Raw genomic sequence first — 72089 nt, 5'->3', positions numbered from 1 at the left:
ATCCTAGAGAAATAAGAGCCTTTACATGAACAGATATATGCACATCCATGTTCATAGCACCACTGTTTACAATAGCAAAAAGATGGAAGCAACCAAGGTGCCCATCAACGGATGAACAGATAAAAAATTATGGTATATTTACACAAGGGAATGCTACACATCGATAAAGGACAATGATGAATCCATGAAACATTTCATAACATGGAGGAATCTGGAAGGCTGAGTGAAATTAGTCAGTTGCAAAAAGACAAATATTGTATGAGACCACTATTATAAGATCTTGAAAAATAGTTTAAACAGAGAAGAAAATATTCTTTGATGGTTATAAGAGCAAGGACGGAGAGAGAGAGAGGGGTTTTCACAAATTAAATTGTAGATAAGAACTATTTTAGGTGAAGAGAAAGAAAACACAATACAGTAGAGATCAGCACAACCGGACTAAACCAAAAACAAAGAATTTTCCTGAATAAACTGAATGCTTCGAAGGCCAGCGTAGCAGGGGTGGGGGTTTGAGGACCATGGTTTCAGGCAACTTCTAAGTCAATTGGCATAATAAAATCTATTAAGAAAACATTCTGCATCCCACTTTGGATAGTGGCTTCTGGGATTTTAAATGCTAGCAAGTGGCCATCTAAGATGCATCACTGGGTCTCAATCCACCTGGAGCAAAGGAGAATGAAGAACACCAAAGACACAAAGTAATTATGAGCCCAGAGACAGGAAGGACCACATAAACCAGAGACTGCATCGGCCTGAGACCAGAAAAGCTGGATGGTGCCTCGCTACAACTGACATCTGCCCTGACAGGGAGTGCAGCAGAAAGTCCCTGAGGGAGCAGGAGAAGAGTAGGATGCAGACCCCAAATGAGACCAGGCTTAATGGTCTGACTGAGACTAGAAAGACCCCAGAGGTCATGGTCCCCAGACTTTCTGTTAGCCCAAGACAGAAGCCATTCCCAAAGCCAACTCTTCAAACAGGGATTGGACTGGACTATGGGATAGAAGGAAACCCTGGTGGCGTAGCGGTTAAGTGCTATGGCTGCTAACCAAAGGGTCGGCAATTAAAATCTGCCAGGCGCTGCTTGGAAACTCTATGAGGCAGTTCTACTCTGTCCTATAGGGTCGCTATAAGTCGGAATCGACTTGACAGCACTGGGTTTGGATTTTTTTTTTTGGTTAATGGGATAGAAAATGATGCTGGTGAAGAATGAGGTTCTTGGATCAAGTAGGCACATGAGACTATGTTGGCATCTCCTGTTTGGAGGGGAGATGAGAGGGCAGAGGGGACCAGAAGCTGGCTGAATGGACATGAAAATAGAGAGTGGAGGGAAGGAGTGTGCTGTCTCATTAGGGGAAGAGCAATCAGGAGTATATAGCAAGGTGTATATGAATTTTTGCATGAGAGACCGACTTGATTTGTAAACTTTCATTTAAAGCGCAATAAAAATTAAAAAAAAAAAAAAGAGATGCCATTGCAGCAGCAAAATCATGACGTGGCAGAACAATTGGCTGATGTGGAGCCACCGCAATCCAGTGAGCAGAAAAAATTACCTACGGATTTCAGCCTCTTGCAGTGGGTCTTTATGACAAATAATATCGAGAGAGAAAATGGCTCAGCATGGTGTGCCATGTAGAAATAGGGGAATATGGAGATGAGGTTCTATCTGAGCAGATGGACTCAGTTTACTGAAAAGCAGAGTGGGCGAATCACTTCCAGGAAAGGGACCACAAGCCCAAAACAACGGGGTTGCCAAATAGACTATCCATTTGGAATGACATAAATTAATATCCCTGCTCCATGCCATAAAAAAAAATGAATTTACAAAATGGACTAAAGTTGTAAATGCTAAAATTAGAACTACAACAGAATGTTAAGCTGGGTTTAAAACTTTGTATCTTACATAGATTCTTGTATGGCTGGGTTTCTTTCTAATAATGAGCATTTAACAGATTAAATTAAAAAGTCAAGCAATTTAAAATTAAAATGATGTAAAATAACTACTGGAATCTACATAAACAGCAGCATCTCACTTCCCACTTGGGGACACTATACTATCTGTGACAAGTAGATAGTGTCTGCATTATGCATTTGTTGGTCTTAATTATAAATGAAGACTTTAAACTCTACTAAGAATCATAATTTCAAGTAATCTACACTTAAATCACCATTTTATAAAGGCACTTCAAACAAGCTTAATCTATAATAAAAATGTCAAGGATATAACCATTCAGAACAGAACATTCCCAAGAGACTAGTTAGAGTCAGTTTCAAATATTGCAAAAGGAAAAGCTCGTTTAATAGGATGTTGTAATTACAAGAAGAATTGTAATGCAAAAGAATAGTAGACTAATCCTTTTAGAAGGGCGAACTCATGACTCAGCATATGAATGAAAATTCCATTTGCCTTAGAAAACCTCTTACATATAAATATTGACCATTGCTGCTAATATAATTTTTTTTTTTATCCTGTAAATGTCATTTGTTGTAGTCTTGATTATAAGTTTGGAATACGAAGGTGTTGTTGTTGTTAGGTGCTGTCAAGTAGATTTTCAACTCATAGCTACCCGATGTGACAGAATAGAACTGCCTCATAGGGTTTTCTAGGCTGTAATCTTTTTTTTTTCCTTTAAATTTTGTCGTTGTTGAAATATACACAGCAAAACATACACCCGTTCAACAGCTTCTACATGTACCATTTAGTGACACTGATTACATTCTTCGAGTTGTGCAACCATTCTTACCCTCCTTTCCTGAGTTATTCCTCCTCCGTTAACATAAATTCACTGCCCCCTAAAGTTCCTATCCAATCTTCTGAGTTGCTATTGTCAATCTGATCCCATAGAATTAGTGTGAAATTTGAAATTCTATTCTACATTTTCCTCCTTTTGATCAGGATTCTTCGACGGAATCTTTGATCAAGATATTCAGTAATGGTAGCTGGGCACCATTCACTTTTTCAGGTTTCGTGGCAAAGGAGGCAGTTGTTCATGGAGGCAATTAGCCACACATTCCTTATCCTCATCCTATTCCTGACTCTCCTTCTTCCTCTGTTGTTCCAGGTAAATAAAAAAAAAAGAAACAATTATTGTGCTTTGTTGACCACTTGCAAGCTTTTATGACCCCAGTCACTCTGCAACCAACTAGGAGGTAGAACAGAAGCACTAAACACATTATTGGGCCAATTAACTGGGATGTCCCATGAAACCATAACACTAAACCTCCAAGCCAAGGAACCAAATTCCATGAGGCATTTTATTGTATATAAGCAGCCTCAACAGCTACTTTTTTTTTTTGTCATCAGTGTAAGTATATCTACTACACAACTTTTGCCAATTCAACTTTTTACCACTGTACAGCTTATTGACAGCAATTACAGTAATCGGCTATGCAACTCTATCCTTAAGGCAATTTTTTCATCACTCTTACTCTCCCTTTTCCCCCTCCTTCCTGCCCCTGTTAACCACTAATAATACTTTTGCCTTTTCTTGACTTTTTGTATAAGTGGAGTCATACAATATTTGTCCTTTTGTGATTGGCTTCTTTTGCTCAGCATAATGTCTTCAAACTCCATCCATACGGTAGCATGTATCAAGATTTCATTTCTCCTACTGGCTGAGAGCCAAAGTACGCCCCTGAGTATATGCTACCTGAATTTAGAAACCATCTCAAGAATAGATATGATGCATTGAATGCTAATGACCAAAGACCAGACAAGTTGTGGAATGACATCAAGGACATCATACATGAAAAAAGCAACCGATCATTAAAAAGAAAGAAAAGACCAAAATGGATGTCAGAAGAGACTCTGAAACTTGCTCTTGAACATTGAGCAGCTAAAGCAAAAGGAAGAAATGGTGAAGTAAAAAAACTGAACAGAAGATTTCAAAGAGGGGCTTGAGAAGCCAAACTAAAGAATATAATGGCATGTGCAAAGAGCTGGAGACAGAAAACCAAAAGGAAAGGACGCACTCGGCATTTGTGAAGCCGAAAGAACTGAAGAAAAATTTTAAGCCTCGAGTTGCAATAGTGAAGGATTCTATGGGGAAAATATTAAATGACGCAGGAAGCGTGAAAAGAAGATGGAAGGAATAGAGAGTCATTATATCAAAAAGAACTGGTCGACATTCAACCATTTCAAGAGGTAGCATATGATCAGGAACCGATGATACTGGAGGAAGAAGTCCAAGCTGCACTGAAGACACTGGCAGAAAAACAAGCCTCCAGGAATTGACGGAATATCAATTAAGATGTTTCAACAAATGGACACAGTGCTGGAAGTGCTCAGTTGTCTATGACAAGAATTTTGGAAGACAGCTACCTGGCCATTTGACTGGAAGAGATCCATATTTATGCCTATTCCCAAGAAAGGTCATCCAACTGAATGTGGAAATCATCGAACAATATCGTTAATACCACATGCAGGCAAAATTTTGCTGAAATCATTCACAAGTGGCTGCAGCAGTATATTGACAAGGAACTGCCAGAAACTCAGGCCAGATTCAGAAGAGGATGTGGAACCAGGGGTTGATGTCAGATGGATCCTGGCTGAAAGCAGAGAATACTGGAAGGATGTTTACCTGTGTTTTATTGACTGTGCAAAGGCATTCAACTGTGTGGATCATAACAAATTATGGATAACATTGCAAAAAATGGGAATTCCAGAATACTTAATCGTGCTCATGAGGAACTTGTACACAGATCAAGAGGCAGTTGTTCAGACAGAACAAGGGGATACTGCATGATTTAAAGTCAGGACAGGTGTATGTCAGGGTTGTATCCTTTGACCATACCTATTCAATCTGTATGCTGAGCAAATAATCCGAGAAGCTGGACTATATGAAGAAGAATGGGGCATCAAGGTTGGAGGAAGGCTCACTAACAACCTGTGTTATGCAGGTGGTTTTTCGGTAAAGATTTATGATGAACAAAAGTTTTTTTAATTTTTATGAAATCCCATTTATTTTTGTCTTTTGCTATTTATGCTTTTGTTATTATATTAGATAATCCATTTTTGAAAGCTAGGCCTGACCTCATTGCTCCTGCTTGTTCTCCTACAAATTTTATGGTTTTAGTTTGCACATTTAGGTCCTTAATCCATTTTGAATATGATTTTGCATATAGTGTGAGGCAAAGACCTTGTTTCATTTTTCTGCTTGTAGAAATCCAAATTTCCCAGTTTTTATTTGTTGAGGAGACTTATCTTTCCCCATTGAATGAACTTAGCACCCGTATAAAAAATCAGTTGACCACAGATGTATGGGTTTATTTCTGGACCCTCAAATCTATTCCATTGGTCTATGTGCCTATTGTTGTATCAGTGCCAGGCTGTTTTGATTACTATAGCTGCATAGTATGTTTTAAAATCAGGAAGTGTGAGTCTTCCTACTTTGTCTCGTTCAGCATTATCTTAGCTTTTTGGGACCTCTTGCCTTTCCATATAAAGTTGAGGATTGGTTTTTCTATTTCTGTAAAGAAAGCCACCAGGATTTTTATCAGGTTTGCGTTGACTCTATAGATAGCTTTGGGTAGTATTGACATCTTAACAATATTAAGCCTTCCAATCCATGAACATGAAATATGTTTCCATTTATTTTTCTTCTTTAATCTCTTTCAGCAGTGTTTTATAGTTTTCATTGTATAAGTCTTTCACATTCCTGGTTAGATTTACCCCTAGGTATTTTATTCTCTTATATGATAAGAGAATAAAATGGAATTGTTTCCCTAATTTCCTTTTGAGATTTCTCATTGCTGGTGTACAGAAACCCAACCAATTTTTGTTTGTTGACATTGTACCCTGCAAATCTGCTCAATTCCTTTATTAGATCTAGAAGTTTTCTTATGGACTCTTTGGATTTATATAGGATCATGTCATCCATGAATAGAGATAATTTTACTTCTTTTCCAATCTGGATATGTTTTATTTCATTTTCTGTCTTATTGATCTAGCTAGGACTTCTAATGCAATATTGAGTAGAAGTGGAGAAAGCAAATACCCTTGTCTTATTCCTGATTTCAAGGGGAAAGTTCTCAGTCTTTCCCTATAATGATGTTGGCTCTTGGCTTTTCATATATGCCTTGAATCATATTGAGGAATTTTCCTTCTATTCTAATCTTCTTTAGGGTTTTCATCAAGAAAGGTGTTGGATTTTATCAAATGCCTTTTCTGCATCCATAGAGGTGATCCTGTGGTTCATTTCCTTTGTTCTATTGATCTTTGATTGATTTTCTAATGTTGAACCATCCCTGCACTCCTGGAATAAATCTCAATTGGTCATGGTGTATGACTCTTAATATGCTGTTGGATTCTGCTTGCTAATATTTTGTTGCAGGTTTTTGAATCTGTATTCATAAGAAATGTTGGCCTGTAGTTTTTTTTTTTTGGCATATTTGGTTTGGGTATCAGGGTTATTTTTGCTTCATAGAATGAATTAGGGAGTATTCCTTTCTTTTCTATATTTTGGAAGAGTTTAAACAGTATTAGTGTCAATTCTTCTCTAAATGTTTGGTAGAATTCACCGGTGAAGCCATCTGGTCTTGGACTTTCTTGGTTGGGAGATTTTTGACTACTGATTCAATCTCTTCATTTACTATGGGTCTGTCGAGACATTCTATTTCCTCTTGAGTCAGTTTGGGTAGGTTGTGTGCTTCTAAGAATTTGTTCATCTCATTTAGGTTATCCAATTTTTTGCCACACAGTTGTTCATAATTTTGTGTCATAATTTTCTTTATTTCTGCTGGGTCAGTTTTAATGACAGACCTCTTTCATTTTTTATTTTGGTTATTTGCATCTTTTCTTTGTCAGTCTATTTAAAGGTTTGTCAATTTTACTGATCTTTTCAAAGAAGCAACTTCTGGTTTTATTCATTCTAATTTTTTTTTCTGTTTTTGATTTTATTTATTCTGCTCTGATCTTTGTTATTAATTTTCTTCTGGTAGGCTTTGGATTGATTTACTCTTCTCTTTCTAGCTCCTGGAGTTGTCAAGATAGACAGTTAATTTGAAATCTTCCTTCTTTTTAATGTAGGCATTTATTGCTATAATTTTCCCTCTGAGTATTATCTTCTCTGCATCCCATAAGTTTTGGTACATTGTACTTTCATTTGATTCTAAGAAATTTGAGATTTCTCTTTTGATTTCTTACTTGACTCATTGGTGGTTTAATAGCGTGTTGTTTAATTTCCATATATCTATGTAATTTTCCAGGTTTTTTTTTTTTCCTTCTTTTTCTGTTATTGATGTCTATCTTCACTCTATTGTAGTCAGAGAAAATACTTTGTATGATTTCATTTTTTAAAAAAATTTATCAAGACTTGCCTTGTGACCTAAAATGTAGTCTATCCTGGAGAATAATTCATGTGCTTTGGAATAGAATGTGCATAGTGCTGTTTTGGGGTGGAGTGTTCTATATATGTCTGTTAAGTCTGGTTGGTTTATAGTATCATTCATGTCCTTTGTTTCCTTGTTGATATTCTTTCTAAGTGTTCTGTCCAATATTGAAAATGGTGGATTAGAATCTCCAGCTACTATTTTAGTACTATCTATTTCTCTCTTCATTTCTATCAGTGGTTGCTTTGAGTATTTAGGTGCTCCAATGTTGAGTGCATATATATTTATGATTGTTAAATCTTCTTGATCAATTGATCCTTTTATCACTGTAAAATGTCCATCTTTATCTCTTCTTACAGATTTTGTGTTAAAGTCTACTTTGTCTGATATTAAGATTGTTACCCCAGTTCTCTTTTAGTTATTATTTGCATGGAATATTTTTTTACATCTTTCTTAGTAATCAAGTGCTGCCGTAACAGAAATACCAGAAGTGGATGGCTTCAACAAACAGAAATTTATTCTTTCACAGCCTAGTAGATTAGAAGTCCAAATTTGGGGTGCCAGCTCCAGGGGAATTTTTTTCTCTCTTTGTTGGTTCTGGAGTAAGCTCATTGTCACTGATCTTCTCCTGGACTGGTAGCTTCTCAGAGCAGGAACCCTGGTTACAAAGGACACACTCTTCTCCTGGCACTACTTTTGTGGTGGTAGGAGGTCCCCTTGTCTCTGCTCACTTTTCTCTTTTATATCTCAAAAGAGGTTGGCTTAAGATGCAACCTAATCTTGTACATTGGTTCCTGCCTCATTAACATAACTGCCTGTAATTCTGCCTCATTAACATCATAGAGGTAGGATTTACAAAACCTAGGATAATCACATCAGATGACAAAATGGTGGACAATCACATAACACTGGGAATCATGGCACAGCCAAGTTGACATGTATTTTTGTTGTTGGGTATCATCGAGTTGGTTCCGACTCATAGCGACCCTATGTACAACAGACAGAAACACTGCCTGGTCCTGCACCATCCTCACAATCCTTGTCATGCTTGAGCCCATTGTTGTAGCCACTGTGTTACTCCATCTCTTTGAAGGCCTTCCTCTTTTTCATTGACCCTCTGCTTTACCAAACATGATGCCCTTCTCCAGAGACTGATTCCTCCTGATAACATGTCCAAAATATGTGAAATTTAGTCACTCCATCCTTGCTTCTAAGGAGCATTCTGGTTGTACTTCTTCCAAGAGAGATTTGTTTGTTCTTTTGGCAGTCCATGCTATATTCAATATTCTTTGCCAGCACCACAATTCAAAGGCATCAATTCTTCTTCCATCTTCCTTATTCATCATCCAGCTTCGCATGCATATAAGGCGATTGAAAACACCATGGCTTGGGTCAGGCGCACCTTAGTCTTCAAGGTGACATCTTTGCTTGTTAACACTTTAAAGAGGTCTTTAAAAAAGTTGACACATATTTTTGGGGGGGCACAATTCAATCCATGACATCATTCTTTCACTTTCAAACCTACTTCTGTTCTTGGATTTAAGGTATGTCTTTTGTCAACAGTGTATAGATGGATCTTTTTTTTTTTTTAATCCATTCTGCCATTCTCTGCCTTTTGATTGGAGCATTTAGTCCATTTACATTCACCGTAATTACTGATAAGATGTGACTTCTGTCATTTTGTTATTTCTTTTTTGTGTCTTAAGCCTTCTTTGTTTTTGTCCTTTAGTACTGCCTGCTTTTATGTTTTGTTGGTTTATTGTACTGAGCCTTTTTGGTTCCATTCTCCTATCCTTTTGTGTATGTTTTTTATATATTTTCTTAGTGGTGACCATGGATATTGCATTTAACAGCTTGTATTTATAACATTCTAGGGTAAGTTGCTACCATTTTAACTTCAGTAACATACAAGAAATTCTATATCTATACCATTCCTCTCCCTCCTCCTTTAGTTGCTGTTATCACTATTATGTGTTTATGTTTCATTTGCCCTATAATATAATTTAGTCTTTCCTTTTATATATTTGTTATTAAAAAACGTGAAGGACAAAACATTTAGTTATCAAGCATGATTACCTTATTAATAACCGTTATACTTGTCCATGCATTCTCTTTATTAGGGATCTTTCTTTTCATGTATAGCTTTGAATTACTTTCTAGTGTCTTTTCCCTTCCATATACACAACTCCCATTAGTATTTTTTGTATGGCATATCTGGTGAATAGTTCTGTTTGGGAATGTTTTAATCTTGCTTTCATCCTTGAAGGATAGTTTTACTGGGTATAGTATTCTTGGTTGACAGTTTTTTGTTTGTTTGTTTTTTCTTTCAGTACTTTAAGTATATCATTCCATTGCCTTTTTGGCCTCCAATGTTTCTGAGGAAAAATCAGTACTTAATCTTATTGGGTATCCTTTGTATGTGATTTCTTCTCTGTCACTGCTTTCAGGATTCTCTCTTTATCTTTAATTTTTGAGAGCCTAAAAAAAAAAAAAAATTTTTTTTTTTTTTTTTTAACTATGGTGTGTTTTGGAGTGGATGTCTTTGGATTTATCCTGCTGGGGTTCTTTGAGCTCCTTGGATTTGTAGTTTTATGTCTTTTGTTAGATTGGGGAAATTTTCTGTCACTATTTCTTCAAATATTCTTTCTGTCCCTTTCTCTCTCTCGTCTTCTGGAATTTCCATGGTGCATATATTAGGTCTCTTTTTGTTGTCCCATAATTCCATTAAACTGTGTTCAGCCTTCTTGAGCCTCCATTCTTGTTGCTCTTCAGTGTCTGTAATTTTAACTCTCTTATCTTCTAATTTGCCGATTCTTTCACCTGATTATACCTGTTGGTAAGTCCTTCTATTGTATTTCTGGTTTCAGTTATTGTCCCTTTCAGTTGCAAGATTTCTTTTTTAGATCCTCATTTTGTTCTTGCATTGTTCTCCTAATTTCTTTTAGCTCTTCTATGTTTTCTGTTAGTTCTTTAGTTACTTTTAGTGTTGTGGTACTATATTCTTCCATTTTTTACATTACTTGGTCATCCCTTTCTCACATTCATTTAGGTGGCCATTGTTTCTCTGTTCTTTGTGGGTTTTGTGATTTTCTTGTTGGGGCATTGGAATTTTCTAGAGTGTTAGCTTTCTCATTTTTCCACAGTATTTGGTGTTTTTGCCTGTTCTCTTTCTGCAAAAAACTCTTAAGTGGACAGAACCTTTGGCCTTTGCTTACAGTTTCCTCTCTCTCTGTGTGATAGCTACTTCTTCCTTCCCGGTTTAAATGAGATTCAAAAGTTCCTGATCTCTTTTTCACCTTTCAATCCCTCCCAAACACACCAGAGAACATGCTGTGATCAGTTTGTCCACCAGCGGACACCACCACCCAGGTTAGATATCATGTACTAATTGATCTGCCCACCAAGGGGCACAGTCCCCTTTCTCTGGTTATGACTCCTTTTTCTTCTCTGTTTCTGCAATCATGTGTTTAGCCTGAAAACCCACACCCAGTGAGCCCCCTTCAGGACTGGGTGTTGCCCTCTGGTTTTGCGTGAGACTTCCATCCCTGCTCTGTGAGGGATGTTCCTGAGTTGGCATTTAGGGGAAGTACAGCCATACTTTCCTCTGTTTTAGGAGAAGGAGGGGTTGGCACTCCGCAGAAGGACCTCTGGAAGATGTCTTGTTGGTTTCAGAGCACCAGTGGCCATGTGGTTTTTGGGAAAGTAGTCTCCACTTAGGTGGCCCACCTTCTGGCTCCTCAGTAGGGAATCTCCTGTGGGAGCTCGCATCATTCCAGCAGCTAACAGTTACTGGTTGGGGGAAGGATAGTCACACTTCAAATGGGCTACCAGGACTGTCCGCTTCATTGCTATCAGAACCAGTCACATAGTATGTTGGCCATGTGTGTAGTCTCCATTCAAGATGTCTGCTTCTTAGCACACAGCATAGGCTATAATCTTTGTGGGAGCAGATAGCCATGACTTTCTCCTGCAGAGCCACTGGGTGGGTTTGAATTGCCAACTTTTTGGTTAGCAACTGAGCACTTAACTGTTATGTCGCCAGGGAATATGGAGATGTATATAAAATTAAATTTTGAAACACTGGCACACTAGAAGAAAATTTTAATAATCATGGAGATTTATCCTTTCAGGGTACAGAAAAAAGAATATATTCATTACTTCCAATTCATTGTTAATGCAAAGAATCTACCAGAGGTAAAAATTATAAAGGCTATTAGAAGAGAAGCTTCAAGAGATATGACTTTTTGTACAGTATTCATGTTTATATAGAATCAGCTTTCAAAAACGTTATGTCCTATCTACAATTTAAAAGATAACTTTATGTATTTAATGCAGAATATAGGTCTAAGGATAATTTGAAACAATATCTTTGGGGAATTTATACATTAAAATTAATCTGTAAATCACCACATCATTGTAATATTTGTAGAATTAATGTATAGAATGAAAGATATATGAGTGATGTTTGTTTTTTAATGGTGCTTCCTCTTTTAAAATGTCTTGAGATCAGAAAAATAGCCTTATCTACATTTCTGTTCCTCATTGTCAACTTAGAGCAGGGTACATAGCAAGAATTTAATAAAAAGTTATTGACTTGAAGACAGCATATTGGTAAAAACAGAATAGAGTAGTATTCCCATGTGCTTTCAATAACTTACCAAAAATGTGATTGTTCTTGTATACATTTTTAGATTTTGATTTTTTTTATAAAATAGTTTTCAAAACTGAAAAATGCAACAAAGTATGAAAAATAACTTAACCCATTAGGAGCACTTTGGTTTATATTATCACAGTCCTTTTGTTGTGATGTTGTTGTAGTTCATACATGAATTTTTCTTCTGCCTCTTTTCACTTAATATAAGAACATTTTAAATGTCTCCTTTGTGGAGACTAGATTAAATGGAGTCAAGGAAGAATCAAGGGAAATATTGCAGAGATTTTTGCTATAGTCATAGTGAAAGATGATTGTTTGGACTAGATAATATTGGTGGAGGGCGTGGGAAGTATCAGATCTGGATAAATTTTGAAAGTAGAGCTGATAATACCTGCAAAAGGTGAAATAACGTCTGTAGGTTAAAGAGAGGGTTCAAGGATGACTCCTGTGTTTTCAACTTAAGCAACGGATGAAGGCCTTTCATTGAGATGGAGAGATTTAGGGAGGAATAAAGGGTGTGAAGAAATTAAGAATTCCATTTCAGCCATATTAAGATTGAGATGTCTTGTAGAATCTAAGCAGAGATGTCAGGTTGGAAGTTGGATATACATACATGGAGCTCAGGGAAGCAGTCATCACTGGAGATAAAAAATTGGGACTCATACCAGAATTAGGAGATAGCTCCTGCAGAAGTTAGGAGATGAGGATAAAGTGGTTATCCCTATTATATAAATATTTACTGAATATAATCATCCATTAATTCTGTAGTAAAAGTAGATACTCATCTACTATGCAGCCTATTGGAAATTCACTATTGGACAATTTAAATAAAAGCTGACATTTCTAAATGCCAGAAACATTTCCAAGTATTTTATATGTGTTAAAATGACATTTGATCTTCACAAATACTCCTGTGACTCAATTAACACTTATTATCACCACAGAGCAAGCGTGGCCAAACCAGATGACCCATACAAGTCTAAGAAATTAGGTTTATGAGTAACCTGAGAACAGCACAAATGTTCCTGCCAAATTTTAGCAAGATCTCTGACTCCCTCGTAGAAGTTGTAAACTCCCGAGTTTGATGACCCCTTTTATTAACAAGGTGAAGGGTCTGAAGGCATCTTTCCCAATCTGGCACTAGTCTGGCTGGAAACCTCAGGGATGTGTAATATATACATCTGAGCTGATGATAATATTGCCTAGCTTTTCTTTGGATACTGTTATATCACAAAAATTTCCTGTTCAATTCCCTTGTGTCTGAAAAGGATTTAAATATGTATATATATATATATATATATTTTTTTATTTAAAAGGACACTGAAAGTTCATGTCAAGTGAATTTTTATCTTTTTATCCTGTCCTTTAAAAAGACAACTCTTGTCGTTCTTTGGGCTGTCCTGATTATCAAAGGGAGAATCTTGGGCTACATACATGACAGTTCTAACCCAGTTTACGAATTCTTAGGAAGCTGCTTAGTAACAGAACAGTTGAATCATGTTTCGCTGGTATCAAAATGACCTGCATATAAATTAATTTAATACTCATTGGTTCAATAATATCTTGGTTACAGGAGTTCTATGGAAATGAAATTGACATATTAAAATGCCCTCAATTTAGTTTTATTTTTAAAAAGTAAGCAAAAATTTGCCATTAGAGATATATTTCAGGTTTTGAATTTGATATTCCACTTTATGAATTAAAAAAAAAATCTTATGCCATGATCTGGTTGATATTCTTTCTTATTGACAGTGTTGATAATTTCCATGCACAAATAATGGAATATGAGATCCATGAACCATGCTTACTGAAGTTAATAATGATTCTGACAAGTTTAAATCTGACTTGCTGTTAAAGCCAGATTTTCTGGAATGATGAGTAATTTTTAAAGCTTACACTTTAGGGGAAATATCATATTAGAGACCATTATACTTATAAAAAAATGAAACACAATTACATAAAATGAGAAAAGATTGTGTTTTAGTTTCTTCCTACTCATAGATTTTTTTTCTCCTAGCTCATTTCTATTGTAGGTACCTAGAAACCCATACTGTGCTCTGCAATTTCAAATGTTGTATGATGCATGCCTGGAGTTGCTGCTATTTCCTCTTACACTGTGCTGAGAAAACAAGCAATTTGCAAGGGATTGCTTTGTAAAGCTGCAAGGGAAAAGGCTATGGTCACAGAGCCTGATTAACTGAAAATGGATTCTCTGATGAGGATATGATTACTAGCTTCAAGCTTTATGATTCTTTGCTGGAAATACCACTGATTTTCTAAAAACCACTTAAGGAATGAATTTTGGAATGGAAGAGCAAGCACTGGTCCAGAAGTCAGCTATATTTCTTCTACTTCTGGTACTTTAATTTATTAAATTGCATAATCTCTTTCAGCTTCAATTTCCCTATCTATGAATAGGGTTATGACGGCTGTCTTTCCTGATGCATTGTGGATGCGAGAACCAAATGAAATAATACATGGATAAGAACATTTGTATAACAATAACTATGCCTTAATTATAAAGTGTAACTAATTTATCTTTAGTTAATCACCTGGACACAACCCAAATAAAATATTTCATTTTTTAAATTTAATAAAATACTTAAATGAATATTTTAAAAAGCAGTAGATTTCACGTAGGCAGCTTAAAAATTTTTTTTTTGTTGTTGAATTATTTACAGAAATACAGATGAGTATTGGTTCCTCTTCAAGCTAAGTTTGCAAAGAGCTAAGGCAGCGAAAGCAATTCTCAGGATAGATATATATGTTTTAAACCAGGTGATCCTTACAGGGACCATCATATAGGGAAACACTTGTGAAAGATTTTTGTTATTTCTGAGGTTTGTACATTTTTAAAGCTCCCTGATTACTTATGTAAATTTGCTCACCATTTCCCAGCTATCCTTGAGCATCACTATTCTCAGTGGTTTGGGCAGTTTGGTCATCTTCAAGCAAAACAAAACAAAAGAAACACCATAGTTTTTTTCAGAGCATAACATATAGAACAAATTTGAATTATGGACCATGTTTGGATGAGCTCACCATGTTGGGCTGTGTAACTGCACGAAACAAGAAGGTAACAGAGAGCTGGATGAAGTAAAGAATGATCCATACTGATGTAGGAAGGGCATGCTTAGCAGAAGGAACAGCCACTGTGATCACCCTAGGCCACATATTGGAAGAACAAAAAGGAGGTCAGTGTGACTGGAGCAGAGTGAGAAAGAGAAAGGGTGACATGAATGAAGTTAGATAAGTGGGTAAGGCCAGATAATGTGGAACATTTTTGACCAAGGTAAGAATATTGACCTTTACAGACATGATTTACATAATATTGTTCTCCTAACTAATGGGTTTTGTCACTCATTTAACATAATGACTTTTTTCACAAAATGCTACATTTAGTAGAAGCAACATAAAACATGAAACTTTGACATTACACTTTCGGGAAAACACACTAATGTACTTGACACAGGGTGTTTTTGGGAGCATACTATATGGAACATATTTGAATTATGCATATGTTTAGATGGACCCACCATGTTTAGCTCTGTGTAACTATACCGAGTAAGAAGGGTACAGGGAGAATATCTACAGAGTAAGAAGGGTACACGGAGATTATCTGTTGATTGCACATGCTATTTCCATGTGTTTCAAAACACTCTTATTTTGTCTCCAAATTGATCTTTTTGCTATATCTTTATTTTTAAGTGAATTTTGAGGGCAAAGTGCTAATGATTCCTAAAATCATTAAAAATTGGGAAAGGTAGGGTACAGAAATAATTCACCTACAAAAGACGACTCCTTTGCACCCTTTCCCACTACCCACCATCCATTACCAAGACTCTCTTCCTCCTTTGGCAAGGACCTTCTCTTAAAATGTTTTATCGAAGTATATAATTCTATTTATTTACCTTCAATTATTTATTGTTTATATTAACCTGTACTCATTATTCAAATAATATATCTTCTAGCTATAAGAAATTATTTGGGTATCTTGGGTTAAGATAGAATGAATCATGATTGTGTATTTTTAAATTAATTTTTTTTTTTTAATTTTGGCACTTCCCAATTATGGTAGAGAATATAGAAATAAATAAAACTCATTAACTAAGGTGGAGCCATGTCCTGAAGTGGGAAACCTGTGAAAGGCCCAAATACTTAAACAAAAGTGTCTGCTTCAAGGTGACTTGCTGTCTACAAATCTAGACACACTGGAACACTTTAAAAGACAATTTCTTTTATTAATAATAACCAATGAAGACAACATCAATAAAGTTTCTGCCTTTAAGGGTGTGCTATCATGCTTACTTGGCTGGGCACAATTGCAATAAATTTTCATTAAAAAAAATTCATATTCATCAGAGCTCAAGGTAGAGGTAGAATCCCACTCAAGGATTTATTTTTGATATTTTATGTATATATATATACACACATATATATATACCTGTTGCCATTGAGTTGATTCCAGCTCATATCAACCCTATAGGACAGAGAAGACCTGCCCTATAGAGTTTTCAGGAGCGGGTGGTGGATTTGAACTGCTGACCTTTTCATTAGCAGCCATATCTCTTAACCACTGTACCACCAGGGCTCTCTCTCTCTCTCTATACACACACATGCATATATGTATGTATACACATATACACACCATACACACACACACATATATAAAATTTGGTTATATGTATACATATATAATTTTGTTATATATACATACATATTTGGTTATATATATTACATACATATTTGGTTTTATATATACATCATATAGCTTGCATGTTGCTGTGATAATGGAAGCTATACCACTGGTATTGCCAATACCAACAAGGTCACCCATGGCAGACAGGTTTCAACGGAGCTTCCAGATTAAGACAGACTAGGAAGAAGGTTCTGGTGATCTACTTTTTTAAAAAAAATTGGCCAGTGGAAACCATATGAGTAGTAGAGGAACACTGTCTGATATAGCACTGGAAGATGAGCCGCTTAGGTTGGAAAGCAATGAAAATATGACTGGGGAAGGACTGCCTCCTCAAAGTAGAGTCAACCCTTAATAACATGGAGGGAGTCAAGCTTTCAGGACCTTCATTTGCTGATGTGGCACAATTGAAAATGAGAAGAAACAGCTGCAAACATTCATTAATAATCAGAAAGTGGAATGTATAAAATATGAAGCCAGAAAAATTGAAGGTCATCAAAAATGAAATGGAATGCATGAAGAGTGATATCCTAGCCATTAGTGAGCTGAAATGGACTGATATTGGCCATTTTGAATCAGACAATCAAATAGTCTACGATTCCAGGAATGACGAATTGAAGAGGATAGGTGTTGCATTCATTGTCAAAAAGAACATTTCAAGCTCTGTGCTGAAGTACAATGCTGTCAGTGAAAGGATAATGTTCATATGCCTACAAGGAACACCAGTTAATATGGGTATTATTCAAATTTACACACAAACCACTACTGCAAAAGATGAAGAAATAGAAGATTTTTACCAACTTCTGCTGTCTGAAATTGATCAAACATGCAATCAAAATGCACTGATAAAAAAAAATTTTTAATTACTGGTAATTGGAATGCAGAAATTGGAAACAAAGAAGGATTAATAGTTGGAAAACATGGCCGTAGTGATAGAAACAATGTCAAAAATCGCATGGTAGGATTTTGCCAGACCAAGGATTTATTCATTACAAATACCTTTTTTCAACAACATAAATGGAGACTATACACATGGACCTCACCAAATGGAATAGATAGGAGTCAAATTAAGTACATAAAGAAGCATAAGAACAGAAGCTCAAGTCAGCACAAGGCCAGGAGTGAACAACAGAGCAGATCATTAATTGCTCATATGCAAGTTCAAGTTGAAGCTAAAGAAATTTTTAAAAAGACCATGAGAGCCCAAGTATGGCCTTGAATGTGTCCCACCTGAATTTATAGTCCATCTCAAGAGCAGATTTGCCACAGTGAACACTAATGACCAAACACCGAAGGAGTTGTGGGAGGACATCATACATGAAGAAAGAAAAGGTCAGTAAAAAGACAGGAAAGAAAGAAAAGACCAAAATGGATGCCAGAAAAGACTCTGCAAGTTGCCCTTGAACATAGAGCAGTTAAAGTGAATGGAAGAAAGTATGCAGTAAAAGAGCTGAACAGAGATTTCAGAGGTTGGCTGGAGAAGACAAAGTAAAGTATTTAATGATATGTTCAAAATCTAGAGTTAGAAAACCAAAAAGGAAGAATATGCTCAGCATTTCTCAAGCTGAAAGAACTGAAGAAAAAATTCAAGCCTCAACTTGCAACGCTGAAGGATTCTATGGGCAAAATCCTGAGTGACCCAAGAAGCATCAAAAGAAGATGGAAGGAGTACACAGTCACTGCACCAAAAAGGGTTGGTTGATGTTCAACCATTTCAGGAGGTAGCATACGATCAAGAACCAAAGGTATTGAAAGAAGTCCAAGATGCACTGAAGGCATTAGTTAAAAAAAAAAAAAAAAAGGCTCCAGGAATTAAGGAATACCAATTGAGATGTTTCAACAAAAGGATGCAACCCTGGAGACACTCACTTCTCTATATCAAGAAATTTGGAAGACAGCTACCTGGCCAACCAATTAGAAGAGATCCATATCTGTGCCCCTTCCAAAGAAAGATGATGCAACAGAATGCAGAAATTATTGCACAGTATTATTAATGTCACTTGCAAGTAAAATTTTGCTGAAGATAATTCAAAAATGGTTGCAGCAGTACATTGACAGGGAACTGCCAGAAATTCAAGCTGGATTCAGAAGAGGCCGAGGGATGAGCAATATCATTGCTGATGTCAGATGGATCTTGGTTGAAAACAGAGAATACCAGAAAGATGTTTACCTGTGTTTTATTGACTATGCAAAGGCATTCGAGTGTATGGATCATAACAAATTATGGATAATATTGTGAAGAATGGGAATTTGCAAAACAATTAGTTTTGTTCATGAGGAACCTATACAGAGACCAAAAAGCAGTCATTTGAACAGAGCTACGGGACACTGTGTGGTTCAAAATCAGGAAGGTATGCATCAGGGTTGTGTTCTTTCATCATACTTATTCAGTATGTATGGTGAACAAATAGTACAAGAAGGTGGACTATATGAAGAAGAGCACAGCATCAGAACTTGAGGAAGACTCATAAACAACCTGGAATATGCAGATGACACAACCTTGTTTGCTGAAAGCAGAGGACTTGAAGCACTTACTGATGAATATCAAAGAGTACAGCCTTCAGTATGGATTACACCTCAAAATAAAGAACACAAAAATCCTCACAACTGGACTAATAAGCAACATCGTGATAAATAGAGAAAATATTGATGTTGTTAAGGATTTGATTTTGCTTGGATCCACAATTGGTGCCCACAGAAGCAGCAGTCAAGAAATCAAGTTACACAATACATTGGGCGAATCTGCTGCAAAAGGCCTCTGTTAAGTGTTAAAAAGCAAAAAAGTCACCTTGAGTACTAAGATGCACCTGACCCAAGCCGTGGTATTTTCAGTTGCTTAATATGCACGCTAAACTGGACAATGAACAAGGAAGACCAAAAAAGAGTCTATGGCTTTTAATTATGGTGTTGGGGAAGAATACTGAATGTACCATGGACTGCCTGAAGAACGCACAATTCTGTCTTGGAAGAAGTACAGCCAGAATACTCTATAGAAGTGAGGATGACTATACGTCATCTCATGTATTTTGGACATGTTATCAGGAGGGACCAGTCCCTGGAGAAGGACATCATGCTTGGTAAAGTAGAAGGTCAGGGAAAAAGAGAAAACCCTCAATGCGATAGGTTGACACAGTGGCTGCAAAGGGGCTCAAACATAGCAACTATTGGGAGGATGGTGCAGGACCAGGCAATGTTTCTTTTTGTTGTGCATGGGGTTGCTATGACTCAAAGGCACCTAACAACAACAACATATATATAAATACATATATATTTAGAAATAGCCTTTTTCTTAGATTCTTCAAATAAATATACACTTTCCTTTGCACTGCAATATATTTTCTTAGATTTTTTTTTCTTCTTTCTGTTTGTTTATCTTTGAATGTAGCTCAAGTATCAAAGATAAATATTTCTTAATATTCAGGGTACAGGGAAAGTTCTTATCCTCTCTTGATATCTTCCTGTCAGATCTAAACTTGGAAAGTTCCAACATGGTGACTAGCAGGTATTTTCCTAAAGCACAGCTACTGAATGGAGCTGTGGTTTTTTTTGGCTTCAGTTATTCTGTCAATAGAAGCTGCAATTGTTCTTTAGAGAATATAGCTCAGCCAGATGTCCAGTCTTCAAGGAGAGTTAGAAAGTATTTTAGTGTACAAACAACTATAATAACCTTGACACTTTATCAGCAGGCATCTCTTTTTTCCTTACTCTATCACACTCTACCAGTAAAATATTCCTTATCACTCATTCACCTTTTCATGTCACTACCAAATAAAGCTATCTCTCTCTGTCTTTATAGTTCTCTCTCAACCTCTCTGTATCTCTTTCCCCCATCCTTCTATCCTTCACCTCTATCTTTATCTTTATATTCATGTCTCTTTCTTTTTATCTCTACTGCTATCTCTTTTGTTTGAACTCCCTAAGAGACAATCTTTCTGAGTTAGCCTTACACTGATTTTTTTATACCAATCTTTGTCTTAGGTCTCTGGTGATCCTAAAGATTACTGATTTAACTCATGCACCATGCCTTTGACTAATATTATGCCAAGCGAGTAGGATAAAATGATACAAACCATTCCAACCCAAATGTAAAATCATCACTCCAGTCTTTTATTCAAAAGATGGCTGTTGGCATAGCAAGAACTCAAGAGTTTTATATCCAGAATAGTCATATAATCACACACACACAAACACACACACACACACACGTTAACAGAATGCACTGCTCACAGATTTTCTGTTTGTGTCAAATTCTTGAAAAATCACAAGATTTTTGAGGAAAACTTATGGCACTGCTTATTCTCACTTATTTCTTACTCTGTTGTATTGGTGGCAGATTCTCTAACTGTAGGTAGAAATAATTACACTACTAGGATTGGGTAAAGTGAGGACCATGATCCTGTGTGACTCAGAGGATGATTCCCATGTAGTTGGGGTGTGGACATGCATTTAGGATCAAAGTTGCTCTTGAATCCAAAACAAAAAAATATTTTACGGACTATTCATAATTTTTTTTTTCATTCTTTGCAACACAATGCTATCCTGGCTATGAAGGTGGGTTACAGCTAATCAAATAATCCATTTCCAATAATTATAAAGTTAAACTCCCTAAATGTTATTACATGAAACTTCCTTATTATTTGTTTATGCTGCTATTACCAGATTTTTTTTTAATTTTGGAAAATTTTATATATAGTGTGATCAAAATGTTGCTCAAGTTCCAAAAACACCTCTTAGCCTGCTAACAGATCTACCTAGAAATCTAGGTCCAGGTTTACAACTCAAATGATTTAGGGACCAAATGGGTAAGGTAAATATATGAAGCAGGCAGTGCATAATACAACAGGGAATGGTAGGAACAATGCCTTTATCCAAATTAAATTAAAATTTATTTTTCTCAAAACACAATTGTGGCAAAATAAATACATTCATGACCTACACTGGATTTATAGACCATTAGATTGTAACATCTGCTTTTTGTTTTTGTTTTGTTTTGTTTTCACATAACTTACTTGGAAGGAGTAGAAATAATAACTAGATCTGCTCCAGAGTGAAAGAAGATTTCCTCATGTTTATTTAAGTTGGCCCCCACGTGTCTGTCAGTCTGTTGTACCATGGGGGCTTGCATGTTTCTGTGATGCTGGAAGCTATGCCACCAGTATTCAGATACTAGCAGGGTCACCTATGGAGGACAGGTTTCAGCTGAGCTTCCAGACTAAGACAGACTAGGAAGAAGGACCCGGCAGTCTACTTCTGAAAAGCATCAGCCAGTGAAAACCTTATGAATAGCAGCAGAACATTGTCTGATATAGCGCTGGGAGATGAGTCGCCCAGGTTGGAAGGCACTCAAAAGATGACTGAGGAAGAGCTGCCTCCTCAAAGTAGAGTCAACCTTAATGAAGTGGATGGAGTAAAGCTTTTGGGACCTTCATTTGCTGATGTGGCATGACTCAAAATAACAAGAAACAGCTGTGAACATCCATTAATAATCGGAACCTGGAATGTATGAAGTTTGAATCTAGGAAAATTGTAAATCATCAAAAATGAAATAGAACGCATAAACATCAATATGCTAGGCATTGAATTGGACTATCATATAGTCTACTGTGCTCAGAATGACTTTTTGAAGAGGAATGGTGTTGCATTCATCGTCAAAAAGAACATTTCAAGATCTATGACGAAGTACAGCGCTGTCAGTGACAGGATAATATCCATACATCTACAAAGAAGACCAGTTAATTCAACTATTATTCAAATTCATGCACCAACCACTAAGGCCAAAGATGAAGACAACAGAAGATTTTTATCAGCTGCTGCAGTCTGAAATTGACTGAACATGCAATCAAGATGCATTGATAATTACTGGTGATTGGAATGCGAAAGTTGGAAACAAAGAAGAAGGATCGGTAGTTGGAAAATATGGCCTTGGTGATAGAAACAATGCCGGAGATTGAATGATAGAATTTTGCAATACCAATGACTTCTTCATTGCAAATACCCTCTTTCACCAACATAAATGGTGACTATACACATGAACCTCACCAGAGGGAACACACAGAAATCAAACTGACTACATCTGTGCAAAGAGACAATTGAAAAGCTCAATATCATCAGTCAGGACAAGGCCAGGGGCTGACCGTGGAACAGACCATCAATTGCTCATATACAAGTTCAAACCAAAACTGAAGAAAACTAGAGCAAGTCCACGAGAGCCAAAATATGACCTTGAGCATATCCCACCTGAATTTAGAGAACATCTGAAGAATAGATTTGATGCAATGAACAGTAGTGACTGAAGGCCAGACGAGTTGTGGAATGACATCAAGGACATCATCCATAAAAGAGCAAGAAGTCGTTGAAAAGACAGAAAAGAAAGAAAAGACCAAGATAGATATCAGAGGAGACTCTGAATCTTGCTCTTGAAAGTCGAGCAGCTAAAGCAAAAAGAAGAATTGATGAAGTAAAAGAACTGAACAGAAGATTTCAAAGGGCAGCTCGAGAAGACAAAGAATTATAATGACATGTGCAAAGAGCTGGAGATGGAAAACCAAAAGGGAAGAACATGCTCAGTGTTTCTCAAGCTGAAAGAACTGAAGCAAAAAGTCAAGCCTCGAATTGCAATAGTGAAGGATTCTATGGGGAAAATACTAAACGACGCAGGAAGCATCAAAAGAAGATGGAAGGAATACAGAGTCATTATACCAAAAAGAATTAGTTGATGTTCAACCATTTCAAGAGGTGACATATAATCAGGAACCTATGGTAGTGAAGGAAGAAGTCCAAGCTGCTCTGAAGGCATTGGTGAAAAACAAGGCTCCAGGATTTGATGGAATATCAATTGAGATGTTTCAACAAACAGATGCAGCACTGGAGGTGCTCACTCATCTATGACAAGAAATATGGAAGACAGCTTCCTGGCCAACTGACTGGAAGAGAGACATATTTATGCCTATTTCCAACAAGGGTGATCCAACCGAATGTGGAAATTATAGAACAATATCGTTAATATCACACACAAGCAAAATTTTGCTGAAGATCATTCAAAAACAGCTGCAGCAGTATATCGACAGGGAACTGCCAGAAATTCAGGCCCTTTTCAGCAGAGGACGTGGAACCAGGGATATCATTGCTGATGTCAGATGGATCCTGGCTGAAAGCAGAGAATACCAGAACGATGTTTACCTGTGTTTTATTGACTATGCAAAGGCATTCAATTGTGTGGACCATAACAAATTATGGATAACATTGTGAAGAATGGGAATTCTAGAACATTTAATTGTGCTCATGAGGAACCTTTACATAGATCAAGAGGCAGTTGTTTGGACAGAACAAGGGGATACTGATTGGTTTAAAGTCAGGAAAGGTGTGCATCAGGGTTGCATTTTTCACCATACCTATTCAATCTGTATGCTGAGCAAATAATCCAAGAAGCTGGACTATATGAAGAAGAACAGAGCATCAGGATTGGAGGAAGACTCACTAACAACCTGTGTTATGCAGATGACACAACTTTGCTGGCTGAAAGTGAAGAGGACTTGAAGCAGTTACTAATGAAGATCAAAGGCTACAGTCTTCAGTGTGGATTGCACCTCAACAGAAAGAAAACAAAAATCCTCAAACTGGACCAATGAGCAACATCATGATAAATGGAGAAAAGGTTAAAGTTGTCAAGGATTTCATTTTACTTGGATCCACAAACAACAGCCATGGAAGCAGCAGTCAAGAAATCAAAAGACACATTGCATTGGGTAAATCTGCTGCAAAGGACCTCTTTAAAGTGTTGAAGAGCAAAGATGTCACTTTGAAGACTAAGGTGCACCTGACCCAAGCCATGGTATTTTCAATCGCATCATATGCATGTGAAAGCTGGACAATGAATAAGGAAGACCGAAGAATTGACGCCTTTGAGTTGTGGTCTTGGCAAAGAATACTGAGTATACCATGGACTGCCAAAACAACGAACAAATCTGTCTTAGAAGAAGTACAACCAGAATGCTCCTAAGAAGGAAGGATGGCGAGACTGCATCTTACATACTTTGGACATGTTATCAGGAGGGATCAGTCTCTGGAGAAGGACATCATGCTTGGCAGAGTACAGGGTCAGTGGAAAAGAGGAAGACCCTCAACGAGGTGGAGTGACGTAGTGGCTGCAACAGTGAGCTCAAGCATAACAATTATAAGGGTGGCTCAGGACAGGGCAGTGTTTTGTTCTGTTGTGTATAGGTGCTGACTCGATGGCACCTAGCAACAACAACAATTTAAGTTGGAAAAATCATGTTTAGGGGGAGAAAGACATTACACACTACGGTGAGAAGAGGAACAATAAGCTGAATAGGGTGCTGAAATTGGAGGAGAGCAGTGGAAAAGGGTCAGGCCCAAAAGGAGAATTCATCCTATGTGATATAGGTGGTTCCTTTTATCCTGAGCGTGGAGCCTAAGTCTGAGACTGGGTGAACTTCTCATTTCTCAAATATTTGGTCACCACTCACTTTCTCAATGAGGCCCCCAAATCATTCTATTTAATATTGTAAGCACTCCGACGCTCCTGATCCCCTTAACCTTGCTTTACTTTTGGTTTTTTCTGTAACATTCATCCATAATACTAATAGCATATATAGTATATATTTTTTCATAGCACTGATCCTTAAAAATAAAATTATATAGTAATAAGCAATGACTATGATAAGTGCTTTTTGGTGCAGTCAAATCAATTCCAACTCATAGCAACCACGTGTGATAGAGTGCAACAGCTCCATAGGGTTTTCCTGGCTGTAGTCTTTAGAGAAATAGAGCATCGGGCTTTTTTCCCACAGAGCCTCTGGGTGGGTTCAAACTGCCAGTGTCTCCGGTAGCGGCCAAGTGCTTAACTGATGCATGACCATGGATCCTTACTATGATAACTACATGAATACATGCATATGTTTTTGTCTTTGCTTACTGTCCATTTTTCTTATTAGAATGTAAGCTACATGAAGGCAGACATCTTTGTTAGTTTTATCTTCTCATGTATCCCAAGTACCTAGAAGAAATATTAAAGCATGGTAGGTTCTCAGTTGGGCTCAGACATAGCAAGGATTGTGAGGATGGTGCAGAATTAAGCAGTGTTTTGTTCTGTTGTACATAGGGTCGCCATAAGTTGGAGCCTACTCAATGGCATCTAACAACAACAGGCTCTCGATAAATATTTGTTGAATGAATGAAGAAAATCTAAGTGGACTGAGGTATGACTAAGTGCAGACAGCAAAGAAATTAATTTTTTTAGTAACTTTGTATTCTTGCAAAACGGGGAAAAGAGTCATCTGTTCAGAGTTAAAGATATGAAGGAGTAACAGGATTCTGAGTAGAATAATAAAATTGATAACACCTTAAAATGTGAGCATGAACAGAAAATTATCTGCCTTACTCCACTGAAACCTTATCTGAAGGTGGACACTTTAATTTTATAACAGTTCACATAAGTTTTGCTCTGTGATTTTCTTTAGCAGTACTCTGCAGCCTGTGGCAAAGGGATCATGTACTTAAATTGTGTCAGAAAGTAGCGGACTCATGGGTAGAAAGTGGCCCAGGGATGAGGAGCATTGATAAGACACCAGACAACGATTAAAGCATTGATATAGTATAAAGTCTAAAAAGGGAATTAAAGCCCAGAGTGAAGCATTAGCCTGGGAGAAAATTAAAGCTTTATTAAAGATTCAGTGGTGTCAGAGAGGACAGGGTGCAGGCATACTGGGAAAATAGAATGTGAACATTGAGTTTAGAGTAAACCAAAGACTAAAACTGCTGCAATGAATTCCGACCCATAGTGACACTAGAGGACAGAGCAGAACTGCTCCATAGGGTTTCCAAGGAGCAAGTGGTGGATTTGAAACGCAGACCTTTTGGTTAGCAGCTGTATCACTTAACCACTGTGCTGCCAAGGTTAGAATAGTCCTTGGTAAAAGCAAGTTCCATGAGCTGTATACTTAGAAGAACTTGACACACAGTAAGTGCTTAAATACATACTTGAATGAATGGTGTGGTGCACAGAAAATGACCATCAGAAGGATATGGTCCTTCAGTTGTGGAGGGCAGGTAAACAATTTTTTAAATAAGAGGGAGAGAAGTATCAGTGATGAGGCTGCTGTGTGGTTTACACATAGCCTTAGATGCTTCTGTGATCCTGCAGGAATAAAGATGGAAAGATCAACTACAGATCAGTTGTTAAAGACCCTACAGAATGAGGCTGTATAGCCAGGAGATCTGCACATGGTAGGTTGGGCAGAAGGTAGATAACATGAACCTTGAAAGAGGAGGGGTTTTCTGCATTAAAGTAGAAGAGTAATGGTCTTAAAGTGTCGTAAGCTGTTCGATCCCTTCTGATATTTCATCTGACACCTGAAATATAGAGGGTGTGGTTGACTAAGCATACGGGCTCCAAAAAGTTACCGCAAGAAAAAGCCAACTTTCACTTAAGGCAAAGGGGTGTAAGTCATATTCCATGATCACTTTGAAGTGTAAGAAGATTGATTTACAATGAAACTCCTCTCCTAGAGAGGACATGGGAAGGAGCTGGGGAGGAGCCTGGGGAAGAGGGCAAGAGGACATTTGTGAGCAGGAAACTCTTCAGATGATAACTAGCATGGTAAAATGGGCAATGATAAGTTGCTTGTGCTCCTGGAGAAAGATCAAGAAGCTCATTCTTTAAAGATAATGCCCATTGCTTTGAGCAGATTCAAACTGTATTTTAGCGACACTAGCATTTTTGGGTTGAGCATTTATTATTTGTAATTAAAACAAAGGTATAGTTAATATTTATTTTTTTATGAATTTAATTGCATTGCTGTTGTTGTAGTGTGCCCTAGAGTTCATTCTGACTCACAGTGACGCTGTAGGACAGAGTATAACTGCTCCGTAGAGTTTCCTAGGCTGTAAACTTCAGGGGAGCAGATTGCCAGGTCTTTTCTTCCATGAAGCCACTGGGTGGGTTCAACTCACTGACCTGTCTATTAGCAGCCAAGCACTTAAAAATTGCATCACAGGGGCTCCTTTACTGAATTATCTCATTTAATTCTTGTCCTATGAGGTGGCTGCTATCATCATCCACATCTTATAGAAGAACAAACTGGAGCTTAGAGAGGAAGAGTAACTTGCCCAAAGCCACAGATAACAAGTGGAAAAGTTGTAATTTAGCCAGAGGCAGTTTAATTTCAGAGTCCTCATTCTTAACCATGCGTATATCTGCCGTGATCAAAGAACTTGCAAGTTCTTCATGTCTTAATGTAGTTCCCCTTCTTAATCTACATTCCAGGCATTCATGTCATTAGAATATATGTTCCAAGTGCATCTGATCCTGCCAGTCTCACTCAGGCACAGCTCCAGGACCATAAACATGAAAGTCTAAGACAGCACTCAATTTTGAAGACATGCATTGAGGTTACAAAATAAAGTGCTATGTTTAAATAGAAACTTTAAATCATTAGACATTTTATTGGTGCAAATACTTATTAAAAAAACTTCACTGTGAATAGTGGATAAATTCTAATTTATTAGATTATGCTGGGAATGAGAAAAGGGCAAAAAGAAGGGGAACTGGCCTTTATATGCCTACCACAGATTCCAGATATACGATTAATATGCATAAACTAATTAAATTCTCATATCAATTTAATGAGGTATGTATATAAATGAGAAAACTGAATTTCAGCATGGTTAATGTAACAAACTACTGAGTTGCAGAGCTAGGATTTGAAATCAAGTATATACAAAATAAAACCTCCATTTTTACTTCCACTATCTTATGCTTCCCTAGAGGAATATGACTCAATTAGTAAAATTTATCCCTGTGCATACCTTACATGGGAAATTCTGCATAAATGAAAATGTATCCCCTTAAATATAAGGTTACATGATGGCTTTAATAAAAATGTCAGTCTAAATTGACTGAAATTTGCTTGCAAAAAAATGCAATGTGAGAAATTTATTGATAAAACTTCATATATTCATGTTACATTACAGTATTAATGCTTAATAAAAATATAGATGTTGATCCTATGTGAAAATAATAGCAATTAAAACTTACTGAACATTTATTATGTGCCAGGTGCTGTGCTAAGCACTTTACATGTACATTAAGTTAATCATCACACAAGTCTATTAAGGCCTTTGAATTCTGGCTTCTTTCTGACTCTTTAGGAGCGTCTATCAGTGTGCTGTATCTCGGTGGCTCCACCAGTGCTGGTCCTAAGATTGGTGCCAATCTGGTCTCAAAGTATTTGCCCTAGATCTAAGAAATTGGAAATTCTATGAGTGGTGCCTAAAAGTGTTCGTTTCAAACAAGTTTCCCAAACAAGTGAAAGAAACAATGAACTACGTGTATTAATGACTTAAGATATGTTGCATTGATCAGTCCATAGATTACTCAGACTAACATTTTTTTCCACACAGCTCTCTGATGCAAGAATTGAATAAAATTATTGAACACGTTTAATAAATTTAGAATAGAAGATTTTATTTTTCCAAAATATTAATTCAATTTCAGGAATGAAAATTATGCCCAAAGACAACACATGATACATGAGAGGTTAACACAACTGGATTAAACCAAAAGCAAAGAAGTCCCCTGAATATAACCGAATGCTTCGAAGGCCAAAGTAGCAGGGTTGGGAGTCTAGGGACCATGGTTTCAGGGGACATCTACATCAATTGGCATAAAAAAAGTTAATAAGAAAACATTCTGCATCCCATTTTGGTGAGTGGCACCTGGGGTCTTAAACAGTAGCAAGTGGCCCTCTAAGATGCATTAATTAGTCTTAACCCAACTGGAACAAAGGAGAATCAAGAACACCAAAGACACAAGGTCAATATGAGCCTGAGAGACAGAAAGGGCCACATAAACCAGAGACTACATCAGCCTGAGATCAGAAGAGCTAGATGGTGCCCAGCTACAACTGATGACTGCTCGGACAGGGAACACGACAGAGCAATAGAGAATCCCTGATGGATCAGGAAAACAGTGGAATGCAGATCTCAAATTCTTGTAACAAGACCAGACTTAATGGTCTGACTAAAGGGACCCCAGAGGTCATGGTCCCCAGACCTTCTGTTAGCCCAAGACTGGAACCATTCCCAAAGCCAACTCTTCAGAAAGGGAATGGACTGGACTGTAAGAGAGAAAATGATACTGGTGAGGAGTGAGCTTCTTGGCCCAAGTAGACACATGAGACTATGTGGGCAGCTCCTGTCTGGAAGTGAGATGAAAAGGCAGAGAGGGACAGGAGTTCATTGAGTAGAAATGGGGAATACAGGGTAGAGAAGAATGTGCTGTCTCATTAGGGGGAAAGCAGCAAGGACTACATAAAAAAACCAAAAAACCAAACCCATTGCCAGTGAGTTGATTCCCGACTCATAGCGGCCCCACAGGACAGAGTAGAACTGCCCCCATAGAGTTTCCAAGGAGTGTCTGGTGGATTTGAACTGCCAACCCTTTGGTTAGGAGCCGTAGCAGTTAACCACTATGCCACCAGGGTTTCCAAGGAGTACGTAGCAAGGTGTATATAAGTTTTTGTATGATAGACTGACTTGATTTAACTTTCACTTAAAGCACAATTAAAAATAAATAAATAAATAAGAAAATAATTATTATCTTCAGCTGGAAATAAGATACTGTATGTGGTATGTTACACAGGGGAAACCATATCAAACATAACTATGTAATGGTAACCCTTGTGTTAAAAAGTCTAGGAAGTTAAAAAAAAAAATTATCATCTCCTGACAAAGGAATTAATGAAATTAGAAAGGATGGAGTAAATCTGAAATATTATCGCTGTAAAATCAGTACCATTAAATATATTTCAAATTAAAAAAAAAAAAAAGATTATGCCTAAAGCATAAATAGTCAACAAGGGGATACTGTGTGGTTTAAAATCAGGAAAGATGTGTGACAGGGCTGTATTCTTTCGCCATACTTATTCAATCTGTATGCTGAGCAAATAATCTGAGAAGCTGGACTATGGGGAGAAGAATGGGGCATCAGGATTGGAGGAAGACTCGTTACCAACCTGTGATACGCAGATGACACAACCTTCCTTGCTGAAAGTGAAGAGGACTTGAAGCACTTACTAATGAAGATCAAAGACTACAGCCTTCAGTACAGATTACACCTCAACATAAAGAAAACAAAAATCCTCACAACTGGACCAATAAGCAACATTATTACAGATGAAGAAAAGATTAAAGTTGTTAAGGATGTCATTTTATTTGGATCCACAATCAAAACCCACGGAAGCAATAGTCAAGAAATCAAACAATGGATTGCATTGGGCAAATCTTCTGCAAAAGACCTCTTCAAAGTGTTAAAAAGCAAAGATGTCACTTTAAGGACTAAGGAGCACTTGACCCAAGCCATGGTGTTTTCAATTGCCTCATATGCATGGGAAAGCTGGACAATGAATAAGGAAGACCAGAGAAGAATTGACACCTTTGAATTATGATGTTAGTTAAAAATTTTGAATACACAATGGTCTGCCAACAGAACAAACATCCATCTTGGAAGAAGTACAGCAAGAATGCTCCTTAGAAGCAAGTATGATGAGACTTTGTCTCATATACTTTGGACATGCCATCAGGAGGGACCAATCCCTGGAGAAGAACTTCATGCTTGGTAAAGTACAAAGGGTCAGTGAAAAGGAGGAAGACCCTCAATGAGATAGATTGACACAGTGGCTGCAGCAATGGGCTCAAACATAACAATGACTGTGAGGATGGCTTGGGACCAGGCAGTGTTTCGTTCTGTTGTACATAGGGTTGCTATCAGTTGGAAACAACTCTAGGGCACATAACAGCAACAGCCTTAATTAGAGTAAGCCAACAGCACATAATTTGAAGAATATCCAGTGATATGTCCTTTCTTCAAATATCTCTCTTGCAGTCCCTAACTCTGTACATAAAATCACATATCACTCTTAATCAAGGCCTTGGAAGCCACTGATAAGAGTTACATGTTATTGGTGAAAGATCATGAACTGATGAACTGTCTACATATTGGAATTCAACTGTGTTGTGTATTTTTTTTTTCTCAACTTTGATTTTGATTACTTTTCAGTCACATAATAAGACCTTATAGGATGGAGTAGAACTGCCCCTGTATAGTTTCCAAGGAGCACCTGGCGGATTTGAACTGCCGACCTCTTGGTTAGCAGCCGTAGCACTTAACCACTACGCCACCAGGGTTTCCAATAAGACCCTATGTGATCTAATTTACAAGGTTCAGAGAATTTCACTAGGTGTTATAAACTAAGGAAAAAAAATTAACAAAAAGGCAAAAGGCATTATCTCTCCATGATTAGGGCACAATATAGTTTCACGTATGTCTCTTAGAAATTTGCTTTATTTCTAGGAACAAAGGAAATAAAGGAAAAATCTTTGAATAATTGCTTCATTCTTCCTTCCATATCACTCTGTATTCTCTTGAATACTAATTTGGTATAGAATAACGGTGAAATGAGCATTTGGACTAAATGCATTTCAATGATTTTTAGTTTTACTTGCAAAGAAATGGCTGGCCTGTGTTCTCCATGGTCAGCAAAAGTTCTAAAGAATCCCACACCTGGGGAAGGCTCAAAGTGAATGCCTGATTTGAATAATTTTGTGTTATAGAATATTGTTATGTCAGATTAAAGAGAGAATTGACTATAATCCTCTTACGCTGCATAGTCTCTCAAAATAACAGTTTAGCTGCTTTTGTTTCCTAGTAACACATGGTGTTGTCAATATATAAATGTCCATGCATTTTTTAATGAGACTGCCTATTCAGTAAACAAAACATAATCAAAATTTGTGGATAGTTCAATAGGAAGGGGAAGAGTCTATTGTGCTATATTGTGGCAAGTAGTCTTTTACGGATAAAATGAAAGGGAAATACAGTAATTACATATTATGTATCAGACTAGGCTACATTTAATTTTACAGTCCTTTTAGAATTTCATCATGAACTCTTGATTTAGAATCAGAATTGTTCAGAGGTATTTTATGTTCAAGGAGATACCATCTTTAAAGAGTGATAAGAAAAGACTTCATTAGAACCTCCCATGCTCAACACCTTCATGGGTTACTTTGCATTTAATTATCATCTTCATGTAAATAGTTTCTTCTCCCTTTCAAGAACTCCTTCCTAAAATCTCATCAACTAAGTGAGTTTTGTTCCTGGATTGAGTAGAAAAGATAAAGAAACCATTCATGCATTTATTTATTCTTTCTTCCCAGACTGTATTCATTGAATATCTGCTATGTGACAGATGGTGAGAGTACCACGATTAACAAGGCATGTGTCTGCACTCAGAAGCTCTCAGTCTGGTGGAAAGAGACAGACAAGAAAACCAAAGATATCCATTCAAAAAACCAAAGATAATCATAGTCAAGAAACATGTATAATCCTGTCTTTCCTCATAGCCTGAATAGGGGGTGCCCATGGAGTTGGAGTGGTGGTAAATGTATTTCCAGGTAGGCTTCAAAGAGAAAGTAAGGCATGAATAGTCTTGAAGAATAAGTACAAGATGATCAGGAGGGTGGAGGGAAATGTTCCAAATAGAAGATTATTAAATTCATAGAAATGGAGCCATGAGAAAGCATAGTACATTCAAGGAACTGAAGTAGTTCAGGATGATTGAATGCTGAGTGCTGTAAATGAACATGGACAGTACAAGACAGAAGAGGTGTGACAGACCAGATCACGAGAGGGCCTTATCTATCATGCTGAGGACTTTGAGTATCAGATAAAAGGTCATCAGGAGCCATTGAATGATCTTGAGCATAGAGAAGGGGATAGTTGCATTTTAGAAAGCTCGCTGCACATAAAGGTGGATGATGAAGAGGAGGCTAGAATGGTGACACGATTATTGATAAGTAGGTTACAATAAATGGTGAGTTTCTATTTTAGGGCAATAATAGCAGGAATGTTGAAATGGAAACAAAATATTGGAGATATTTAGAAGTGAAATAAACAGAATCTAGTTACTTTTTTTTTTTAGTTACTAACTGATGTAGAGGAAAGCAGAAAGAGGAAGTTTTTTAGGATCAAGTCATAGTTTTTTACTCTGAACTTTTGTCATGGACATAAAAATTACAGCAGGAGAAACAGGTTTGCTGAGGACTGCAAAGGGGATAGAGTTCAACATTGTGCATGGTGACTTTGAGCTATCCTCAGGATATGCTTTCCAATGACTACGGATAAAGAAAAAAAAAGTCACATGATCTCAGACTCAGACTGGGAAGGGACTGTAATATTAGAGTGGTTGGAGGTCATTAATTGGGACTGTGAAATGCAATCAATCTATACTCTATCCATTGACCCAGAGCCATAAAAAATTCCTTTCTGACCATAAGGTAAAATTATATTTCTTCTTTTCATAGACTTGGCTCTTTATATTGTGTAATTTCTCCTCTTTCACCTTCTTCTGGCCTGTGTTTTTACCCTTTTGTGTATCAGGGTACAACTTTTCTGAATCATATTTTTAAAGTAGAGCCACTTTAAAACTTGATTTGTAAGGGTAACATTTCCAAAAGTGTTTTGATAAAAATGATGATTATCATTGAATGATTCATTTCCTAAATATGTATTGAGCATTTCTAATCTTTGGGCCCAGTTTTATGTGCTAGGAATATGTTGGTGAGCAAGAGAGACATGTTCCTTGATCTCATGAATTTACATTCCTGAAGGGCAAACAGACAATAAACAAGTAACCCCCCAAAATAATAATAATAATTTCAGAGCATTATAGAGTCTTTGAGAAAAATAAAGCAGAATGAGTTTATAGAGAATGACTGGAAAGGGTGGGAACATTTGATAGAAAGGTTAGAAAGGGCTTCTTTTTTACCAACTTTTCTCAAAAGAGATGAATATTGAGCTGAGGCGTCCATAGTGAGGTCTCATACATCTGACAGAAGGGTATTCTAAGCAAAGGAAGTAAAAATCACTGAAAGCCTGAAGTGAAAACAAGTTCAGTATGTTTTTTTTTTTATCAGAAAGGCAGGTCAGATTACAGAAGCATGAGTTAGAAGACACTGTTGGTTCAATGGTAGAATTCTCACCTTCCCTACAGGAGACATGTGTTCAGTCCCTGGCCACTGCACCTCATGTGCAACCACCACTTCTCTGTTAGTGGAGCTTGTGTGTTGCTACGATGCTGAACATATTTCAGTGGAATGTCCAAACTAAGAAGGCATAGGAAGAAAGGTCTGGTGATCTAGTTTGGGGAAATCAGGTCCAACCCCCTTGTGTATGGAGTCACCATGAGTCAGGAGCCTACTGTGGGCATCTAACAGTTACGAGCATGAGTGACTAACATGAAATGAGAAGGGGACAGACCTTTGGAGCCTTGCACTCTCTGTTGGGTTTGAAATTTACTCAAAATACAGAGGAAAGGTATTGGAAAGTTTTAAGCAGAAGCATGCTCTGATTGTTGAGTAGTGAAGATCTTTGGGTTCTTTAATAACTTTACCTCTGCCTGCGCCCAGCACCCCTCCTCTTACAGCAGAGGATGTTTTCAAGCCCATATAGGTCAACTCTGCTGCTCTAATTTAAAACTTCGCGTCCCAGTTACTGATGACATTTTAATGTTTTCTCTGCAAACCTCCTCTCCATTAAAAAATTCCAAGGGATTTGCCTTTCATCCATCACCTAGACAGTGAGAATCTGTTTACATGGGGCACAGGAAAGTAGGAGGGGATGGGAAGGTTTTTCTGGCTGGTGTGTAGTCAGTTCACTGCTGACCTGTCTGCTTCTCCCTAGGCTCTGCAATCTCTCTTCTGTGGCATATTTGAAAAGCCTCCTCCCACTCCCCGACCTCTGGAAATCCAGCTTACAGTTTTCTGTTGTTGGAAAATCCAGGAGGAATGCCCTTTTCCCAATCACCTCTCCTTCAGCAATAGATCTACCCTTCTTTTTTTTTTTTTTTTCATTCTCAGCCAATAAGATCTTTTGGCCCAACTGAGTTTCTTGGTGGTGAGCGATGGGAGGAGGGTAACTTGCATGCTTGCTATCATGTGTTGCCTTTTAGTTCACTGGAAATCTAGAGACAGCTTGTCAAACTAACAGCTACTCTACAAGAAACTGGGGACGAGCTTTCCCCCATCTAGATTAGCTTCAACATTTTGCCTTCCTTCTTTATATGTCTCCACACTTCAGTAGCTTTTCCTGTGCTCGGTGGTGTATAATGGCAAACAAACCCTAGGCCATTTAGAACAATTTCATGTCCTAAATTCAAGAAAAATTCTCTGGTGGTTTGGAAAATGTCTTCAAGGGAAGATTCATGTTGAAGCAGATCGCCCGATTAAAAGGACAACCAGTCAAGAAGAAACAAGTGCCAACAATGTGCCACTCTCCCAAGGGGAAATGCAAAAATTCTAATGCTTCAAAAAAACTCTTTCCTCCCAGAAAACACTTCTTTTCCTTCCAAGTTCTTTAACTTATTTTCTCCTGAAAATGGAAAAGGACAAAAAAATTATTTTTTTTATGTTTCATCCTGTGCCTGTCTTGCCCCAGAAAATACCTAAATTCATTTTAGCCATTTCCATTCTTTGTTCATTGCAAACTAGGCTGAGAATTATCATAAGAAAAGGAATTAAATTATTGCTTCATAATAATACTTCGCATGTCACTCCATTACATATGATTTTATAGGGCAGTTTTCAGGCTGTGTAGAGAGTCACTGTCAGGGGCACATGTAGGAGCAGGGGGAACAGTTAGGCCATAATAGAGAATTAATGCAAATGCAAAAAAGAACAAAGTAATCAAAACTATCTTGTGTTTTCTTCCATAGAGTGCCTAACAGAGAAATAGATACATTGAAGGCACCGAATTTTTCTTCTTTGTTGATTTATCACTGTCAGAGGATATCTAACTCTTATCTAAGCTTTGGAGGTACCCTGAGGACAAGAACAGGGAACACTGAGAAGGAAAAAATTATATTGAAAATAGCATTTCGGAGGTTTCTGGAACACTAACTTTATCGCAAAGTTATACTACCTAGTGAAAATACAAACATGAAAATGTTTTAAGCAAAGCATTTGTCCACAGCCCTTTGGAATTTCTTACTAGGAGTTTAATAGGTGAATTTTATTACTGGTTTAAATAGGGTATAAACTCTAAAAGATAAGTACATAAATCTAGAATCTGAGGTATAAATATGTAAGCAGATGCTAGCTAGTCAGCAGTCAGAACTCTAAATAGACAAACTTAACAGACCTGAATATTTATTGAGGAGTTTAAAAAAATTTGATTGTATGCCCTTCTGGGCAAGCTATATGAATATTGTCATTTAAAAATCTAGATTTCCTTCTCACTGCTAAAGAAACTATACCAAGACAAATGAATGGTCATATCATCCCCATTTTAATAATCCAAAAAGATAAGTCATTTAGTTGTAGGAGGTAAAGTCAGAAAATAATAAAATAGAAATCCTTTTAACTCTATCAGAATAAGTAGAAAATTATTTTTTTATAGTATATATTCTAGCTTGAGCTGATGCCTTATGTCAATATCCAATAGTTTTGACATGTAGTGTCAAATTCATTTTTCTTCAAAAAATTTTTTTATTGTACTTTACATGGAGGTTTACAGAACAGATTAGCTTCTTGTTAAACAATTAATACATGTATTGTTTTGTGACAATGCTTGCCAACCCTTCCACACATCAATACTCTCCCATTCTGAGCTTTGAGCTCCCCGTTACCAGCTTTCCTGTCCCCTCCTGTCTCCTCACCCTTACCCTGGGCTGATATGCCCATTTAGTCTCGTTTTGTTTTATGAGTCTGTCTAATCTTTGGCTAAAGGGTGAACCTCAGGAGTGGCTTCAGTATTGAGTTAAAAGGGTGTCCAGCATCGGTACTCTCAGGGTTTCTCCAGTCTCTGTCAGACCAGTAAATGTGGTCTTTTCAAATTCTTTTTTTTTTTTTTGTAGTGTACTTGTCCATCGCACAATGCATTTAAGGTCAAATCTTATTGCAATGAGTATTGGTGTGTGTGCACATGCACGTGTGTGCACACGTGCACACACACACTCACACATCTCTAAAGTCCTCTCAGGAACCCCTCAGGAACAGGTCCTTATTGACATGTTATAGCGCATTTTCGTACTACAGGCAATTCAGTTTGACAAATTATTTTCCTTCTCTAACCCCACTCCCTTTTCTATCTTTGTCTCTCCTCAAAATATAAAAATACATAGCACTTTCTAATCTTGCAAGTGTAGAGGAGACCTGAATGGTGCAACTGATCATAGCTGAGCTGAATTAAGAAGCTAGAATTCCAGAAATTTGCTTTGGTTAAAGCAGGCTGGGGTACTTAGTGCTTTATCCACTTGGCCTCTTGCTCAGACTTTTTTGAGAGTCCTGGTCCCAAAGATAGTGTTTTCCTGCAGTACACAGGGGGGAGCAATCAGTAACAACTTAGACTTGACAGGCAGGTGAGCACATCTGTATGCTTGTTGTACCTTCACCATGGTTAAGCACCTCTATACCCTACTTCCCACCAGCATGCAGTACGTACAAACTAAAGTTTACCTTTTATGACTTGGGAAGGTTAATACTTGCTCATTGTTCATATCGCTTTAGCAGAAACAGTCCCTCTAAAGCCTTGAAACTCAAGTCAAGTCCATAGAAGGGCAGTTTCAGCAAGACCTGGGAGTTTTTAAAAAATGCAAAACCTCAGAATCTGCATTTTAATAAAGTCCTCAAGTGATTTTTATTGTATATTAGCATTTTAGGTGTGTAGTTTAGAACAGTGGTTCTCAACAATGGTTACACATTAAAATCTCCTAAAAAATACTTTTAAAAAACATATCAAAACAAGCGCCCTACCAACATCAATTAAGTCACAATATGTAGACTGGGCTTCAGTCGTTGGTATTAAAAAAATGTTCCCCAGCTGATTTCAAAGTCCTCTAGGGATATGAATCACTAGATAACTTAATGCGCAGTAGCCCCAAATGAAATGACTCTGTCCTAGAGGATTCATATGCCGTATTCCATTGGTCCCCACTGATACAATATAGAATCAGAAATAAGAGAAGTCCAGTAGGTTTACTAGACCTGATTGATTTTGTCAGTCTCCTGCCTCAAAGAGTGGCTGGCTCAGTCACCCGTGCCAACCAAGTCTGTCTGAATTGACAGAAAAGAGTTGCAGAATACAAGTTGGATTCCCCTATTTGGACTCAGTAACTTCAGAATGACATGATATTGCCTGTTTTTGGAGTTACAAGGCTCCCATGACACATTTTTCTGAGGCTGCATATTGGCAAAGAGGGGATTAGGTTCTATATAGTATACCATATATATTCTATAGTCTATAGTCTGTGGGAGGCAGTGATGATCCAGTGGTAGAATTCTCACCTTCCATGTGGGAGACCCAGGTTTGATTTTAGGGCAATGCACCTCAAGTGCAGCCACCACCCGTCTGTCAGTGGAGGCTTGTGTGTTGCTATGATGCTGAACAGATTTTAACAGAGCTTCCAAACTAAGACAGACTAGGAAGAAATGCGTGGCAATCTGCTTCCAAAAAAATCAGTCAACAAAAACCCTATGGATGAGATCTTATGCATGGGGTCACCCTGAGTCGGCAGCCCACTCCCTGGCAACTAACTACAACAACAATGATATTCTACTGACTGTACAGTCTATAGTCTAAGAGAGGGGTAGGAGTGCAGTAATAATTCTAAAAACTTAAATTATTTTGATAATCACTACTGTCTTAGTTAACTAATGATGCTATAACAGAAATACCACAAGTGGATGGCTTCAACAAACAGAAGTTAATTATCTCACAGCCTAATAGGCTAGAAGTCCAAATTCAGGGCGTCAGCCCCAGGGGAAGGCTTTCTCTCACTCTTGGCACTGGAGGAAGATCCTTGTCATCAATCTTCCCTTGGACTAGGAGCTTCTCAGTGCAAGGACCCCTGGTCCACAGGATGTGTTCTTCTCCTGGCTTTTATTTCTTGGTAGTATAAGGTTACCCTGTCTCTCTGTTCACATCTCTCTTTTATATCTCAAAAGAGATTGGCTTAAATTATAGATTAATCTTGTAGATTGAGTCTACATAACTGCCATTAATCCCATCTCGTTAACATCATAGAGACAGAATTTACAACACATACGAAAATCACATCAAACAACAAAATGGTAGACGTTCCCACAAGACTGGAAATCATGACATAGCCAAGTTGACGTATTTTGGGGGGCACAAATCAATCCATGACAACTACTCTAAGAGTTGCAAATTCCTAATCAAAAAATCTAATTATCTTGCTAAACTCCAAACCATTTAGGTTTGCCTAAACTGGCCATTTTCTTTGCTAAACTAAGACCTGCATAATGTACATTCCTGGTTTAGGGCATCTACATTGAAATCTGATAATGGAACATTTGCCTTGCCCCGTACATTTTGTTTTCTTGTTTCTCTTTCTTCTGCCCGGCCTAATTACCTGTAATATATCAAACTTCTGCTGACTGCCAGAAGGCAGGGCAGTCTCACTTTCAGAATGACCTTTTTCTTCTTAGTCATCTAGTGCTGCTATAACAGAAATACCAAAAGTGGATAGCCTAAACAAAGAGAAATTTATTCTCTCACAAACAAAGAGAAATTTATTTTCTCACAGTCTAGTAGGCTACAAATCCAGATTCAAGGCATCAGCTCCAGGGGAAGGCTTTCTCTGCCTGTCAGCCTTCTCATCAATCTTCCCCCAAATTAAGAGCTTCTCCACAAGGGACCCTGGGCCCAAAGGACACGCTCTGCTCCCAGCACTGCTTTCTTAGTGGTATAAGGTCCACCTGTCTCTCTGATCACTTTTCTCTTTTATATCTCAAAAAAGATTGGCTTAAGACACTGTCTAACCTTGTGGATCTCATCAACGTAACTGCCACTTATCCATCTCATTACATCACAGTGATAGGACTTACAACACGTAGGGAAATCTCATCAAATGACAAAATGGTGGACAATCATGCAATACTGGGAATCATGACCTAGCTAAGGTGACAGATATTTTCAGGGGACACAATTCAATCCCTGACAATTTTTCTACTAGAAGTTTTAAATAAAGCCTTGTCTTTCTCTTTGTTGCTCCACTTTGGTAGACTTTCTTTCAGAACCTTTTGATAAATCTTATAGTTGGCTTGCATATATATGCTGCATTACAGCTTCTTTAGAACCCCCCCGCCCAAGGGTAGAGTGAAACCCAAGTGATTGGGAGGTAGCTTCAGACTACTGGCTTCCACTGGAGGGATACATATATGTTTGCCAGAAAGGTCTCCCAGATTTGGTAAAAATAACTAAATAAAACTTTGGAGATGAATAGTGTTTCCAATCAATTAATTTAATGAAAAGAAACTATGTTAGTCTTTGAATCAACGTTTCCTAACAGCTTTTTTCACTTGTACCCAATAAATACATTTTTGCATCATCATTGCATTGTCTGGATGTGCTACGTTTAATTACCCACTGCCATCGAGTCAATTCCGATTCATAGCAATCCTATAGGGCAGAGTAGAATTGTCCCATAGGGTTTCAGAGGCTGTAAATATTTACAGAAGCAGACTACCTCATCATTCTCTCATGCATTTAATTAATCTCCTATTTTTATACATACAGTGTTTTTCCTTCTGGTAATACCGAACTGGTAAAAGTGCCCAAAAATGATTCAGAATTAAAGAGTAAAAGAAAAAAGAACCTAAAATTGAAAATTGTATAAAGATACATAAAAGCTGCAAAAGAGGTGATATTTGGGGAGGTGGAGCCAACACTGCACTATAGACAGAAGCGCCATGCAGTCTCTCCACAGCAAAGACTTGAAGAACTAAGTAAAACAGAGATAAATGTCAATCCTGGAACTTTAAGCGTCAAATGAAGAGATAAAGAACTCAGCCAAGCACTGAATGGAATTAGAAACTGACAGAACAGACAGTGAGGAGAGATACATGCAGAGGTCCCCTATCAGCTAACACAGCACAAATTCACTATCTTGGGACTCCTTTTGGAGACTGGTGAACAGGGAGTACAGGAAAGCAGCTTCATGGAGCTTCTAGGAGCAGACAGAGCAATACATGCTTTCCCACCCCCCACCCTTGTCCCACCTGCTCAGCCTCTGCCTCTTCCAATCCGGCAGAGGTTGCTTGGCTGGGAGGCGCCTGCACCATGCTGCTTGGATCTGCCCACTCACACCAGCCAGCTCCTTCAGGGCTATTTATTTGTTACTGGTGTTGCTTTTATTGCCTTCTTTTGGTTTCTTCCCTGCCTCTTACCTCCTCCCCTTCCTTTCTTTTGAACACCTGGCTCCATGTGCCATCTTTGCTTCTTCTTGACAGGCTGTGAAGCACAACTGGGCTGGGGAACTGTTTCCGTGTTCTGCACCCCCAAGTTGGTGGGATTCTTGGGGCTTTTTTTGTTTTGTTTTTTTCTGTGTTTGTTTTCTTGCTTCCTTTTTGTTTTTCTTCATTTCTTGGATTCTTGTCTCTCTCTACTTACCTTCTTTTCCTATCTCCTGAATATCTGGGACTGTGTGCCATCTCTGCCCTTTCTAGCTGGGCTGTATTGTGCGGCTTGGGAGCCACTTCCACCGTCACCAGTGGGATCGCTGGGGTCTTTCTCCTCTTTTTTAAAATTTAATTTAATTAATTTTTTTTTTATTGTACTTTAGATAAACGTTTATGAACAAACTAGCTTCTCATTAAACAGTTAGTACACATATTGTTTTATGACATCAGTTAACAGCTCCACGATGTGTTGACATTCTCCCTTCTGGACCTTAGGTTACCTATTACCAGCTTTCCTGTCCTCTCTTGTCTTCTAGTCCTTGACCCCGGGATGGTGTGCCCCTTTAGTCTTGTTTTATTCTGGGGCCTGTCTAATCTTTAGTGGAAGGGTGAATCATAGGAGTGACTTCATTACTGAGCTAAAAGGGCGTCCAGGGCCATATTTTTGGGGTTTCTCTAATCTCTGTCAGGCCAGTAAGTCTGAACTTTTTTTGTTGAGTTAGAATTTTGTTCTACATTTTTCTCCAGCTCTGTCCAGGATCCTGTATTGTCATCTCTGTCAAAGCAGTCAGTAGCCAGGCACCATCTAGTTGTACTGGACTCAGTCTGGTGGAGGCTGTGGTAGTTGTGGTCCATTAGGCTTTTGGACTAACCTTTCCCTTGTATCCTTAGTTTTCTCCATTTTCACTTGCTCCTGATAAGGTAAGACCAGCAGAGTATCTTAGATGGCTGCTCACAAGCTTTTAAGACTCCAGACGCTACTCACTTATTTTTATTTTTTCCTTCATTTCTTGTCTCTTTCTAGTTTCTGTCTTTTCCTGTCTCCTAAATACCTGGTGCTATGTGCCATCTCTGCCCCTTTTAGACAGTCTGTGCCCAGAGACCTGGGAGCCACTTCTCCAGTTGCCAGTGGGATCCTTGGGGGCATTTCTTTTTTCTATTTATTTATGTATTTATTCTTTTCTCTTTAATCATTAACTTTATATGGAAAGGGAAAAAGCCCTGGATAAGTAAAGCATTACTGAAGAAGAAGAATAAAATAGGAGGGCTCGCGCTATCTGACCTCAGAACTTACTATGCAGTTACAGTGATCAAAACAGCCTGGTATTGATACAACGACAAATACACTGACCAGTGGAACAGAACTGAGAACCTAGATGTAAACCCATCCACCTATGGTCATCTGATCTTCAACAAGGGCCCAAAGTCCACCAAATGGGGAAAGGACAATCTTTTTAACAAATGGTGCTGGCAAAACTGGATGTCCATCTGCATAAAAATTAAACAGGACTGCTACCCCACGCCATACACAAAAACTAATTCAAAATAGATTAATGACGTAAATATAAAACCCAAAACTATAAAATTCATAGAAGAATAAATAGGATCAATGCTATAGACCTTAATACACGGCATCAGCAGGATACAAACCATAACGAACAACACACAAACTTCAGAAGATAAGCTAGATAACTGGGATCTTCAAAAATTACACACTTAATGATCATCAAAAGACTTCACTGAAAGAGTAAGAAGAGAATCTATAGACTGGGAAAAAATTTTTGGCTATGACATATCTGACAAAGGTCTAATCTCTAAAATCTGCAGGAAAATCCAACACATCGAAAACAAAAAAGACAAATAATCAAAGTAAAAAACTGGCAAAGAAAATGAATAGACACTCACCAAAGAAGACATCCAGATGCCTAACAGACACATGAGGAAAAGCTCATGATCATTAGCCATTAGAAAAATGCAAATCAAAACCACAATGAGATACTGTCTCACATTGGCATTACTGGCACCAATCAAAAAAACAGAAAATAACAAATATTGGAGAGGCTGCAGGAAGATTGGAACGCTTATGTACTGCTGGTGGGAATGCAAAATGGTATAACCATTCTGGAAAATAATATTTCACTTTCTTAGAAAGCTAGAAATAGAAATACCATAAACCAGTTGATCCAGCAATCCCACTCCTAGGAATATATCCTAGAGAGATAAGAGCCATCACACAAATGGACATATGCATACCCATGTACATTGCAGCATTATTCAGAAGAGCAAAAAGGTGGAAACAACCTAGATGCCCATCAAGAGATGAAGGGATAAACAAACTATGGTACGTACACACAATGGAGTATTGTACAACGATAAAGAACAATGATGGGGGGGCCAAGATGGCTGACTAGGTAGACGCTACCTCGGATCCCTCTTGCAACAAAGACTCGGAAAAACAAGTGAATCCATCACATACATGACAATCTACGAACCCTGACCAACAAACACAGATTTAAAGAGTTGACCTGAGTGTCAGAGATGGAGAACGAACAACTACAGGGAAGCAGAGACTGTTTTCGGAGCCTGGAGCCAGCATCCCAGTCAGGTACACTTGGCCCCGGGCTTAGGACTGGGCGCAGGGCAGCTGAACACAACATCCTGTGGTGGCGCAAACACGGGGCGCAGCCCTACCCCCCTGAACTGACCTCAGGAGGGGGCCCAGCCAGTCAGCACTGGAGGCGCGGCGAAACAGCTGGTGGGAGGAGAAGTACCCAGGAGGCAGTGACTGGTTTTGGAGCCAGGAGCTCAGCGTCCCAGCCGGGGAACCTTGACGCTGAGCTTTGGACTGGCAGCGGAGGAACTGACTGCGGCTTCTGCGGGCCTGACCCTCGGGGGCAATCTCTACCCAGCCAGCACACATAGGCGACACGCCCCTTGGGAATCTCAGATAAAATAGTCATCCCAAGCAAGATAAGTAACTTTGTCTATATTCCCGGGTGCTACTCTCTCCTGTTTTTCTGAACCCTCCCCTCCCCTTCCCAGGCAGCTTCATTAACATTGGAATTTCCTGAGCCAGAGGGAGAACTGCTCCGTGGTTTTTCTTTTCCCCTTTTTTTTTTGGTCTTTTCCTAACCCATTCTTCTGGCCTGAGAGAAGCAACCACAAAAAACTCAGGGACCAAAAATCCTTCCCTAATTGGACTAAAAACACAGAACCAGCTCCAGCCAAGCATATGTGATCCACAGTCTCCGGCTTTCATCCCTACAGGGAACAAGGTAGCTATTATAATGCAAAGGCATTTCTGACAGGGATCTGACTAAATTTTTTTTTAGCGGATTTACTGGAAAGACAAGTTTCCCAGGTCTGATATCTCTGCTTATTCAACAGAGCCCTCACTGACCCACAACAGGGAACCGAGGGCTTAAGCTCCCCCCAGACCACCTAGCCTCCTGCCTTAGGGGTCTAAGGAGGGTGACACCTACCAATCTGTAGGGGTACTTGCATTGGGGGTCTAAGGTACAGCTGCAGAGCCCACCCACCAAGGTGCTTTAGGAATAGAGACACACCTACCTAACTGACACTTGGGGGAAGCCTGTCAGCATCCTGCCCCCCCCCGGACTGTGAACCCCAGCTGCTACTAGAATTTGGTGCACACAACTATCACCACTACTTCTCAAGGTGGATAGGTGATAGGGTGCATCACACACTTGATGACCCAAAATCAGATTCTACTGAAGAATAGTGAATGGTCTCAGGCATATATATCTGGTAACAGCCCAAACCAGCTGGTAATAGGTCATAAGTAAGTCAAGGGCTACAACAATCAAGACAGCACAATCTAGTAGCCCATCCACGTATATTGAAAGAAAACAAAACAAGATAAGACTCAGTGAGCAAATATAGAATAAATCATTACAATATCTTAGTGATGGCTCGGAGACAGCAGTCGATATCAAACCACATAAAGAAGCAGACCATGATTGCTTCTACAACCCCCCAAACAAAAGAATCAAAATCTTTCCCAAATGAAGATACAATCTTGGAATTATCAGATACAGAATATAAAAAACTAATTTACAGAATGCTTCAAGACATCAGGGATGACCTCAGAAATGAAATAAGGCAATCTGCAGAAGAAGCCAAGGAACACACTAATAAAACAGTTGAAGAACTCAAAAAGGTTATTCAAGAACATAGTGGAAAAATTAGTAAGTTGCAAGAATCCATTGAGAGACAGCATTCAGAAATCCGAAAGATTAACAATAAAATTACAGAATTAGACAATGCAAAAGGAAGTCAGAAGAGCAGACTCGAGCAATTAGAATGCAGAGTGGGAAATCTGGAGGACCAGGGAATTAACACCAACATAGCTGAAAAAAAATCAGATAAAAGAATTAAAAAAAAAATGAAGAAACCCTAAGAATCATGTGGGACTCTATCAAGAAGGATAACTTGCGTGTGATTGGAGTCCCAGAACAGGGAGGGAGGACAGAAAACACAGAGAAAATAGTTGAAGATCTGCTGACAGAAAACTTCCCTGACATCATGAAAGACGAAAGGATATCTATCCAAGATGCTCATCGAACCCCATTTAAGATTGATTCAAAAAGAAAAACACCAAGACATATTATCATCAAACTTGCCAAAACCAAAGATAAACAGAAAATTTTAAAAGCAGCCAGGGATAAAAGAAAGGTCTCCTACAAAGGAGAATCAATAAGAATAAGTTCAGACTACTCAGCAGAAACCATGCAGGCAAGAAGGGAATGGGATGACATATACAGAGCGCTGAAGGAGAAAAACTGCCAGCCAAGGATCATATATCCAGCAAAACTCTCTCTGAAATATGAAGGTGAAATTAAGATTTTGCAGGTAAACACGAGCTTAGAGAATTTGCAAAAAACCTAACCAAAGCTACAAGAAATACTAAAGGAAATTGTTTGGTCAGAAAACCAATAATATCAGATACCAGCACAACACAAGGTCACAGAACAGAACATCCTGATATCACCGCAAATAGGGAAATCACAAAAACAAATTAAGATTAATTAAAATATATGAATATATAAAAAAAGCTCAAAACGGAATCATTGAAGTCAATATGTAAAAGATCACAATAATCAAAAAGAGGGACTAAATACAGGTGGCATAGAACGGCCATATGGAGAGGTAAACAAGGCGATATAGGACAATACAAGTTACGTTTTTACTTAGAAAAATAGGGGTAAATATTAAGGTAACCACAAAGAGGTATAACAACTCCATAACTCAAAATAAAAACCAAGAAAAAAGTAATGACTCAGTAAACATAAAGTCAAATACTATGAAAATGAGGAACACACAATTTACAAAGAAAAAGTCTCAGCACAAAAAAGTAAGTGGAAAAATGAAATTGTCAACAACACACATAAAAAGGCATCAAAATGACAGCACTAAATACATACTTATCTATAATTATGCTAAATGCAAATGGACTAAACGCACCAATAAAGAGACAGAGAGTCTCAGACTAGATAAAGAAACACGACCCGTCTATATGCTGCCTACAAGAGACACACCTTAGACTTAGAGACACAAACAAACTAAAACTCAAAGGATGGAAAAAAATAAGCAAACAATAAGCAAAAAAGAGCAGGAGTAGCAAGGTTAATTACTGACAAAATAGACTTTAAACTTAAATCCACCGCAAAGGATAAAGAAGGATACTACATAATGATAAAAGGGACAATTGATCAGGAAGCTATAACCATATTAAATATTTATGCACCCAATGACAGGGCTGCAAGATACATAAATCAAATTTTAACAGAACTGAAAAGTGAGATAGACACCTCCACAATTATAGTCGGAGACTTCAACACACCACTTTCGGAGAAGGACAGGACATCCAGTAAGAAGCTCAATAGAGACACGGAAGATCTAATTACAACAATCAACCAACTTGACCTCATTGACTTATACACAACTCTCCACCCAACTGCTGCAAAGTATACTTTTTTTCCTAGTGCACATGGAACATTCTCTAGAATAGACCACATATTAGGTCATAAAACAAACGTTTGCAGAGTCCAAAACATCGAAATATTACAAAGCATCTTCTCAGACCACAAGGCAATAAACTAGAAATCGATAACAGAAAAACTAGGGAAAAGAAATCAAATACTTGGAAAATGAACAATACCCTCCTGAAAAAAGACTGGGTTATAGAAGACATCAAGGAGGGAATAAGGAAATTCATAGAATGCAACGAGAATGAAAACACTTCCTATCAAAACCTCTGGGACACAGCAAAAGCAGTGGTCAGAGGTCAATTTATATTGATAAATGCACACATACAAAAAGAAGAAAGAGCCAAAATCAGAGAACTGTCCCTACAACTTGAACAAATAGAAAGTGAGCAACAAAAGAATCCATCAGGCATCAGAAGAAAACAAACAATAAAAATTAGAGCTGAACTAAATGAATTAGAGAACAGAAAAACAATTGAAAGAATTAACAAAGCCAAAAGCTGGTTCTTTGAAAAAATTAACAAAACTGATAAACCTTTGGCCAGACTGACTAAAGAAATACAGGAAAGGAAGCAAATAACCTGAATAAGAAACGAGATGGGCCACATCACAACAGACCCAACTGATATTAAAAGAATCATATCAGATTATTACGAAAAATTGTGCTCTAACAAATTTGCAAACCTAGAAGAAATGGATGAATTCCTGGAAAAACACTACCTACCTAAACTAACACAATCAGAAGTAGAACAACTAAATAGACCCATAACAAAAAAAGAGATTGAAATGGTAATCAAAAAACTCCCAACAAAAAAAAAAAGCCCTGGCCCGGATGGCTTTACTGCAGAGTTCTACCAAACTTTCAGAGAAGAGTTAACACCACTACTACTGAAGGTATTTCAAAGCATAGAAAATGACGGAATACTACCTAACTCATTCTATGAAGCCACCATTTCCCTGATACCAAAACCAGGTAAAGACATCACAAAAAAAGAAAATTACAGACCTATATCCCTCATGAACATAGATGCAAACATCCTCAACAAAATTCTAGCCAAGAGAATTCAACAACATATCAAAAAATTAATCCACCATGACCAAGTGGGATTTATACCAGGTATGCAAGGCTGGTTTAATATAAGAAAAACCATTAATGTAATCCACCATATAAATAAAACAAAAGACAAAAACCACATGATCTTATCAATTGATGCAGAAAAGCATTTGACAAAGTTCAACACCCATTTATGATAAAAACTCTCACCAAAATAGGAATGGAAGGAAAATTCCTCAACATAATAAAGGGCATCTATACAAAGCCAACAGCCAACATCACTCTAAATGGAGAGAGCCTGAAAGCATTTCCCTTGAGAACGGGAACCAGACAAGGATGCTCTTTATCACCGCTCTTATTCAACATTGTGCTAGAGGTCCTAGCCAGAGCAATTAGGCTAGACAAAGAAATAAAGAGCATCCGGATTGGCAAGGAAGAAGTAAAATTATCTCTATTTGCAGATGACATGATCTTATACACAGAAAACCCTAAGGAATCCTCCAGAAAACTACTGAAACTAATAGAAGAGTTTGGCAGAGTCTCAGGGTATAAAATAAACATACAAAAATCACTTGGATTCCTCTACATCAACAAAAAGAACATGGAAGAGGAAATCACCAAATCAATACCATTCACAGTAGTCCCCAAGAAGATAAAATACTTAGGAATAAATCTTATCAAAGATGTAAAAGACCTATACAAAGAAAACTACAAAGTACTACTACAAGAAACTAAAAAAGACCTACTTAAGTGGAAAAACATACCTTGCTCATGGATAGGAAGACTTAACATAGTAAAAATGTCTATTCTACCAAAAGCCATCTATACATACAATGCACTTCCGATCCAAATTCCAATGTCATTTTTTAATGTGATGGAGAAACAAATCACCAACTTCATAAGAAAGGGAAAGAAGCCTCGGATAAGCAAAGCATTACTGAAAAAGAAGAAGAAAGTGGGAGGCCTCACTCTACGTGATTTCAGAACCTATTATACAGCCACAGTAGTCAAAACAGCCTGGTACTGGTACAACAACAGACACATAGACCAATGGAACAGAATTGAGAACCCAGATATAAATCCATCCATGTATGAGCAGCTGATATTTGACAAAGGCCCAGTGTCAGTTAATTGGGGAAAAGATAGTCTTTTTAACAAATGGTGCTGGCATAACTGGATATCCATTTGCAAAAAAATGAAACAGGACCCATACCTCACACCATGCACAAAATCTAACTCCAAGTAGATCAAAGACCTAAACATAAAGACTAAAACGATAAAGACCATAGAAGAAAAAATAGGGACAACCTTAGGAGCCCTAATACAAGGCATAAACAAATACAAAACATTACCAAAAATGACGAAGGGAAACCAGATAACTGGGAGCTCCTAAAAATCAAACACCTATGCTCATCTAAAGACTTCACCAAAAGAGTAAAAAGACCACCTACAGACTGGGAAAGAATTTTCAGCTATGACATCTCCGACCAGCACCTGATCTCTCAAATCTACATGATTCTGTCAAAACTCAACCACAAAAAGACAAATAACCGAATCAAGAAGTGGGTAAAGGATATGAACACACACTTCACTAAAGAAGATATTCAGGCAGCTAACAGATAACATGAGAAAATGCTCTCGATCATTAGCCATTAGAGAAATGCAAATTAAAACTACAATGAGATTCCATCTCACTCCAACAAGACTGGCATTAATCCAAAAAACAGAAACTAATAAATGTTGGAGAGGCTGCGGAGAGACTGGAACTCTTATACACTGCTGGTGGGAATGTAAAATGGTACAACCACTTTGGAAATCTATCTGGTGTTATCTTAAACAGTTAGAAATAGAACTACCATACAACCCAGAAATCCCACTCCTCGGAATATACCCTAGAGAAATAAGAGCCTTCACACAAACAGATATATGCACACTCATGTTTATTGCAGCTCTGTTTACAATAGCAAAAAGCTGGAAGCAACCAAGGTGTCCATCAACGGATGAATGGTTAAATACATTGTGATATATTCACACAATGGAATACTATGCATCGATAAAGAACAGTAAGGAATCTGTGAAACATTTCATAACATGGAGGAACCTGGAAGGCATTATGCTGAGCGAAATTAGTCAGAGGCAAAAGGACAAATATTGTATAAGACCACTATCATAAGATCTTGAGAAATAGTATAAACTGAGAAGAACACATACTTTTGTGGTTACGAGAGGGGGGAGGGAGGGAGGGTGGGAGAGGGATTTTACTGATTAATTAGTAGATAAGAACTGCTTTAGGTGAAGGGAAGGATACTCAATACATGGAAGGTCAGCTCAACTGGATTGGATCAAAAGCAAAGAAGTTTCCGGGATAAACTGAATGCTTCAAAGGTCAGCGGAGCAAGGGCGGGGGTTTGGGGAACATGGTTTAAGGGGACTTCTAAGTCAATTGGCAAAATAATTCTATTATGAAATCATTCTGCATCCCACTTTGAAATGTGGCGTCTGGGGTCTTAAATGCTAACAAGCGGCCATCTAAGATGCATCAATTGGTCTCAACCCACCTGGATCAAAGGAGAATGAAGAACACCAAGGTCACACGACAACTAAGAGCCCAAGAGACAGAAAGGGCCACATGAACCAGAGACCTACATCATCCTGAGACCAGAAGAACTAGTTGGTGCCTGGCCACAACCGATGACTGCCTTGACAGGGAGCACAACAGAGAACCCCTGAGGGAGCAGGAGATCAGTGGGATGCAGACCCCAAATTCTCACAAAAAGACCATACTTAATGGTCTGACTGAGACTAGAGGAATCCCGGCGGTCATGGTCGCCAAACCTTCTGTTGGCCCAGGACAGGAACCATTCCCTAAGACAACTCATCAGACATGAAAGGGACTGGGCAGTGGGTAGGAGAGAGATGCTGATGAAGAGTGAGGTATTTGTATCAGGTGGACACGAGACTGTGTTGGCATCTCCTGTCTGGAGGGGGGATGGGAGGATAGAGAGAGCTGGAAGCTGGCAAAATTGTCACAAGAGACTGGAAGGGCTGACTCATTAGGGGGAGAGCAAGTGGGAGTACGGAGTAAGGTGTATATAAACTTATATGTGACAGTTTGACTTGATTTGTAAACGTTCACTTGAAGCTCAATAAAAGTTAATAAAAAAAAGAACAATGATGAATCTCACAACATGGATGAATCTGGAGGTCATTATGCTGAGGGAAATAAGGTCAGTCACAAAAGGACAAATATTGTATGATACCACTACTATAAAAACTCATGAAAAGATTTACACATAAAAAGAAAAACTCTGGGATGGTTACGAGGGAGGGCAAGGGTGGGCATGGTAAAACACTAAATAGACAATAGGTAAGTGGTAACTTGGCAAAGGGTAAGACAGAATACAATACTGGGAAAGCTAGCACAACTTATATAAGGCAAGGTCATGGAAGCTCCATAGACACATCCAAATCCTTGAGGGACTGAATTACTAGCTGAAGGCTGTGGCAACCATGGTCTTGGGGAATATCTAGCTCAACTGGCATAACAGAGTTTATAAAGAAAATGTTCTGCATTCTATTTTGGTGAGTAGCATGTGGGGTCTAAAAGCCTGTGAACCTCATCAGGAGCAAGGGAGAATGAAGAAAACTAAAGACACAGGGAAAGATTAGTCCAAAGGACTAATGGACCACAACTACCACAGCCTCCACCAGACTGAGTCCAGTACAACTAGATGGTGCCCAGTTACGACCAATAACTGCTTTGACAGGGATGACAATAGAGGGTCCTGGACAGAGCTGGAGAAAAATGTAGAACAAAATTTTGACTCACAAAAAAAGACCAGACTTACTGGCCTGACAGAGACTGGAGAAATCTGGAGAATATGGCCTCTGGACACCCTTTTAGCTCAGTAATGAAGCCAACTCCTGAGGTTCACCTTTCATCCAAAGATTAGACAGGCGCATAAAACAAAATGAGCCTAAAGGAGCACACTATCCCAGGGTCAAGGACCAAAAGGCAGGAGGCGATAGGAAAGCTAGTAATAGGTAATGTAAGGTTGAGAAGGAAGAGCACTGACATGTTGTTAACCAGTGTCATAAAACAGTACTGTACCAACTGTTTAGTGAGAAACTAGTTTGTCCTGTAAACCTTCATCTAAAGTACAAGAAAAAAAAGAATATTGCTTGTGGTAAAAAATAAAAAAGAGGTGATATTTGAAAATGTTGTATCAAAAATGCCAACTTTTAAAAACCTTGACTAGAAAGCTTTTATTTCTGGCGGGGGGAGGGGGGTGAGGGAAGGATCATTTTGACTTTGTGCAAATTGCATGCTAAAGTCCTTAAAAAGGAAGTAATCCTAAAAAAATAAAAGTACTTTGGCGCAAGGCATTATGACTTATTTCAGCTTTCAAATTTTGCTTAAGACAAGTGCAAAAATAAAAAATATGCCCTACCTAAGGACAAAGGGAATTTCTAGATTTTATACATTGGAAGACTCATTCTAAACCACTATAAATAAAAATGTTATTTTGATTCAGATTTTTCTACTTCAACCATGCCATTAAGAGTTGGTGAAAAGAAACTTAAAGGTTTGCAAAGTGCCTCATTGGTAGTATTTACCATTACTGCCCATGATTCACAAATTGATTTTCTGGCTTTATATCTCTAAGAAATGGTGGACCTCCTTAACACGATAATTTTTCATAAGCTGATGAATAAGGGGATGATAAATGAGCTTTCATCCCACAGTCTCATGCAAGCTGGCTCTTTAAAAGAATGTTGTTTTGAAGTTATCTTTATTTTACTTTTTTGTTGTTGTTGTTACTCTCCATTGCTTTTCAGAGCTTTCTGGAAATTACATTCCTCTCCTTATCAGTTATTAAGTCCTACAGATTCATTTTGTTCCTTTCAGGCATGGAAGTTATTTAAGTACACGGAGCTAGAGAAGGAGACAGATGGGTCCCTTGTGCTAGCCCACATCTGAAGATAAGACAGGCCAGGTGGCATCAATACCAGCATGCAGCTGCAAACTTCGTACTGGGAATACGATTCTCAAAATATTCATGAGGAGGGGCAGAAAGGCACGCTACAGGAGATAAAAAAGGAATAATACCTCAGCTTCCTTCTCTCTGTCCCCAGGGTGCTACTTCATATAGACAATTATGTTAGCTATAAAAAGCAAGTTTTCAATTCAGCCAGGTGTGTCTTCAGCGTTTCTCCTCCCCATGGCTTCGTCCATTTATCTAGGGGAGAACACATCCGAGCCACTCAGACATTCAGAGCTCTTAAATTCTTTCCATTCTAACGCGTCTACTCTTATGAAACATAGGTCCAGTGCTACTGTCCTCAGGGACCCTAGTTTTTCGACAGGATGTGAATGTAAGGAGGAACATAGGGATGGGTCAGTTGTATTCGTTAGTGTCTTTCACACATATCAACAGAGTAATTCAGGGTGCCTGAAAAAAATAAACAAGTATAGAAAACTACCTTATTTACCTAAGCAAGGCAAAATATATTGTCGCTACCTCTCTATCCGTCTATTAACATCTATTATCTATGTATCTATCACATATTTATCATTTTTCATCAAGTTTATTATAACATAACTTACATATAGTAAAATCCACCCTTTTAAGCATACTCTTCTCTGAGTTTTGACAGATACAACCATGTAAACATCACCACAATCAAGATAGAAAACAATTCCACCACTCCAAAAATTTTCTTTGTGCTGCTGTGTCCTTAACTACTCCCCAGACCCTGGCAATCACTGACTGTGTTCCCTCTTCCTTGAATTTTGCCTTTCCAGAATGCCATGTAAATGAAATCATACAGTATACAGCATTCGGAGTCTGGCTCATTTCATTATCATCGTGTGTTTCAAAATCATTCATTTTGAAGTATGTTGTTCTTTATATTGCTCGGTAGTATCTCATTGTGTGGATGTACTACTGTTTGCATATATACTCACTTATTGAAGGACATTTAGGCGTTTCCAGTTTTTGGTGATTATGGACAAAGCTACTATAAACATTCAAAAGCAGGTTTTTGTGCCAATGTTTTCATTTCTCTTGAATAAATACTTAGAAATGGGATCCTCCTCCACTTGAAATTAGTAAATTCAGGTTGTGGTTTTATGTATTCTATCTTTTTGAGTTTATTTCAAATGTAGTAGACCTAAATATACTAATAAAATTGAGGTTCTGAATTTGCAGAGAGGAAGACCCTAGGATAAAACTTAATCGGTCAAGCCATATTACCCTTTCATATTTATGTATTCTGTTTGTCAATATATTTTTATAACAACTTTACCAAACAAAAAAACCAAACCCGTTGCCATCGAGTCAATTCTGACTCAGAGAACTGCCCCATAGAGTTTCCAAGTAGTGTCTGGTAGATTTGAACTACCGACCTTTTGATTAGTAGCCATAGCTCTTAACCACTAAGCCCCCAGAGTTTCCAGGAAAACCTGCTGCTGTTGAATCAATTCCAATACATAAAAACCAAACCCATTGCCGTCAAGCCGATTCCAACTCATAGCAATCTTATAGGACTGAGTAGAACTGCCCCATAGGGTTTCCAAGGAGTGCCTGCTCATTCGAACTGACTTTTGGTTAGCAGCCATAGCTTTTAACCACTATGCCACAAGGGTTTCCATAACAGCTTTATTGCATTGTAATTCATATATCAAAACATTCATCCTTTTGAAGTGTACAGTTGTTTTTTTTTTTTTTTTGTATATTCACAGTTGTGCACCCTAAAATAAACCACCTACCATTACCAGTTACACCTTATTCATCACCCTCCCCTGCAGGTGAATACCTAACAACCACTAATCCACTTTCTGTCTCCATGGTTTTGCCTATTTAGGACATTTTTTATAAATAGATTAATGCAATATGCAGTCATTAGTGACTGGCTTCTCTCACTTAGCATAATGCTTTCAGTGTGCATCCGTGTTGTAGCCTATGTGAGTACTTCATTCCTTTTTATTGCCAGATAATATGGGTATATCACATTTTATGTATATATTTATCAGCTGATGAACATTTGGGCTCTTTCCATTTTTTGGTTATTATCAATAATGCCACAGTGAAAGTTCTCGTGTCAACCTATGGTTTAATTTGTCCTCAGTATATTCCTAAAAGTAGAATTGCTGGGTTATATGATAACTCTATGATTAACATTTTAGAAAGTTCCAAAACATGTTCCAAAGAGGCTGCACGATTTTACATTCCAACTAGCAAAGAATGAGGGTTTGGATTTCTCTACATCTCCACCAACACTTGTTATTGTCTGTCCTTTTTATTTTAGACATCTTAGTAGTGTGTTCTGTTATACACAGTACATACTTAGTAGTTCATTCTGTTGTACTTAGGGTTGCTATGAGTCGGAATTGACTTGATGGCACCTAACAACAACAAGTAGTGTGGTGTGGACAGGAAGAGAAAACAGGCAGAAGGGAGGGGGCAGACCCCAGACTGTCCAATGGTGGGAGCTGACTGGCACTAAGCTAGTTCCCAGCCCAGTGGCCTCTCCTGACTGCTGAGGAGAGTGTGATAGGCCTGGGGCAAGCTGGAGCTGTCCCCCAGCCCAAGAGAGGTGGGGCCCCTGGTGCGTGAGCTGCATCTTGGCTGCTTCCAAAGGGCCCCCTGGAGGTGTGGGGACCGGACTGGGTGGAAGATGCCCTGGGACTGCCCTTCATGGCCCTTGGACCCCTGTGCTTTCCCTTTGTGCTCTTCACTTGTCTGGGTGCTGTGCCCAGGGCTTAAATAGAGTCGTGTGTGGCAGCATCGGGAAAAAAAATTGCTTTAATTGTAATTTGTTTGGGGGGATAAATACCATTTTAAATGAAAAAGAATACTAAAAGAAATTTGTAGTTAATACTTTTTGTGTAATCTTTTGTTCTCCTTACCCCGTGTGTAGAAAAATGAAATTTAAAGAAATTGACTTGGGTTTTAAGTTTCTCATACTCTTTGTCTCAAAAACCAAGAAACCAAACTCATTGCTGTGGAGTTGATTCCAACTCATAGAGACTTTATAGAACAGAGTAGAATTGCTCCATAGGTTTTCCAAGAAGTACCTGGTGGACCTTTTGGTTAGCAGCCGTAGCCATTAACTGCCTGTAATTATTTAAGAAATCAAAAGCAAATCTGAGGAAAAACTGAAGAAAATGCCTGTGGTTATTGATTTTTAAGAGGTAGAGTCAAGCTGGGGTTGATCAAGCGAAGGAGCTGTGAGTAAAGGTAAGGGGAGCGTCTCATTGTAGAGGGATAGGAGGGGCAAAGAGTTTAACACAGGTAGACTTTTGTGTGGGAAATAGGCTTAACCTTTAAGTACCCTGCTTTTAAAAACCCCGGTGGTGTAGTGGTTAAGTGCTACGGCTACTAACCAAAGGGTCGGCAGTTCGAATCTACCAGGCGCTCCTTGGAAACTCTATGGGGCAGTTCTACTCTGTCCTATATGGTCACTAAGAGTCGGAATTGACTCCACGGCACTGGGTTTTATAAAATAAGGATTATGCTTACTTCACATTATTGGTGAAAAAAATGAGTGAGGAGTCAAGAATGAGAGCTCAGATCCTGGGATTGCAGGTAGAGCAGGGCTACTGTAAAAGGGAACTGGGTGGGGATGCTGGTCACATCTGCTACTTCTTTACGAGGTGCCTTCTGGCTCCAGGAAAGGAGCTACAGGTGTTGGAGCCTTCCTGGGGCCATGTCAAATGACTGACCCTGAGTGGCGACCCTGCCTGACATCCCCTGTCAGGGCCTTCGAAGCACAAATCTCAAGTATTTCCATCTTCTTGGGTTTTATTGCATTCCAAGTTCCCTTTGTCCTATCAATAAATGATGTTGTCCAGTTTCCTTTTATTTAGGACTAAGAGTTTGGTTCTTTTTTTTTGAATCTTCCAAGGAGCCTTTGTGGTGGACCAAGATAAACTACTGGGACACAAGTCAGCGACAAAAATCAAATGACAGCAAGTGGCCTAAAGAAATAAGTATAGCAAGTGTCTAGCATGTACTAAGCTAGAACAGGTTAAGAAAGATGTCAAATGCTGAAGATTGATTACTACTCTCCTTATTTATTTATTGTGCTTTAGAGGGAAGTTTACAGAGCAAATTTGTTTCTCATGGAGCAATTAATACACATTTTTTTGTGTGACATTGATTGGCAACCCCATGATGTATCAACACTCTCCCCTTTTCCACCCTGGGCTCCTCATTTCCATTCGTCCAGTTTTCCTGACTTCTTGTCTTTGCTTTTGGGCAGGTGTGCCCGTTTAGTCTCGTATACATGATTGAAACTAAGAAGCACATTCCTCAAGTGGATTATTGTTTGTTTTATAGACTCGTCTAATCTTTGGCTGAAAGGTGAACTTCAGGAATGACTTCAGTTCTGTGTTAAAAGGATGTCTGGGGGCTGTACTCTTGGGGTTTCTCCAGGCTCTGTCAGATCAATAAGTTTGGTCTTTTTTTGTGAATTTGAATTTTGTTCTACATTTTTCTCCGGCTCTGTCCAGGACTCCCTATTGTGATCCCTGTTAGAGCAGTTTAGTGGTGGTAGCTGGGCACAATCTAGTTGCGCTGGGTTCAGGCTAGTGGAGGCTACTACTCTCCTTTTGTCTTTCCAACAAAGGTGTTTAGAACCTGTATTGAGCAAAAGCAGTCTACTAGGTGAAGTTGAGGATACAAAGAGGTAAGACATGACTCCAATCCAGATGAGTTGTCTTCTTAGGGCATTTAAAACAAATAACAATAATATAAACCTAGGTTGAGGTTTAAAGGTTTTAACATGTCAAGGCATGCCTGGTAAACTGGTGGGGCAATAAAGCTAAAAGCCGATTTTCATGGGGCCACTGACTTTCCAAAGGAAAGAATTGCTTCCACTACTAGAATTTAGACACACCTTAGCAGGGCAGAGGTGATGTGGCCTGAATGGTGTTCTTAGAGTTCTGAGGAGGGACTTCAGAAAGAACTTAGCCTGTGAAAAGGTAGAATACGGACAGGGGTTTATATCAAAGGCTTAGTGGACAAAGTGAGGGGCAATTCTGAATCTGAATATAACTAGGTATCAATGACCATTTGTATTTGTTCCTGACACAGTATCCATCGGGATTATGTTTGATTTTAGGAAACATGTTAGTCAAGAAACAAAGCAAATTCTCTTCTAGGTTGTTTTTCTCTGGGATCTGGTCTCATTCTAGTGTAAGAGTCCTGCAACAAATGTAAAGACATATTCATATTCTCTTAATCCTCACAACAAAGTTATTAGTATTCCTATTTTTGAAAGAAGAAAATATATACCCTAGAGTTTATATTACTTTTCTAGATTAAAACAGTAAGAATTGGAATTGGGACTTTGATCTGAATTCCACGCTTTATCCCCTAAGTGACCCACTTGCCCTCGAGCGATGAGGTCAATGTACATCTAGGAAAAGATTCTTACCTCAGAAATAGAATATTTAAGTTTTTTTTTTTTTAGCAACTTATTTCTTTGCTTTGTGTGTTATTTTTGGTTGAGAAAGAGAGTTGGTGTCATAGATTGCATTGTGTCCCCCCCCAAAATATCTATTAACTTGGTTAAAGCATAATTCCCAGTATTGTGTGGTTGCCCTCCATTTTGTTATTGTAATTTTTATGTTAAGAGGATTAGGATGGCATTGTAATACCACCCTTACTCAGGTCACCTCTCTCATCCAATGTAAAGGGAGTTTCCCTGGAGTGAGGCTTGCACCACTTTTTATCTCTCAAGAGATTAAAGGAAAGGGAAGCAAGCAGGGAGTTGGGGACCTCATACCACCAAGAAAGCAGCACTTGAAAAGCTCCTTGACCAGGGGAAGATTGAGGGCAAGGACTTTTCTCCAGAGCCAACAGATAGAGAAAGCCTTCCCCTGGAGCTGACTGCCTGAATTTGGATTGGTAGCCTACTAGGCAGTGGGAGAATAAATTTATCTTTGTTAAAGCCATCCACTTGCAGTATTTCTGTTATAGCAGCACTAGATGACTAAGACAGTTGGATATTTCAGGGAAAGAGCAGTTAGGTCAAGGCAAGGTATTTAGAAGTAGGTAGGTCTGATAGCATTTGAGAAGTAATGAAAATCTAGTCTGGTTTGGACAAATGCAGTCTTGGGTCCACTCTCCACTGGTAAAGTCATTTTTCACTGTCCTTTTCCTCCTTCTTATTGCTTTCAGTAGAAGTCCCTGGGTGGTGCAAATGCTTAATGTGCTGAGCTGTTAACTGAGTCCATCCAGAGTTGCCTCAGAAGAAAGGCCTGGCAAGCTACTTCCAAAAATCAGCCATTGAAAACCCAATGGAGCACAGCTCTGCTCTGAGATACATGGGGTTTCCATGAGTCAGAATCAACTCAATGGTAACTACGTATGTGTATTTTTATTGCTTTCAGTAAATTAACATTCTGGGGAAAAACAAAACAAACCTATGTATTGTACTTTTTGCCTGTCTGTCCTAAGCAAGGGGCAAACCCATAGAATTGAATTGAAAGGAAAACTTTCCCTGACATTTTGATCCTTTAATATTAGAAAAAAAAAATCCTAAAAGTTTAAAAAATTAAATGGTAAAATCATTTATACTTCTTATTTATTTTGAGAATTTGTCTTAGAACTTTTCTTTTCTGAATCAAATCAGCCTTAACTTATATTCATTAAGAAGCAAAACTTTCGATTCCTATGCACTGGATCTTTGGTATTACGTGGGTAGGTAGCCTCCTTCAAGTGGGCCATGACATGTATTTTTATTCCAATTCCTAAAAATATATTCTTAGTTAAAATTTCATTTTGTTGAGTTTAGCTACATGCAATTTCTAAAAAATAATATTCTATTGTGTTTTAGGTGAAAGCTTACACTGCAAATTAGGTTCTCTTTTAACAATTTTTATACAAATTGTTCTATGCCATTGGCTACAATTTTTACAATGTGGCAGCATTTTCATTCTTGCCATTCTGTTCTGTTTCCATTGATCTAACCTGCAGAAACAGCTTTAATTCTGCTTTCGAAGAGTATTTCAGAGTGATAGTCTCAAGGGTTCATCTCGTCTCTATTGGCCCAGTAGGTCTGGCCTTTTTTAGAAATTTCAATTTTGTTCTACATTTTTCTCCCATTCTATCTGGAACCTTCTATTGAGTCCCAGGTCAGAATGGTTAATAGTGGTAGCCAGGTACCATCTAGATCTTCTGATATCAGGTTAGAAGAGGCTGTGGTTTGTGTGGGCTATTAGTCCTGTGGATTAGTTTCTTCTTTGAGCCTTTGATGTCCTTCATTCTCTTTTGCTCCAGACGAGTAGAGACCAATAATTGTATCTCAGATGGCCACTCTCAAACTTCTAAGATCCCATACGTTACTCACCAAACTAGGATGTAGAACATTATCATTGTGAATTATGCCAATTGACCGAGTTGCCTCCTGAAACTGTGGTCCTAAACTTTTTAACCCAATAAACAAATCTCTCAAGGTGTTTGGATATGTTTAGGAGGCCTCCGTAACCGTGCCCCCATGTGGTTTTATATATACATGTGGATGTATATGCAGCATGTACAAACATGCATATGATATGCCTGCAGATCCACCTATACGTGCCTGGCATTTCCTTGCCTATGCCTTGCTCTACACATATATTCATCCACATCTTCCTACGTAATATATTTTTTTATTGCTTTTACTGTTGTTGCAAAAGTTATATGTTACAGTATTTAATGAAATTGTCCCTTTTTCTCATGTACTACTTAGTGTCTTTATTTGCAAGTTGTGCTGACTTCACCCATATTTGGTCTTGCCTTTCCCATCACCAAAAGTAACGAGTGTCTGCTATCTAGAACGTGATTTCCTCTCCTTCTCCGTCTCATCCCTGGTTACTATCAAAAAAACTTTATTTTCTCTGTATATATCAAGTTGGCTTTTTATAATAGTGAGACCATACAATATTTGCCTTTTTGTGATTGACTTATTTCATTCAGCAAAATGCCCTCCAGATTCATCCATGTTATAAATGTTTCATAGACTACTCATTATTCTTTATAGTTGCATATCATTCCATTGTGCATATGTAACACAATCTGCTTACCCATTTAACCATCGATGGGCACTTAAGTTGTTTCCAGCTTTTTGCTTTTGTGAATAATGCTGCAGTGAACATAGGTGTGCATGCATATGGCTATTCGTGTCCTGCATGTAATATTAACATCTTTCTTTAACATCTTTTTAGGGATACATCTAGAGGTCATTTCCTAAACAAGCTTTCTAAGTCTCCTTAAAAAAACCAAACCCGTTGCTGTCAATTCCGGCTCATAGCAACTCTATAGGACAGAGTAGAACTGCCCTGAAAGGTTTCCAAGGAGAGACTGGTGGATTCAAATTGCCAATCTTTTGGTTAGCAGCCGTAGCTCTTAACGACAGTGCCAGCAGGGGTCCCTAAATCTCCTTATAGAATAATATAATAATCATTTAAAAATAGAGAAATTCCTACAATTCATATGTTTTGTATAATAACAATATTACTTTCTATTTTTGGAATTTCTTGGAATTTCTCACATACATTCTTCTTGTAATTTCTCACGTACAGTGGAATATGAAATTCAATGGACTATGCTATTACAAAGTTCTCAGTGAAAATTCAAATACACAAAAGAGAAAATATTTCTAGCTATTTTTTTTCTTTCATGTATATCCATCTATGGACCATAGAAAATAAGAATATTGTTATAATTTTTTAAAATATATAATTCTAGTTATAACATACTACTGGACAGAAGAGAATATAGAGGAAAAGGCATAATTATGGCCTTAGACAAAACGCTGTTTTCTCCCTTTGTCTGCAGATCATGATTAGTAATTTTGGCTGCCAAGAAAGGGCTGTCAGAGAGAAAAATATGGATCCTCCAGTTGCTGCTTATTCCTTCTTCTTGCCTTAAAAACAAACAAAAAACCAAACTGGTTGCCACCTAGTCAATTCTCATCGTGATCCCATGAGTTACAGAGTAGACCTGCACTCCATAGGGTTTTCAATGACTGTGATTTTTTTTAGGAAAACCTGGTGGTGTAGTGGCTAAGTGCTATGGCTGCTAACTGAAAGGTTGGGAGTTCGAATCTACCAGGTGCTCCTTGGAAACTCTATGGGACAGTTCTACCCTGTCCTATAGGGCTGCTATGAGTCAGAATTGACCCAATGGCAATGGGTTTGGTTTGGTTTTGGGCGATCTTTTTGAATCAGATCACCAGGCCTTTATTCTTAGGTGCTTCAGGGTGAGTTCAAACTGCTAACTTTTCAGTTAGTAGCTGAGAGCTTAACCATTTGCACTCCCCTCCCCGCCCCAGACTTTTCTCTCCTTACTCCTTTGAAAACAGACTTTTTTTAGTACCTTTTTCAATGCATAAATTCCTATTATATATAATATTACTTGCAAAACTCACTGTCATTTCCTGTTGTAAACTTTTTGTTTTAGTCCTTTACATAGTAACCTCCCTCAGCCTCCTTGTCAGATAATAGTCTTCCTTTAATATTTCTGAGTGGAATGATAGGAATCAAATTGTCTAGTTGTACTGTACCATGTCAATATAAAAATCTTTTCTTTTTGAAAAACTAAGAAAGCTTTCTTTCCCTAGTTTCCCCTCTGCAGACTGTAGTTTGTGTTTTATAAATGAAAGGAGACTTTCTCACGGGCAAGGCTTTAAGAGCTCTAGAATTGGCTCTTCCTCACAACATTGTCGACAGAAGGCCTTCATTTCCCTAAACAGGAAAAATTCATGCTGTCATTTTTGGTATAGGTCATCCTGCAAACAATTGGAGTGTGAAAAAGGGAAATTAGTGAATAAGAATTCTGGCAGCTTTCTGTGTGTGTTTATGTATACGTATGCATGTGTGGGCTTTTATGTGCTGACGACATACTTGCTCCCCATATGTTGACTTCAGAAACTCAAAGGAGCGTGACAAACTTACACCTGAGACTAAAACAATTTTAATATAGTGACTTTTAGGGGTTTTGAGAAGAGTAGAGTGCAGGACTGGGGGCTGTAATTGACCCACATATCACTAAAAATTGTCATTGTAGAAACCAGATTGCCAAGAGCTGACACAGCAGATATCACCCATTATTCCAACTGTGGAGCTAGCAGGTTTTTGTGCCACCTGGAAAAGATTCACCTGTTAACCACAGGTATAATGGAACCCTTCATTTCTAAGAGACCATGGAATTGTGCACTGATTCTTAAATGTCCTCTCCTGTCACTACAGTCTTGACTCAGCATTACAAAAAAAAATAAAACATAGAAACAAACAAAAAAAGATCTCTGAACTGAAAGTAGAGCCCCAGTTTGAGTCCCAGCTTTGCCTCTAACTAGCTGTGAAACCTTAGGCAAGCATTTTAACCTCTTTACGTCCAATTTCCCTATTAAAAAACAGTTGAACTAGGTTATGTCGTAGGCTCCATGTGGCTTTAAAATTAGGTAATGTGAAAGTTTCAGAAACTTAGCTTCCAAACTAAGTTTACATTTCCAAACTTAGTTGCCAGAGGCAGAGATCCTGGTGTTCTCTCTGGGCCTGATAAGGTAGGAATTGAAAAGTAGATTGCTTTCCTTCCTACAGAAAAGCAGTGGGCAGCCCTTGCTGTTTGCTATCTTCCCTAAGTTTAAAAGCATGCTTACTCAATTTTTTTTTTTCTACATGCCAGTTTATTTATAATTTAGAAAATACATTTTTTAATTATCATGATCTATTTTGCGTGTCAGATTATTTTAACAAATGCCTCAGCCTTAATTTGTTAGGTACACATTTTTAATGAATTGTCATAATTAAAAATGCTATTACTAAATGCAATATATTTTTGTTAGACAGTGTACTTCATTGCAAACTCACCCCTACCTAGCATTTCCAAGGTATTTTGATTAATAATCAAGTCATTTTATGATCTATATCAGGCTGTTAGCGTGTGTTAGTGTAGGGAGGGTGGATGATAGAGAGTAATTAATAATTGGGGTCAACAGGAGAGAAGAGAGGAGGAGCAGAGAAGCAAGGAAAAAAGAACAAAAACAAATAACTCTAACTTTGGAAAAGGACCATGGTCAGTATGATCCCATTTATGTAAAACATTCATGTGTATAATTTTGTGTGCATACCTAGGCAGGAAGGAAGAGTTGCCTGTATGGTACAACATTTTATTATTCAGGTAAGGCTTTGTCTTGATAATTTTATTTTTTACATTTAAAGGAAATTAAAGAAGAGATGTAATACACATTTATACATTAAATAATTAATGACATGAAATGTTCTTATAAATGTTTAAGATTGTCCTTGATCCCTGAATTTAAATTGCATCTTCAAGTATTTTAAAATTATTTGATCGACCTCGCCTGTAACTGTCTCTTAGAAACACTTGTTATAGCACTATTTGTTCCCCTTCAGAAATACTGATTTAGAGGACCCTTCCAAAAGCACTGATAGTTCTCTTCAAGAACTTCAAGCCCAGAGGGATTCTATTTCCTGTTGGGTGGTCTATTGTATATTCTTATTCAAATAATTACTAACACGACTTTACAGAGTCTTTTTGTTTTTCTTTCTCTAAATACTCTTTGGCTTAAAATCCTCCTGTTTTCTCTATCAATAAAGCAAGTGGAGAGGCAACTACTGACAACATCCTGTGGAAAATAATCCACAAAAAAAAAAAAAGAAAGCAATAGTGAAGAATAAAATTAATGACTATAGCATGACCCTGACAAGACAATATTTTCATTTTGTTTTTTATTTTCTTTAGGTTGTAAACACAATGACTAGCTCAGTTAAGCAGGTTGCAATTTTAATAACACTTATAGGTAGATGATTTTCAGCAAACACCTGATTATGGTCTACTTCATTGAAAACTAAGCCCTTTGCAGAGGGCGTATTAATACTTGCTGTTTGCTCCTTGGGATGCATTCTGTCTGTGGAAACCTGACGCCTCGGAGGACCAAGGGAGGGCATTCCAATTAACCCCAGGTTTTTTAAGTTGCAGTAGTGAAGAGATGTTTTGTCTTGACTCTTTCTTCTCTCTCTCTCTTCTTATTTTCCTTTTTGTAACTGAAATAAAAAGCATAGAACTGGGCCTTTAAAAGCACAGACAGGGTTCCTCTGTGTGAAAGCTCTGTCAGCAGTACCACAAAAGACTGTTCCTGCAAGTAAAACTGGCTTCATGGAATTTGTGTCATTGGTACTTCCTTGAAGTACGCGGTCGAGACAGTTGGGGGCTAGATTACCAAAGTAAAGGAATTGTATAAGGTTTCTATGTCTCTGATGTGATGCTAGAGAAATATACACATATATTTCACTAATGATTGGTTTGAGTACAGTAAGCAAATTTTTGAGGAAGAAGGAGCCTTGGTGGTGTCGTGGTTAAAGAGTTGAGCTGCTAACCAAGAGGTCGGCAGTTTGGATCCACCAGCTGTTCCTTGGAAAACCTATGGGGGAGTTCTACTCTGTCCTGTAGGGTTGCTAGGAGTTGGAATTGACTTGACAGCAACGAATTTTGGTTTAAGGAAGATGACAAGAACTCCTCTCCTCTTCAACAAGAAAAAAGAAAATGTTCTTAAGGTATGGTAGGAAAAATTTAAGGTAGAACATAAGAGTGGCTTACTTAAAGATTTTTTTTTTTTTTAACATTTCTGAGCTTTTTGTGAGAAGTGAATGAAAGCACACTAGATGAGTTAATGATGTAAAGGGTCTAACATGGTATCTGACTCCACTTCTCAACAGGCCTTTTGTAGCCTAGTGCAATGAGGTGTCTGGACATCTTCAGGTGAAGAAAATAGCTCTTCATCCCAAGCCAAACTAGCCAGCCCTCTCTTCTCCTCACTTGGAAGATTCCCATGTACTCTCTCCTACGTGAAACTGAAGAAACTGAAGAAAAAAGACTTTATAATTGTCGTAGCTTCTTAGTGCTGCTATAACACGGATAACACAAGTAGGTGGCTTTAAAAAACAAAAATATATTTTCTCAGAATTCAGGATGCTAGAAGCTAGTTTTTATTTTTGACAGGCATGTCAACCTTGGTAAAGTTTCTGCTATGCTAATTTTTTTTTTTAAATCTTTTTTAGTTTAACACTTGGCAAGGTATCTAGAATGCAAAGTAAAAAGTAGTTTTCTGTCTTAACATGCATGCCACTCTGATTTTTCAATTATTTTTATTTATTACTTGAATTTTCTAGCTATTTTTTTCATTTTTAATAAAGAGACAAATTTTATTCTCATAAAAGTCCAAAAGACAATTATGAACATCAATGTTTTCTGACCATTACAATTTCAACGTATTTCTGAAAAACATTTAGGAGATTATGAAAAAGTCAAAATCAGTTGTCAGCTTTACTTATTGATTTGTTATTCAGTTTTTACTGTTAGCCTACTTGTGCTAGGTTTGCTAAGTAATGGAAATATGTCTACCTTCATTTTCTTATTCATTTAATAATGTAAGGTAAGGACTTGTTTAAAGTATATTTTGGTCCACTTCAATTTTAATATCTTGGTGTCAACTTTGAACTGTGTTTTTAATATGTAAAGAATACCCAAGCTTTTAGAAGTGATTGCTTAGGAAATGAAATTGCGTGCTGTCATTTAAAAAGCACTGAATTATTGATGTACTTTCTATGTTCCAAGTAGCTTGAAAAATAACATTAAATAGCTCAGTGGGAGAGCAGACTATTGACGTTCCAAAAGCTGCCTTTAGATTGTGCTTTTCTAATTGCTTCTCATCGATTATGGCAAACCTACCTTGGTTGAAATTGCTAGATAAACACTTCTCTATCAATACAGAGGACTTTGTATTTATTCTTTTGATTGAATGAGCAAAAATATATGTTTGTGCTACACTAACATGAGAATTTATATACATTTAATAGCATGTTTTTTTTTATGTATAGGTATGACAGCTTATATTATTGGATTATCAAGTGGGGAGGGGAAGGATTAAGGAGAAATGAATGTAACCAATAAAGTTTGGGACAAGAAAACCCAAATTGGCATTCCTATCAGCTTGTACTTAAAAGTGTCTGCTCAGGATCAGATAGATTGGTGCAAATCTTGACTCAGTTTCTTACGAACAATGTAATATTGGTCAGCTTGGTTAACTAATCTGTGCTTCAGTTTCATCATCTATGAAACAGGAATATTAACAGCACCTATGAAACACTATGCATGTTGCTGTGATGCCGGAAGCTATGCCATCAGTATTCAAATACCAGCAGGGTCACCCACAGAGGACAGGTTTCAGCTGAGCTTCCAGACGAAGACAGACAAGCAAGAAGGACTGGCAGTCTACTTCTGAAAAGAATTAGCTAGTGAAAACCTTATGAATAGCAGCAGAACATTGTCTCATATAGTGCTGGAAGATGAGCCCCTCGGGCTGGAAGGCATTCAAAATACAACTAGGCAAGAGGTGCCTTCTCAAAGTAGAGTCGCCCTTAATGATGTGGGTGGAGCCAAGCTTTCGGGACCATCATTTGCTGATATGGCAAGACTCAAAATGAGAAGGAACAGCTGCAAACATCTATTAATAATTGGAATGTGGAATGTATGAGATATGAATCTAGGAAAACTAGAATTTTTCAAAAATGAAATGGAATGCATAAACATTGATATCCTAGGCATTAGTGAACTGAAATGAACTGGTATTGGCCATTTTGAATCAGACAATCATATAGTCTACTATGCTGGGAATGACAACTTGAAGAGGAATGGTGTTGCATTCATAGTCAAAAAGAACATTTCAAGATCTATCCTGAAGTACAATGCTGTCAGTGATAGGATAATATCCATACAACTATTATTCAAATTTATACAACAACCACTAAGGCCAAAGATGAAGAAACTGAAGATTTTTACCAACTTCTGCAGTCTGAAATTGATTGAACATGCAATCAGGATGCATTGATAATTACTGGTGATTGGAATGGGAAAGTTGGAAACAAAGAAGAAGGATCAGTAGTTGGAAAATATGGCCTTGGTGATAGAAATGATGCCAGAGATTACATGATAGAATTTTGCAAGACCAGTAACTTCTTCATTGCAAATACCCTTTTCAACAACATAAATGGCAACTATACATGTGGACCTTTTCAGATGGAATACACAGGAATTAAATCGACTACATCTATGGAAAGAGACAATGGAACAGCTCAATGTCTTCCATCAGAACAAGGCTAGGCACGAACTGCAGAAGAGACCATTAATACTCATATGCAAGGTCAAGTTGAAGCTGAAGAAAATTAGAACAAGTCCATGAGAACCAAAATAAAACCTTGAGTGTATCCCACCTGAATTTAGAGACCATCTCAAGAATAGATTTGATGCAGTGAACACTAATGACTGAAGACCAGACGAGTTGTGGAATGACATCAAGGACATCATATGTGAAGAAAGCAAGAAGCCACTAAAAAGACAGGAAAGAAAGAAAAGGCCAAAATGGGTGTCAGAAGAGATACTGAAACTTGCTCTTGAATGTCAAGTGGCTAAAGCAAAGGAAGAAGTGTTGAAGTAAAAGAGCTGAACAGAAGATTTCAAATGACAGCTTGAGAAGACCAAGTAAAGTATTATAATGACATGTGCAAAGACCTGGAGATAGAAAACCAAAAGAGAAGAACATGCTCGGCATTTGTCAAGCTCAAAGAACTGAAGAAAAAATTCAAGCCTGGAGTTGCAGTACTGAAGGATTCTACAGGGAAAATATTAAATGACGCAGGAAGCATCAAAAGAAGATAGAAGGAATACATGGAGTCACTATACCAAAAAAGAATTGGTCGACATTCAACCGTTTCAGGAAGTAGCATATGATCAGGAACCAATGGCACTGAAGGAAGAAGTTCAAGCTGCACTGAAGTCATTGGTGAAAAACAAGCTTCCAGGAATTGATGGAATAATACCAGCTGAGATGTTTCAACAAACAGATGTAGCCCTGGAAATGCCCACTTGTCTATGCCAAGAAATTTGGAAGAGAGCTACCTGGCCAACCAACTGGAAGAGACCTATATTTATGCCTATTCCCGAGAAAGGGGATCCAACTGAATGCAGAAATTATTGAACAATATCATTAATATAACATACAAGTAAAATTTTGCTGAAAATCATTCAAAAACTGCTACAGTGGTATATCGACAGGGGACTGCCAGAAATTCAAGCTGGATTCTGAAGAAGACATGGAAAGAGGGATATCATTGCTGATGTCAGATGGATCCTGGTTGAAAGAAGAGAATACCAGAAAGATGTTTACTTGTGTTTTATTGACTATGCATAGGCATTGACTGTGTGGATCATAATGAATTATGGGTAACATTTCAAAGAATGGGAATTGTAGAACACTTAATGATGTTCATGAGGAACTTACATAAATTAAAAGGCAGCTGTTGGAACAGAGTAAGGGGATACTGTGTGTTTTAATGTCAGAAAAGGTGTGTGTCAGGGGTGTATCCTTTCACCATACCTATTCAATCTGTATGCTGAGCAAATAATCCGAGAAGATGGACTATATGAATAAGAATGGGGCATCATGATTGGAAGAAGACTCATTAATAACCCGAGACACGCAGATGACACAACCTTGCTTGCTGAAAATGAAAAGGACTTGAAGCACTCACTAATGAAGATCAAAGACCACAGCCTTCAGTATGGATTACACCTCAACATAAAGAAAGAAAAAATCCTCACAACTGGATCAATAAGCAACATTATGATAAAGAGAAAAAAAGACTGATGTTGTCAAGGATTTCATTTCACTTGGATCCACAATCAACACCCACTGAAGAAAAAATCAAGAAATTAAAAGACACACTGCATTGGGTAATGCTGCTGCAAAAGACCTCTTTCAAATGTTGAAAAGCAAAGATATTACCTTTAAGGCTAAGGTGCGCCTGACCCAACTTATGGTGTTTTCGATCACCTCCTATGCATGCGAAAGCTGGACTGTAAATAAGGAAGACTGAAGAAGAACTGACACCCTTGAATTGCAGTGTTGGCAAAGAAATTGAATATACCGTGGGCTGCTAAAAGAATGAACAAATCTGTCTTGGAAGAAGTACAACCAGAATGCTCCTTAGAAGCAAGGATGGTGAGACTATGTCTCACATACTTTGGACATGTTATCCAGAGGAATCAGTCTCTGGAGAAGGACATCACGCTTGGTAAAGTAGAAGGTCAGAGAAAAAGAGGAAGACCTTCAAGGAGATGGATTGACACAGAGGCTGCAACAGTGGGCTCAAACATACCAACAATTGTGAGGATGGCGCAGGACCAGGCAGTGTTTTGTTTTGCTGTACCTTGTGTTGCTATGAGTCAGAACCCACTTGATGGCACCTAACAACAACAACATGAAACACTATTGTGGGAGTTAAATGAGTTAATATATGTAAAGGCTTAGATCTGTGCTGAGCTCAATAAATGTTAGCCATGTATATTACCAAAGCTTGCTTTTCTTTTTTTCTCTTAGATTACCTGTTATGAAGGCTATTGAGTTGTTACTGATGAAAAAAAAAAAAAAAAATCAAATCGAATGACGACAACAAATCTAAGAAACTCTCCACAAAGTCTCGTTGTACTTAAAATGATCAGTAGCCCTGTAGAGTTTGAAATAAGTTAAATAATGCCTGGGACATGATTCTCTCTTTTATTTTCTTTTTCGTATGAAGAGATACCTATTATAACAAGGATTTTGGTAAAGTGTTGTAATACAATTGGCACTTTAAAAGGTGAACTTTACAAGTTACTTCTACTTTCTTGGAAGCCTTTCAAATGAACCTTGGGGTGTCACAAAAATTGGAATACTGAAATTAATCTAATTATTAATATCGTATGCATGTAAACCATTTACTTTTAATTTTTCCTTTTTCTTTCAGGGCACAGAGTGGAGTATTGGGGTGACAATTGGGTAATTGCTTAGACTTTCTGGCTGGATGAGCAAGTCTAGATCTTGCACCTGCATTGTGGTTAAGCACCACTGACCTTGCCCTGCCTCTAACACTGACAGACTAGAGTTTACCACATGTGGCTTGGGAGGGATAACGTACTTGGTTTGTATCAGTCAGCATCACTTCGGCAGAACTAGTCCCCCTACAGC

This window comes from Loxodonta africana, chromosome 6 (assembly GCF_030014295.1).
Source record: "Loxodonta africana isolate mLoxAfr1 chromosome 6, mLoxAfr1.hap2, whole genome shotgun sequence".
In the NCBI taxonomy this organism is placed as follows: Eukaryota; Metazoa; Chordata; class Mammalia; order Proboscidea; family Elephantidae; genus Loxodonta; species Loxodonta africana.
This window is presented reverse-complemented; position numbering follows the sequence as displayed.